Source organism: Nicotiana tabacum, chromosome 5 (genome assembly GCF_000715075.1).
Source record: "Nicotiana tabacum cultivar K326 chromosome 5, ASM71507v2, whole genome shotgun sequence".
Taxonomy (NCBI): Eukaryota; Viridiplantae; Streptophyta; class Magnoliopsida; order Solanales; family Solanaceae; genus Nicotiana; species Nicotiana tabacum.
Window position 1 is genome coordinate 149,527,774 of NC_134084.1, and position 72,089 is coordinate 149,599,862.

The 72,089-nt window shown below is 39.5% G+C and overlaps 1 pseudogene; it reads left to right on the forward strand.

Moving 5' to 3' along the window:
- Positions 1-11,970: 11,970 nt before the first annotated feature.
- LOC107830180 (uncharacterized) lies at positions 11,971-45,507 on the forward strand (annotated as a pseudogene).
- The last annotated feature ends 26,582 nt before the right edge of the window (positions 45,508-72,089 follow it).

The window sequence follows — 72,089 nt, forward strand, 5'->3', positions numbered from 1 at the left end:
CAGTATAATACCTATGATGACAGAATTGGAGGCAACAACCTCAGTACGGGCAGGAAGGGCATAGTACCGGGCCTGGCCTCCCCCTCCAGGGCGACCTCTACCTCCCCAACCTCCACTTCTAGCTGGCTGGGCAGGTGGGGTAGCAACTGGAGCTGTAACCGTAGCTTGAGAACTCTGCGGGGTACGCTGTGGCTGAGAAGTTTATGGAGGTGCACCTCTCCCAAGTCTAGAGCAATCCCTCACCACATGGCGTGTGTCACAACATTCAAAATAAACTCTGGGAGGACGTGGTTGCTGTGACTGGCTCGGGCGAAGTCTGCCGGACTGACCTCTGAAAGCAACCCGTGTAGGAGGCGCACTAGATACTAGAGGTGAATAATAAGGTTCCTGAGGCCTAGGAGGAGCTGGAATACCATTGGCTACTGAAAGAGCTGAATGAACGAGGCAACTTATATAACCCCTACTGTAACAACCTAATATTGGGGCACGGGCACCAGAGAAATGGCCCAACTCTCGAGACCTTTTGGCCTCCCTCTCCTCTCTCTCCCTAGCATGCATACCCTCAATCCTCCTAGCAATGCTCACCACCTACTGATAAGAAATATCCATCTCTAACTCACGATCCATGCTAGACCTGATGCTGGGAATAAGCCCCTCAATAAACCGGTGAACCCTATCGCGAATAGTAGAAACCAAGGTTGGGGCATGTCTAGCCAAGCTAGTGTAACAAACAACATACTCCGAGACTGTCATAGTACCTTGGCGCAAATGCTCAAACTCTATGCGCCATGCATCCCTGAGGCTTTGAGGAACAAACTCCCTCAGTAACATATCCTAAAATCGAGTCCAAGTCAGTGAAGCTGCCTCATCCGGATTGTCTAACTCATAGGTACGCCACCACTCATAGGCGGCTCCTCGAAGCTAGAAGGCAGTGAAAGAGACCCTACTCGATCCTGATATACCCATAGTGCGAAGGATACGGTGACACTCTTCTAGAAATACAAAGGCATCATCTGATGCTAACCCACTAAATATAAGAGGATCATACTTGTTGTACCCCTCATGTCTCCAATGCTTATCCTCTGAAGCCGCTGCCCTATCCTCGGGCTGACCTGAGACTATAAGCTGTACAGGAATAATCTCTGGGACCTGATCAACAAGCACTCACTGCTCAGGAGTGCTGGCGGCAGGAGTCTGTGTTACTCCCCTGGCCCGAGATGTGGATATAGAAATGGGAAGCAACCCTGCTTGAGCCAGAGTGTTGTACATGCTCATGAACTGCGCAAGAGTCTCCTAAAGAGCTGGAGTAGTAGTAGCAGTAGGCATATCAGGTGCCTGGACTCTGGCTGGAACTACTGGTGGCACCTCGGTGGTAGCTCGCGTGGGTGCTCTGGCTGCACCTTGTGCTCGTCCTACCCCGACCCCGCCCTCTTACGACTGCAGTAGGGGGTGCAGGTGCTTGATCATCTCTGGTAGCACGTGTCCTCACCATCTGTGAGAGAATAGAATACAGAAGTTTAGAATTGTGATATCAAAATCTCGCATGACAAGGAAATCAAATAAAGTGGAATTATCCTAACAATTACATAGCCTCTCGTAGATAAGTATAGATGTCTCTGTACCGATCAACAAGACTCTAATAAATCGGCTTGTGATTCGTGACTCTTATGAACCTAGAGCTCTGATACCAACTTGTCACGATCCCGGTTCGCCCTCCGTGAACCATCGTGACAAAACCTAGTCTCTATGACTAGGTAAGCCTAACAATGCAGAAAATAAATAATATTTGCGGAAGAAATAATTAAAAACCGAAATAGTGAAATAAAACACTGTTTAAAATGTTGCTTGGTATACACAATAACAACTCTCAAAACTAATATCTTTTCCCAAAACCCAGAATCTCATGATCACAAGCTTTTAAATGTCTACAAGCATCTAACTCCAGAATATCTAACAAAGAAATGAAAGTATAGAAGGGCTAATACAAAAAGGGAGAGTAGAAAGGGACTCTTCGGTCTGCGGACGAGGCAGATATACCTCGGAGTCTCTACAAGCGCCTCGTCTCAAGCGTGATAAGTTTGAGTGGAGGTACCTGGATCTTCACATGAAAAACATACATAGAAAGGGCATGAGTATACCACAACAGTACTCAGTAAGTGCCAAGCCTAATCACGGTCGGGTAGTGACGAGGAAGGTCAGGGCCCTACTGAGATTAAATGAATCATAAGATATAACAGAATAAGATAAAATAGTACAGTGGAAAACTAAGAGTAAGAATTAATACAGGGTAATAAGGATAACAACAATTGAAACAAAGACAAAAATAATCACAAGGAATACCACTCTTCACAAGATAATAATCAGGGATCTCTTAGTATCTCGAGAATCTCTGAGTATCCTCAATATATGCTAGGGATCTCTTGGTATCCCGAGGATCTCTTGGTATCCTCAATATATGCTAGGGATCTCTTGGTATCTTGAGGATCTTTTGGTATCCTCAATATACGTGTTGGGGATCTCTCGGTATCCCACACTTCCGTTCAAATCCAAAATACATACAGGGGATCTCCCGAGATGCCGTCCCATAGTCCCAGAGTAAAACACACAGAAATTACACAAGAATACTCAATTAAACTCAACTTCATAGCAAGGTAAAATAGGTAATTCTAACCTAGCATGCTTCACATAATACAGATAAGGCAGTTTATGTAAATAAAGCAATTAAGTCAATTAGACATACTTCTCTAAGCTAGCAGCAAGTTTAAATTCCATGTAGTATAAGCATGAAAGGAAAAATACAATTAAAGCTACTCTAGTGAAAACATGATTTTCAACAATTAGCACAAGTACGCACTTATCACCTCGCGTACAAGGCATTTCATTTATCACAATACCAATCCTAAAGGGAATGTCCCCCCCACAAGGTTAGGCAAGCCACTTACCTCGAACCGACTCAAAATTAACCTGAAACCATGTTCTTGCCACTAGTACTTGACTCCAAATGACCCAAATCTATTCAATTCAATTACATAATGTAAATAACACTTCAAGTAACTGATTCTACAAATAAATGCTAAGCTAATACGCAAAATTAGGTAAAATGACCAAAATGCCCCTCGAGTCCATATCTCGGAATCAGGTAAAATTTATATTTTTAGGATTCTCATACTCTCATGAGTCTATACACATCAAGAACACTCAAATCGGAGTTTAATTGGCCCCTCAAATACCCATTTTAAGGTCTCTTAATCTCAAGCCCTAATTACCCATTTTTCCCAAAACTTTCACCACTAATTAGACATTTAATCACATATAAACGAGTTATGAAGTCAAAAATGTTACATCCAAGTGATTTCCCTTTGGTTTCATCAAAAATCACTCTCAAAAGATTCAATCCCGTTCAAAAATGGTGGAAAAAATGAAGAAGGGTCGCAGATTAGCTATTTAAATACTGCCCAGTTATTCCTTCTTCGCGAACGCGGAAGGACCCTCGCGTTCGCGAAGTACAACTTTGCTTTGGTCCATCTTCCTTCATCACGAACGTGATCCCCATGTCGTGAACGCGATGCAACATCTCCTCCAACTTCGCGAACGCGAAGCATCAAAGTTACCCCAGCCCTAGCTCCTCTTCGCGAATGCGAGACCCTACTCGCGAACGCGAAGAAGGAAACCAGATTTGGGCTGCTGCAATTTTTCTGCAATTCCAACAAGTTCCAAAATGACTCGTTGAGCATCCGAAACACACTCGAGGCCCTCGAGACCTCAACTAAACATGCCAACCAATCCTAAATTGTCATTCAAACTTGTTCCAATCTTCGGAACGCTCAAAACAACATCAAAACACAAATTTAGCATCAGATTCAAGCCTAAGAACTTCAAAAACTCTAACATTACGCTTTCGATCAAAATGTCTATCAAACCTCGTCCGAAAGACCTGAAATTTTGCACACACGTCAGATTCAACACTACGGAGCTACTTCAACTTCCGGAATTCAATTCCGACCTTCGGATCAAAATCTCACTATCGAACCGAAAAGCTTCAAAAATTCTACTTTCGGCATTTCAAGCCTAAATTAGCTACGGGCCTCTAAAACACAATCTGAACACGCTCCTAAACCCAAAATCACCCAACGGTGCTAAAGAAAACATCGGAATTCCAAATAAACCCTCTCAGAAACTCACAATAGTAGAAACAAACACGGGGAAAGCAGTTAATAGGGGATCGGGGCATAAATTCTTAAAATTACCGATCGGGTCGTTACAGTTCTTCGCAAATAAGAACTCTCCCCAGCAGCCCAGACTTTGCAAATGCGATGACTGCTTTGCAATTACGGCTGTGGTATTTGCGACCAATACATCACAAATGCGATGACACCAGCACCAACACTCAAGAATTATTAAAAATTATTTCAAAACAAATCTGAAACTCACCCGAGCCCTTGAGCCTCTAAACCAAATATGCACACAAGTCTCAAAACACAATATGAACTCGCTCGCACGCTCAAATCATTAAAATAACTTCTAAACAACGAATTGGACGCCAAAATGCATGAAGATCAAACTAAACTTCAAGAATTTCTAGAATCACAACTTAGCGTCCGAACCATATCAAATCAACTACGAATGGAGCCAAATTTTGCAGACAAGTTCTATATGACAAAAACCTACTCAAAGCTTTAAATCACACATAATTACCTCGAAACGAGGAATCACACCTCAAGTCAAAATCAATGAACTTTGAAACTTCAACTTCTACAACCGATGCCGAAACTTATCAAATCACCTCCGATTGACCTCAAATTTTGCACACAAGTTATATTTGCCATTACGGACCTATTCCAACTTCCGGATCAGACTCCGACTCCAATATCAAAAAGTTTCACTCGCGGTAAAACTTCCCAAAAATCCAACTTTCGCCAATTCAAGACTAACTCGACTACAGACCAAATTACAATCCAGACGCACTCCTAAGTCCAAAATCATCCAATGGAGCTAACGGAGCTGATGAAACTCCATTCTGGGGTTAAATGCTAAAAAGTCAAACTTGGTAAATTCTTCTAATTTAGAACTTAAATTTTGAAGTTCATTCTTCCAAATCATTTCCAAATAACTTGAAAACCAACACCGATGATTTACGCAAGTCATAATACATCATGCGGAGATACTCGGGCCCTCAATCACGATCCATAGGAAAAATTGGGTCGTGACAATATATATATACACGACATCATTATCAAAATATTTATAGATAGCCCGCCTTTAAAGATGATACTCCTTTACTATAAGTTGTTCGTGTCCTTCAGAGAAAAGTTTAGTACGATTCTAATTTCATAACTATAGTCAAATAACAATATTTTAGCTGTATTCAAAGTGCTAGATATTAGATAAAAATTTAAATCGAAAATTAAACCAATGTATTTCTAGATCAACTGTATTATTAGAATCCATTAATTATACCGAAAATTTAGCTTAATGAATTTATGTGTTTCGTTTGTGCTTGATAGTGTTTAGTCGGGTTCTCATGTGATTTAAGTTTTCTCTTTCCTTTTATTTTTCTCTCAAATAATACGGTTTCAATTTTGTTCAATTGTCTATTCAAAATTTTTTATCTTTAATTAAGTTAGGAATTTTAGTTCATGAAATATATGGTCAAAATAGTATTTTTGGGACATCTCAAAAATATTAACTGGGAGCATTTTTCTTCTCATTGTACAAAATGTTCTTAAATTCTGATCTCTCCATCAATTTATATAAAACTTATGTGACTGGGCACGAAAATATAAGAAAGAAATCAAGACTTTTAGAGTTAGTAATCTTAAATTAACATGTCAAGAAAGTTGTGTGCTTATAAGAGTTTTGAAACTTGTAGTTTTATACATGACATAACATTTGTGTGATAGAAAAAGTTTATCATTAATGGTAAAAATAAAAAATTAGAATTATATTACTTCTAAATATAAAAAAGAATCATTTTCTTTGAAACAAATAGAGTATATTTGTCACGACCCAATTTTTCCTATAGATCGTGATGGCGCCCAACATTACTTCTAGGCAAGCCTATAGCGAACTAACTCTGTGATCCTATTTTTTAAAGATTTGAAATAGTTGAATTTTAGTTTGTGCAAAAATAAGCAGTATGCATTTAATAAAATGAGAAAATCAAGATTCCTAAGCAAGTGAGATAAGTAATATAACTCAAAAAATTATTAAGTGTCTACAAGCATTAATCACCAAGACCTGCCATCACAAGTATATGAGCAACTAGTAGAATATACAAAAGAATGCTAGTCTACTGTCTGAAGTAAAATAGATAGAAAGTACAAGCAAAAGAAAGACTTCGTGTGCTACAGGAGGGTCTCAGAAGGGCAGCTAACCGCGAAGTCTCGGGAATCAGGGATGCTCGCCGGACTAATATCCAGATGCATCTACCTCAGATGTCGCACATTTAGTGCAGAAGTGTAGCGTGAGTATATAAATAACATTTGTCCAGTAAGTATCCAGTCTAACCTCGAAGAAGTAGTGACGAGGGATCAACTTTGTACTTACTATGAGCTACAACAAAATGTCAAAAAGTTATAAGAAAGTATGGATTACATAAATATCGCTGAAAGCTCAATCACAGAAAATAATAGGCAATCCTCTCACTAATAATAAATCCCAAGTTTATTTTCATTATTTAACAATTTATATCTCAAGCCAATGAAACAATATCAATTTTAATTGATTCCGAAGATTTATTACGTGCAATTTATGTTGAGGTCGTACGGCCCGATCCAATATAAAATTTAAACGGTGCAATATCGAGGGTCGAACGACACGAACTATAGATGTATCTATTTTCTACCAGGGCGTTCATCCCGCTCCACAAAAGAGAAAAATACTTTATAACAGCCGATTTATGATTTATTAAGAGGCTAACATTTAAAGAAACACAAATTCTCAATAACAGTCAAGTGAACCGTCAAAGAATTCAAGTAAATGAAATTTAACCTTTTAAAATTTCTTTATCAAGTTCCAATATGATTTATGAAATTAAGTTAACAAGTAGGGTGCAAACATCATAAGTATAGCATGATATGGGTCCTAGACTACCCGTACAATAGCATAATTAGTAGCTACGTACGGACTCTCGTCACCTCTTGCGCACGCAGCCCCCACAAATAGGAGAACACATTAATCAACTTACCTATGAGGTTAATTTCCTCTTAAAAGGTTAAAAAAGAGACTTACCTCGTCTCAAAGCTTACTTTCTAGTCTCAAATTCGCTCTAAAGCCTCACTTGGTGCCGAACAATCCCCAAACTAGTCAAATGGTATATAAATTAATCAATACCCATTAAAAAGTTTATATTCCAACTATTAAAGTGATTACCCAACCCCAAATGTAGGATACCTAAAATTCACCCCCAGATCCATGTGGCCGGATTTCGAAAATTTTCAAAGAAAGTTGTTACCCATAATCTCATGAACTCAAATATATGATTTTCACTAAGTTCCATAATAAATTTCATGGTTAAATCCCCTTTTATCAAAAACCTAGGTTTTTCATCTAACCCATAAATTCTACAAATTTACATGTTAAAATCTACCCATAACCTATGTATTAAACTTATATTAGGTAAAAATTACTTACCCTAAATGGCTAGGTAAAAATCCTCCTTTTTGAAGCACCAAAATTGCTCAAGTGTGTGAAAAATAAGAGGAAAAAGGCCTAAGTCCCATTTTAAAACATTCTGCCTAGGCCTGACCCTTCATCGCGAACGCGATAAAGCCTACACTTTCACGAAGGCAAAACTAAAGGACCCATAAAACTCCTTCTTCGTTGTAACGACCCGACTGGTTATTTTGAGTATCTGCACTTCGCTCAGTGATTGGCACGGAATGTTACCACAAGGCAAATCGACAGTGAACTAACCACATGATTGTTCCTTTTGAACAATTTAGAAATAGTTAATTTTTAATTATTGAATAAACAAAAAGTAAAAATTTAATAAAATGAGAGAGAAATAATTTTAAGAGCAATTGAGATGAAGTAAAGAATCAAAAATCATCAAGTGTCTACTAGCATAATTTCCAAAATCTAGTGTCACAAGTGTAATGTAACAACCCGACTGGTCGTTTTGAGTATTTGCACTTCACTCAGTAGTTTAGGGGCGTGATTCGCTTTGTATGATGTATTTTCACTTATGTGAATCGTCGATTTTGATTTTCAGATTATTCGAGACTGATTTGGAAGAATGATTCTCAACTAGGGAGCTTTAAATTTGAAAGAGTTAATCGAGTTTGGGTTTTTAGTATTTGACCTCGGATTGGAATTTTGATAGTTCCGTTAGCTCCATTGGGTGATTTTGGACTTAGGAGTGCGTCCGGATTGTGATTTGGATGTCACGACCCTAAACCCAGATCTTATCGTGATGGCGCCGCTCGTGAAGACAAGGTCAGCCGACACAACACCCATTTCATTTTTAAGCAGTTAAAATAACAAAATTTAAGTGATTAACATGATTAAATCCCAAAGGAACAGTGAAACCGTACAATTTATGGAATAAATACGGCCCGACATTGGGGTGTCACCATTCATGAGCATCTATCATAAGTCTATAAGTCTGAAAGAGTTTATACAATCTATTACAGAACTAGGAACATAAAGTAAGATAGGAGGGAGAATCACTGGGATGCGAACGCCGAGAAGCTACCTAGTGGACTCCGAATGGCCTGCTGGGAGCAATCAACCCTCACTGGCGGGACCTGAAGCTCCTGAATCTGCACATAGGGTGCAGGGAGTAAAGTGAGTACTCCAACTCAGTGAGTAATAACAATAAATGAAGACTGAGCGATAAGAAATTACGTAAAAACACAACAACATATTGTAAAGAGGCAGTGTAAAACTAATAAAATGCAATAAAACAGTAAAATCTTATAAAACACCTTGGTCCAGAATAAACTTCTTTAAAACACTTTTTCAACAGTTAAGCAAGTAAATGAAAAGCAGCTAGAAAAGATAAACACATACAATTCGCCCCTAGGGCACAATATCAACAAAATCAGCCCCTCGAGCAATAACATAGAACAACACGATCCACTTGGGCTATATCGCATATCACAATGGGTACCTGCACTCACTGGGGGTGTACAGACTCCGGGAGGGGCCCTTTACGGCCCAAGCGCAATATCAAGCCATCTCGTGGCATAATCAAATAGGCTTTCGACCTCATATCAAGCCACCTTGTGGCGTACAATTCTGGCCCTCGGTCTCATAATCATAATCAGTACAACAATGCTGCGGCGTGCAGCCCAATTCCATAATATTCCTCACAATACAAGCCCTCGGCCCTACTCAGTCAGAATTCTTTAAAAGCCACTCGGCACAGTAAAACATAATGCTCAGCCCAAAATATCATTTAAGGTGTTAAAAGAGAGTACACATGATTGAGTTATGAAAACAGTAGAATATAACATGACTGAGTACAAATATAAAATCAAAACAGTAAGGAATAGTAGTAAAAATCCCCTAAGGGTTCAAAACAGTTGGCACGAGGCCCAAATATGGCATTCAGCCCAAAACATGATGATAGCAAACAGTTTTTCAATCAAATACGTGGTAAAATAGTCATTCGGGATGGACTAAGTCACAATCTCCGACGGTGCATGACCCCACACTCGTCATCTAGCGTGTGCGTCACCTCGATATAGAACACCGATATGAAATCCGGGGTTTCATACTCTCAGGACAACATTTACAATCATTACTCACCACTATCCGATCAAAACTCTAGCCCACGATACCTTTGCCTCTCGAATCGGCCTCAGGATGCTCCAAATCTCACCAAAATCAGTGCAAAATCATCGAAATATGCTAAAGGAACAAAGCCCACTCGAAAGAAATCAAATTACAACACAAATCCCGAAATTGGCCAAACCCGACCCCCGGGCCCACGTCTCGGATCCCGATGAAAATTACATCAATAGACTCCTTATCACTCCCCGAGTTCATTCATATCAAAATCACTAAAATCCAACCACAAATGATCCCTCAAATCCCTAATTTTAGGTCTCCAATTACAAGCCCTAGTTTTTCAATATTAGGCTTAAATTCCATGATTAATTAGGTAGAAATCACATTAGGATTGAGTATTAAGTCCATAAATCTTACTTCCAAGTGTTCCTCCTTGATTCCCTCTTCAATCCCATTCAAAAAGCTTCAAAATCACCCAAAAATGGAGGAACTTATGCTCAAAATCGCGGAAATGAGCTTTTAAAACATTCTGCCCAGGCATTCAAATCCTTCTTCGTGAACACGGTCAACCCCTCGCATTCGCGAAGCACAAACTTAGGTTGACCAGAATTTCCTCTTACACAAATGCGATCACCCCTCGCGAATGCGATGCTTCAGCACTCAACTCTTCGCGGATGCGGCATCAACCTCGCGAACGCGATGACCAACAAGCTCAACCCTTCGCGATCGCGGGACCTCTTTCGCGAACACGAAGGCCAACTTCAAAGACTCCCAGCCTATCCCTTCACGAATGCAAGGGCCCACTTGCGAACGCGAAGTCCAATTGTCTGCAACACCCAATAGCAGATTTCTACAATTTTCTACAACTTGAAATGGTCCGTTTAACCACCTGAAACTCACTCGAGGCCCTCGGGACCTCAACGAAACATGACAACATATCCCATAAAATCATTCAAACTTGTTCCAACCTTCGGAATGCTCGAAACAACATCAAAACACCAAATTGCATCAGATTCAAGCCTAAGAATTCCAAAATTTTCTAAATTTCGCTTTCGATAAAAAAGTCTGTCAAACCACGTTCGAATGACCTAAAATTTTGCACACATATCCCAAATGATACATCGGACCTACTGCAACTTTTGGAATTCTATTCTGACCCCTATATCAATATATCACCTATTAACCGGAAAATGCAAAAATTCCAATTTTGCCAATTTAAGCCTAAATCTATTTCGTACCTCCAAAACACATTTCGATCACGCTCCTAAGTCCCAAATCACCTCCCGAAGCTATACAAACCATTGGAAGTCATATCCGATCCTTTTAACACATAAGTCAACATCTGGTTGACTTTTTCAACTTAAGCTCACTCAAAAGAGACTAAGTGTCTCAAACCTTACCAGAACTTCTCCGAACCCGAGCCAACCAACCTGATAGAACATAATACAGCTGAATAAGGCAATAATAAGCAGAAATGGAGGAAAAGGAGTGGTAAGTCATAAGAAAACCGGTGGGGTCGTTACATTGGAGGTCCATAGTTGAATTTGGCTTGAAATGGCTAAAGTTGGATATTTTAAAAGTTTTACAGAGAGTGGAGTTTTTTATATCGGGGTCCTTTTACTGATAATACACTTCTATGTGATGCATATAGATTTCTAATGTTGAGCTGCTGTGATGTCGGGTGCTGATTCTGAAGATGTTCGCGCATTCCGGATATAGCTGCCTCTTGTCCTTGGCAACTTAGATTTTGTTATTCTGTTTATGTGTATTTATTCATACTAGTTTTGTAAATTCTAAGTCTTAGAAGCTCATGTATTGTACTACCAGGTCTTGAATAAATTTATAAATATATCAAATGATTGGTTTTTATCTGTTAGTTGGCTTACCTAGCAGGTTGAGTTAGGTGCCATCACGCTGGTGATTTTGGGTTGTGACAAGGTGGTATCAGAGCATTAGGTTTTTAGGTTCTACGAGTCATGATAAAGTGTCTAGTAGAGTCATGTGGATCGGTATGATGATGTCCATACCTATCTTCGGAAGGCTACATGACATTTAGGAAAAATTTCCCTTTCTTCTTTCCTTATCGTGCAACCTTGTTTCAGCTTGAAACCTATGACTTTGACTCTTCTCGATTGCTCATATGTGATATTGTACGCTCAGTATTGGCTATGTGCCGACGATCGGTGATGCTGCAGATAGATTACGACGGGCTATGAATGCTTGATTATCATTACGATGTGTTGTCTAGCCTCAAAAGTAGATGCAATGTTAAATCTTCTAGTCATTCATTTGGGTTATGAGGTGGGTTCATATGTCTGGTTGGTAAGTGCAAATTTGGGAATATTGGCTGGTGGCCTAGCTATTGTAATTAAGGTAAGTTCATGGCAAGGTGTTGATTTGAGTATAACCAGTGGGCTATCTCCTTCATGATGGGTTTGGATCATGTGTCTCGTATGAGGTTTCCATTCGATGGATTGCATATGTTATCATGTCAGAGCATTTGGGGAAGTTGTTTGTCTATTGCAATGATGTGTAAGCGCTTGTTAGAGTCTTCAGGGTGTTATATGATCAACATTGCATGAGTTTTGAAGTATTCAGCTAAATAGTCGTATAGTATCAGGGCATGCTGTGAAGATATGGTACTTTTGGGTTGCTGATGAGGTGTTCTATGGCTTCGAGCTAAGTGGTGGAGGTTTCTAATGACAATCGGATTGTATGATCATGGGCCGTATCAGTTTTCAAACCAAGAGATTGCTAGGTTATTTCTATGAATGGGCATATGCTGGTGAAGCATGGGTTGCACAACGGGTATAAGCTGTGTATTGAAGATCAGAATAAGATGAGTGGTTATCGAGAAGGTTTTGGCTAGTTCCAAGTCTTATGTAGCCTTTAAGAACTTTTGAATTTTTCTGCGGGTGAGCTTAAAAATGGTAGCAAATGGTAATTGGATCTGCGGTATTTTCTTGTCAAGAAAGGTCTACAAGTCAATGTTGGGGTGATGCAAGAAATGACTTCAGGTTCCCAAAATGTTCCCTCAGGGCAGTCATATCGGATTGAGTTACTTTCTAGTTGGCGGACTGCATAACTCGGTTGAGTTGGAGGCGATTGGTTCTGATTGCTCGATTATGTGTTACTGAGTTCCGAAGAATTTATAATGGTTATGACCACGATCGGTGTTGATTTTTTCTATTGGTATAGATTCTATATTGTGTGTGGTAGTGTTCTGCTAGATTGAGATAAATGTAAGATTCTCGGTTGATGAAGTGTTCAATTTGCGTAAGGTTCAGAGTTGACTATGAGATTTTTGTAGTGTTGCGAGTTAGCATGTTAGAGGCGATTTGCTATGTGGGGTTGAAAAGTTGCATGTGCAAGGTTGCAAATAGTTTTAGAGAGAATGATATGAGTTCTTGATGTCTCGGACAATTTCGGTTGTTTAAGGTCTTGATGGCACTATGTTTTCCCATCGAAGTAGAGTTTGCTATTGGTAGGTACATTGTGTTTCGACTTATGGGTGTTTCTCCGTGAGATGATGGAGTATGAATTGCGTGTCATCTATTTGAGTAGCGGTGTTTAGATTGGGTATGAAAATTCTGGTATTCGTGAGGCTCAAAGACTGAATGTTCTTATTGGCAGACTATTCCTTGATTGCGAGTTGAAAAGAAATGTAAAGGATTAGATGATTGATGGTAGGTGTTATGGAAAGGTTGTTATAGACTTTTGGAAGGTTTATTACATTTTTAGGAAGATTGGAATCTGGTTTGGGGATTATTTTGAGCCTAGTGAGAATGTGTATTCTGTATTGGATCGGACCTGTTTGTTCTTGCGTAGTTGTTACCATATGTATATCATCAGGTGGAATGGATGTCATTCACGCCTTGATTTATGTTATATGTTTCTCTCTTATACTATGGCGGCATGTGAGGGTTACATGATTCTTCGCACACATATTGTGATTCAGTTTAGGACACATGGCATTATGGGCGAGATGGTCTTTGTGATGTTGATTTGCTCATTGCACCATAGTTGTGCTTGTCTTTCTCAGTATTGTTTGTTCCTAATAATTTTTCCCACAGTTATATTTATGTGCACTCGATTGTGCTTGATGTTGATGCATATGTGATCAGTGAGCCTGAGTATTATGGATCGATGGGTACCCTATATGAATTGATATGATGGGATCGGGTTACACACTGCAACGATACATTGATGAAATGTGGCTCCTTATTTCTATTTCGTGTATTTCGCTTTCACCTTGTTGAGAATAGTTCATAGTAAAATGATAAAATTTCCCTTCCTACTTAACTTGCTTTGTAGTTTTCTTATTTAGTTTTCTTACTGTTATCTGTCATGTCTGAATTATTACTTGTTAGTGTACGAAACCGGGCTGTGTTTGGGTCCATATGATTATTATTGATGCTTGTCGGTATGGCTGCTCGTATTGTTCCTAGAACTGAGATTTGCGCTATTGTATTGGGATGAGGAAGGTTAAGAAGAATAACACTATATTTTATTGAGGATGTAGACAATGGCCCTTGTCGGTTGAATAAGTTTATTGGCCTATTGATCAGATGAGTGGTTACGCATGTTTCTTTCATCATCGGTAGGGTATAAAGGTTTTGAACGAGTTTCTAATCGAAATGAGGTTTGCTACCAGCACCGAATTTGTTTCGGGTCGTAATGGTGGTCAGCAGTTCCTACCATGAGTGTTGAAGTGATGGGGTATATCTTGTGATTACATCTTGTGTTATGGTTGTGAATTGATACAGCTTGTTCATACTTATATAGTGTGTGGCTGTGAGATTCGGGTCTTGTAATAAGTTGTGGATGAAAGAGATTAAGTTCTAAGGTTTAAGGACCAACGTTGAAATAAGAATCTCTAATTATGTTGGGTTGGCGGGCATATGTGGATTAGGGTGATGTGGGATCACCCCTGAGTTTATGCGTAGTAGGGTTACATCGTGATTTTATAGCTTTGGAATGACTCTTGGCACGTTCGAGGACAAACATGTGATTAAGTAGTGGAGGATGTAATGACCCGACTGGTTATTTTGAGTATTTGCACTTCGCTTGGTAGTTTAAGGGCGTGAGTAGCTCCATATGATTTATTTTGACTTTTGTGAATCATTGATTTTGGTTTCCAAGTTATTCGAGACTAATTTGGAAGAATGATTCTCAACTAGGGAGCTTTAAATTTGAAAGTGTTGACCGAGTCTGACTTTTTAGTATTTGACCTCAGATTGGAATTTTGATGGTTCCGTTAGCTCCATTGGGTGATTTTGGAGTTAGGAGCGCGTCCGGATTGTGATTTGGAGGTCCGTAGTTGAATTTGGCTTGAAATGGCTAAAGTTGGATTTTTTGAAACTTTGACCGAGAGTGGATTTTTTGATATTGGGGTCGGTTGTACTGATACTATACTTCTGTATGATGTATACAGATTTCTGAAGTTGAGCTGCTGGTGATGTCGCGTGCTGATTCTGAAGATGTTCGTGCATTCCGGATATAGCTGCCACTTGTCCTTGGCAACTTAGGTTTTGTTATTCTGTTTATGTATCTTTCAAATAGAACGTGTATTTATTCATTCTATCTTTGTAAATTTCATGTCTTAGAAGCTCATGAGTCGTACTACTAGGTCTTGGATAAATTTGTAAATATCTCAAATGAGTGGTTTTTATCTGTTAGTTGGCTTACCTAGCTGGTTGAGTTAGGTGCCATCGTGACTGGCGATTTTGGGTCGTGACGCTACATTGGGTGATTTTGGACTTAGGAGCTCGTCCAGATTCTGATTTGGAGGTCTGTTGTTGAATTTGGCTTGAAATGGCTAAAGTTGGATTTTTTGAAAGTTTGACCGAGAGAGGAGTTTTTGATATTGGGGTCAGTTGTACTGATACTACACATCTATACAATGTGTACAAATTTCTGAAGTTGAGCTGCTGGTGATGTCGAGCGCTGATTCTGAAGATGTTCGCGCATTCCAGATATAGCTGCCTCTTGTCCTTGGCAGCTTAGGTTTTGTTATTCTATTTATGTATCTTTCAAACAGAATGTGTATTTATTCATTCTAGCTTTGTAAATTCCAAATTTTAGAAGCTCATGAGTCGTACTATCAAGTCTTGGATAAATTTGTAAATATCTCAGATGAGTGATTTTTATCTGTTAGTTGTAGGGTTGTGCACGGATCGGATCGGATCGGATTTAGCACATTTCGAATTCGAATTTCGGATTTCGGATTCTAGAAAATGCAATCCGAATCCGATCTGAATTATATCGGATTGGATCGGATTTTAAAGTTTGGATCGGATCGGATTTCGGATCGTATTATGCCTCAAAGTTGCAAACTAATATGTGTATTTTCTTTGTAAAAGAGGCAATACATTAAGAAAAATTCATGTTTATGCAATTATGAGAGTACTATGATGCCAATATAACTAAATCTAGCAATTGTAAAGGTAATAACTTTGAGGAAGATGCAAAGGAAGTCTGGCTATCCGAAATAAAAGTGTAGTATTTATACATTACCTAATAATTTCGAATTATGGATCGGATCGGGTTAAAATATACCAGTCCGAATCCGATCCGAAATCCGAAATTTTAATAAAGACAATCCGAAATCCGATCCAATCCGAAATCTGAAATCCGAAATTGAATGGATCGGTTCAGATTTCGGATATCCGATCCGAATGAACAGCCCTAGTTAGTTGGCTTACCTAGCGGGTTGAGTTAGGTGCCATTGCGATTGGCGATTTTGGGTCGTGACATGTAAGTGCTACCAGTAGAATATACAAAAATACTAACTATTATCTGAAACGGAGTAGACAGAAAGTAAAAGCAAAAGAAAGACTTCGGGTGCTGCAGAACGGGCTCGAAAGGTAGTTGACCGTAAAATCTCGTAGTATCAGGAGTGCATGCCGGGATGATAACCAGATGCACCTGCCTTTTGTAATGTACGGGTAATGCAGAAGTAGCGTGAGTACATAAATAACATGTACCCAATAAATATTAGTCTAACCTCGAAGAAATAGTAAAGAGGGATCGACTTCGCACTTACTATAGGCTAACAATAAAATACTAGAATTCTAAATAAGCATGGCCTATATAAATGAAACTGAAAACTCAATAACAAGAAATAATTATTGTCACGAACCTAGTTCGCCCTCCGTGAACTACCGTGACGGGACCTAGTCTCTACAACTAGGTAAGCCTAACAAATGCAGAAAATAACAAAACTTGCGGAAGAAATAATTAAAAGCCAAAATAACCAAATGGAATAGTATTTAAAATGCAGCTCGACATATACAATACAACTTCTCGAAAACTAACAACAATTCCCAAAACCCAGAATTTCATGAAACCACAAGCCTTGGAATGTCTACCAGTGTCTAACTCTAGAATATCTAACAAGGAAAAGAAAATACAGAAGGGCTAATACAATAGGGAGAGTAGAAATGGACTCCTTGGTCTGCGGACACGGTAGATATACCTCGAAGTCTTTGGAACAGTCGCCTCGACTCAAGGGTGATAGAACTGAGTCAAAGTACCTGGATCTGCACATGAAAACATGCGTAGAAAGGCATGAATAGCCAACAGCGGTACTCAGTAAGTGCCAAGCCTAACCTTGGTCGGGTAGTGATGAGGAAGGTTAGGGCCCTACTGAGGTTAAATAAAATATAAAGTTCGACAGTGTAGAACAAATCAGTATAAATAAGTACAGTAGTAAAAGTAACACAAGATATAAAAGGGCAACAACAACTATTACAGAGGCAAGGTAAATACAAAAAGAAATATGGCTCAGCACAAAAATAACAATCCGGGATCTCCCAGGATACCGTCCTGTAGCCCAAAATAGACATATCCAATGGATCTCCTGGGATCCCGTCTCGTAGTCCAACTCATAATGCGCGGGGATCTACTGGTATTCCGTTCCATAGTCCCAAATGTAAATACCCAGTACTGGGGGAACCTACCAGGTGCAGTCACATAGTTCCATAAAACTGTGCAGGGGGATCTACCGGAATCCCACATCCGTAGTCCCAGATAAACAGACAAGGGGGAGCTACCGGAATCCCACATTCGTAGTCCCAAATAAACAGACAAGGGGGAAGCTACTGGAATCCCACATCCGTAGTCCCAAATTTAAATACACAACATCATCAGGATAATATTCAGAAATGTCAATTTCATATCAAGGCAAACAACAAATTCTAGCGTAGCATGCTGCATAGAATTCAGGTAAAGCAGTTTGAGCAAATAAGGAAATTAAAACACTTAGACATGCTTTCCTAAGCTAACAACAGGCTTTAAATGTATTTAATATAAACATGAAAAGAAACATACTAGTAATTACTTAATGAGAACCAGATTTTTAACAATTAACACAAGTATGTACTCGTCACCTCACGTACAAGGCATTTCAATTAACAGTAATACAAAATCCTAAGAAGAAGGTCCCCACACAAGGTTAAGCAAGCCATTTACCTCGAACCAGCTCAAATCAATCTGAAACCACGCTCTTGCCACGAGTACTCAACCCCAAATGGCCCAAATCTATTCAATTCAATTGCATAAGGTAAATAACACTTCAAGTAACTGATTCTACAAAGATATGCTAAGCTAATACATGAAATTAGGTAAAATAACCAAAATGCCCCTCGGGGCCCCCGTCTCGGAATCGGGTAAAATTTACATTTCCAGAATTCTCACACTCTCACGAGTTCAGTCATACCAAAAGTACCAAAATCAGACCTCAAATGGTCCCTCAAATCCTCACTCAAAGGTCTCTAATTAGTCAAGCCCTAACCCCCAATTTACCACTGATTTTTCTTAATTTTTCATGCTTAAATTGATAAAAATCATTCCAATAACGAGTTTAGGACCAAAGACCTTATCCCATTGAACTCCTCTAAAAATCCCTCTTGAAACGTGCTCCCCCAAGCTTCTTCCCGTTAGAAAAAAGGTGAAAAATGATTAAATTTTGCGAAGGCAACTATTTATATGTTTCTGCCCAACGAATTCCGCATCTGCAGCCCTGATGCGGTCCCACATTTGCAGACCAATGGTCGCATCTGCGACAATCACTAACTCATCCTGATTCCGCATCTGCGACTCCCCATTCGTAGATACGGTACCACTCCTGCGGAAATTCTACCGCTTCTGCGGCTCCTGCTGAACCTCCCCATTTCCGCTTCTACGATGCCAAACGCCGCTTCTGCGGCTCTGCACTTGCGGTCCCACACTCGCAGGTGCAATTATAATAGAAAACCTGCTAAAGCTGCAATCCCAAGCTCCAAAATCCTTCCGTCAACCATCCAAAATCATCCCGAGGCCTCTGGGACCTCAAGCAAAGGCACCAACAAGTCTAATACCACTGTCCAAACTTATACCAATCCTTAAAACACCTAAAACAACATCGAAACGACAAATCAACCACGGATTCAAGCCTAAAAATTCCAAAACTCTAAAAATACGCTTTTGATCAAAAAGTCTATCAAACCTCGTCCGAATGACCTGAAATTTTGCACACACGTCACATTCAACACTACAGAGCTACTCCAACTACCAAAATTATATTCCAACCCTCAGATCAAAATCTCACTATCGAACCGGAAACTTCAAAATTCGACCTTTCGGCATTTCAAGCCTAAATTAGCTACTGACCTCCACAACACAATCCAAACATGCTCCTAACCTTGAAATCAACCCACAGATGTAACGAAACCATCGGAATTCCATTCCGAGGTCATCTTCACACTATTCAGACTACGGGCAACTTTCCAACACTTAAGCTCTCATTTAGGGACTAAGTGTCCCAGAACTCTCCGAAACTCAAAACCGAACGTCCCGACAAATTATAAATAGAAAAAATAAACATGGGGAAAGTAGTTAATAGGGGATCGGGGCGTTAATTCTTAAGACGACCGGCCGGGTCATCATATCCTCCTACACTTAAACATTTATTTGTCCTCGAACGAGCATTGAGACATACCTGAAATAGTGAAAAGATGAGGGTAACGACTGCACATATCTTGCTCGGTCTCCCAAGTCGCCTCCTCGACCGACTGACCCCGCCGCTAAACCTTCACTGATGCAATGTTCTTTGACCTCAGCTTTCTAACCTGCCGGTCCAATATTGCCATTGGCTCCTCAACATAGGATATATCCTTGTCCAACTGGACTTAACTAAAATCTAACACGTGCGACAGATCACCGTGATACCTCCGAAGCATCGAAACATAAAATACCGGATGAACTCATGCCAAGCTGAGAGGTAAGGCGAGCTTATAAGCAACCTCCCCAACACGCCTTAATATCTCAAAAGGGACAATAAACCTCGGACTCAACTTTCCTTTCTTCCCAAATCTCATGACGCCATTCATAGGCGAAACACAAAGAAGAACCCGCTCCCCAACCATGTAGGAAACATCATGAACCTTCCGGTCCACGTAGCTCTTCTGTCTGGACTGGGCTGTATGGAGTCTATCCTGAATCATCTTGACCTTTTTCAAAGTATTCTAAACCAAGTCTGTGCCCAATAGTCTAGCTTCACTCGACTCAAACCAACCTACCGGTGATCTACACTACCTACCATATAAAGCCTAATATGGTGCGATCTAAATGCTGGACTGATAGCTATTGTTGTAAGCAAACTCCGCCAATGGAAAGAACTGATCCCAAGACCCTATAAACTCAATCACACATGCACGGAGCATATCCTCAAGAATCTGAATAGTGCGCTCGGATTGCCCGCCCGTTTGAGGGTGAAATGTTGTACTCAACTCCACCCGAGTACCCAACTCATGCTGAACGGCACTCCCGAATCAGGATGTGAACTGCGTACCTCTATCTAAAATGATGGAAACTAGAATACCATGCAGATGAACAATCTCCCGGATATAGATCTCTGCCAACCACTCTGAAGAATAAGTAGTACACACAGGAATAAGTGAGCGGACTTGGTCAGCCGATCCACAATCACCCAAATAGCATCAAACTTTCTCAAAGTTCGTGGGAGCCCAACTACAAAGTCCATGGTTATCCTCTACCACTTACACTCCATAATCTCTATTTGCTGAAGCAACCCACCCGGTCACTGGTGCTCATACTTCACCTACTGACAGTTGAGGCACCGAGCTACAAATCCAACTATATCTTTCTTCATCCACCTCTATTAATAGTGCAATCTCAAATCCTGATACATCTTCACGGCACCCAGATAAACAGAATACCGCGAACTATGGGCCTCCTCTAGAATCAACTCCCAAAGCCCATCAACATTGGGTACACAAATCCGTCCCTGCATCCTCAATACAACGTCCTCACCAATGATCACATCTCTAGCATTACCATGCTGAACCTTTTCCTTGAGGACAAACAAATAAGTGTCATCATACTGACGCTATCTGATATGATCAAATAAGGAAGACTAAGAAACCACACAAGCTAGAACCCGACTGGGCTTCAAAAGATCCAATCTCACAAACTGGCTGTCTAAGGCCTGAACATCCTTCGCCATAGGCCTCTCCAATACTGGTAAATAAGCCAATCTCCCCTAACTCTCTGCCCGACGACTCAAGGCATCAGCTACCACATTGGCCTTGCCCGAGTGATACAAAATAGTGATGTCATAGTACTTCAGCAACTCTAACCACCTCATTTGGCGCAAATTTAGATATTTTTGGTTGAACAGATATTGCAAGCTCCGATGATCAGTATAAATCTCACTGGGAACACTATACAAATAATGACGCCAAATCTTCAGGACGTGAACAATGGCAATTAACTTAAGGTCGTGGACCGGATAATTCTTCTCATGTACCTTCGATTGTATGGACACGTAGGCAATCACCCTAACGTCGTGCATCAACACCGCTCCAAGGCCAATCTTCGAAGCATTACAATGGACAGTGTAAGACCCCGAACCTGTAGGCAGTATCAAAATTAGGGTTGTAGTCAAATCTTTCTTTAGCTTCTGAAAGCTCGTATCACACTCTTCCGTCCACTAGAACGTAGCACCCTTCTAGGTCAGTCTGGTCATAGGGGCTGCAATCGATGAAAACCCCTCAACAAAACGACGGTAATAACTCATCAAGCCAAGAAAACTACAGATATCTGTAGCTGAGGATGGTCTGGGCCAACTTTGCACGACCTCTATTTTCTTCGGATCAACCTAAATACCCTCACTTGACACCACGTGGCCTACGAATGCCACAGAATCCAACCAAAACTCACATTTCGAGAACTTAGCATATAACTTCTTTTCTCTCAAGGTCTGGAGCACTATCCTCAAGTGCTGCTCATAATCTTCCCCACTTCGGGAATACACCAGAATATCATCAATAAAGACAATAACGAACGAGTCAAAATACGGCCGAACACACTGTGCATCAAATGCATAAAGGCTACTGGGACATTGGTCAGCCCAAATGACATAACAAGGAACTCGTAATGACCATACCGAGTCCTGAAAGTAGTCTTCGAGATATCTGGCTCTCGAATCTTCAACTGATGGTAACTTGAGTGCAAGTCAATCTTATAAAACACTCATGTGCCCTGAAGCTGGTCAAACAGATCATCAATGTGAGGCAAAGGATAACAGTTCTTCACTGTAACCTTGTTCAACTGGCGATAATCAATACACATACGCATAGAACCATCATTTTTCTTCACAAACAAGATAGGAGCACCCCAAGGTGATCCACTAGGCTGAATAAAACCCTTATCAATCAATTCCTGTAACTGATCCTTCAAATCCTTTAACTCCTTCAACTCGGGAGGATCCATACGATACAGAGGAATAGAAATGGGCTGAGTGCCCGACAACAGATCAATACCAAAATCAATATCTCTATCAGGCAGCATGCCCGAAAGATCAGCTGGAAACATATCGGGAAAATCCCGTACTACCGAGACTAAATCAATTGAAGGGTTATCAACACTGAAATCTCTCACATAAGCTAAATACGCGTCACATCCCTTCTCAATCATACACTAAGATTTAAGTAAAGAAATAACTCTACAGGGAGTGTGATCTAAAGTACCTCTCCACTCAACACGCTGTACACCTGACATAGCCAGCATCACGATTTTGGCGTGACAATCAAGAATAGCATAATGGGGCGACAACCACTCCATGCCCAAGATAATATCAAAATTACCATGTTGAGCAACAATAAATCGGCTCGGGTCTCAAAACCAGTAAGAGCAACCAAACACGACTGATAAATGCGGTCCACAACAAAAGAATCCCCCACAGGAGTAGAAACATAAACATGGGAACTCAAAGAATACCGAGGTACACCTAAATACGGAGCAAAATAAGAAGACACATAAGAGCAAGTTGCGCCTGGATCGAATAGAACCGATGCATCTCTGTGACAGACCAGTATAATACCTGTGATGACAGAATTGGAGGCAACAACCTTGGTACAAGCAGGAAAGGCATACTATTGAGCCTGGCCTCCCCCTCTAGGGTGACCTCTACCTCCCTGACCTCCACCTCTAGCTGGCTGAGCAGGTGGGGTAGTAACTGGAGCTATAACCATAGCCTGAGAACTATGCAAGGCACGTTGTGGCTGAGAAGTCTGCGGAGGTGCACCCCTCCCAAGTCTGGGGCAATCCCTTACCATATGGCATGTGTCACCACACTCAAACCAAGATCTGGGAGGACATGACGGCTGTGACTAGCTCGGGCCAGGTCTGCTGGACTAACCTCTAAAAGCACCCCGCGTTGGAGACACGCTAGAAACCGGAGGCACATTATAAGGCTCCTAAGGCCTAGGAGGAGCTGGAATACCACTGGCTACTAGAAGAGCTTAATGAACAGGGCGACTCATACAACCCCACCTATGATGACCTGCAACTGAGGCATAGGCACTAGAATAATGGCCCGACTCCCGAGACCTCGTGGCCTCCCTCTCCTCTCTCTTCCTAGCATGCATACCCTCAATCCTCTTAGCAATGCTCACCACCTACTGATAGGAAATATCTATCTCCAGCTCACGAGCCATGCTAGAATTGATGTTTGGAATAAGGCCCTCAATAAACCGATGAACCCTCTCGCGAAAAGTAGAAACCAAAGCTGGTGCATGTCTAGCCAAACTAGTGTAACAAACAACATACTCTGAGACAGTTATAGCACCCTGGTGCAAATACTTAAACTCTGCGCGCCATACATCCTTGAGGCTCTGAGGAACATACTCTCTTAGGAATAGATTTGAAAATTGAGTCCAAGTCAGTGACGCAGCCTTATCCGGACTATCTAACTCATAGGTGCGCCACCACTCATAGGCGGCTCCTCGAAGCTAGAAAGTAGTGAAGGAATGTTACAACTCATTTCTACATGTGTTAGTTTATGCCATATATTATTTAACATAAATCCAAGAAGGAATTATCTTTGAGATAATAATAAGTTAATCATATTGGTCTTAAGTGATACAAGAGTGTATAAGGGTGATTAACAAGTATTAGAAGTTAAACGAATCAAGGATGTTGTAACTCGTATTTTCTGGTAAAAATAGCGGTGCTTAATACACTCAAGAGGTAATGTATTAAGGTATTTTAATCATATAATATCTGTATCATAAGTCTTGAAGTCAAACTAGTTATGAAACAAAAGTCAACAAAAGTTGTCGCAACTTAGTTTCATAATTTTAGTTAAACATTAGGTCAAATGTTTCTAAGCTTTTCTCCTAATTTACAAGGAATGACGGGGTGAACTACCCACCAAATTAAAGACCAATGAGTATAGTTTCTAACTCATTAAACCGTTTATCGATACGATCTAGGAGTAGAGAGATATTTGCGTTTTCGCGAGACTGCGCCAAGCACCTCTCTATGGGGCCCACTAAGGCGGTTTAAGATATTTGGACCTATATAGGATGCCTCCAAACCATTTTAAGTCATTTATTTCACTATATTCAGACTTTAGAACCCTAAGAACATCCTCTCAAGGTTCTCTCAAGATTCAAGACCCAAAAAAAGGGCAAACAACACAAATCAAGTGTCGGGAATTCCGTGGCGCTAGTAAGTCTCTTGTTCTTCTTGTTGTTGGTCATTTTTGTGTTGTTCCAGCTCGTGTGGGAGGTTGTTTTAAAGGGTTTATGTTATTTAAACACTCCATCATGTTCTTAATATCAATCCTAGGTGATTTCAAGCCTTCTAAAGTGATTCTAGTGCCGAAAAATACTAATTGATCGCTAGTTTCGCTTTCTTGTTGTTGTTGCAGCATTGGAGGGATATTTCATGGAAATTTAAGGTCAAATTGGAGTTGTTATTTCTGTATAAAGGTAAGTAACCTCTTACTCTATATGTATTTAAGCTTATCCAAGTTGCGGCTAAGCCATTGAAGCTAGAACTTGTGAAATACATATCGAAAGGCTTGGTAGTAATGTTATTGTTTTGTGGACTATTTTGCGTTGCTGTTGGGCTGCATATTTTACTGCTGTTTTGTGGAGTTTTGGAGGAGGAAGGGTGTGTATAAACACCATATATATGTAGGGTTGTGGGATGATAGTTATTCGTAACATTTCCGGGTCGTTTGACACGACTACGGTGGTCGTCGTATGTATGAAGTGATTAGGCTGTGCGTGGACTATTTTGGGAGGCTCAATATGTTTATTATTGATGTTGTTTGGGCTATTTGGTGATTGTTTTGAATGGTGTGAAGTCATATATATAGGTGAGGGCTGTCCGTTTCATCGTAAAATAGGTTGGTCGATACATAATAGTTATGACGCTTAAATGATAACGATAGTATCGTTTCTCTTATTGTAGACTAAGGAGTTGTGACAATTGCATAGCTTGAGATTTGGGCAATATATACAAGGTATGTGAGGCTATACCTTTCCTTCTTTTGCACGACTCCGATTGTACATAATGCAATGAACGAGCTTCCAAAGATACTCTACTCTTAGAAGCTAGCAGTACTTACATTGTTTTCCCTCTTATGGAACGATTGATGTTAATGCTGCTTCTCTTATTCTTATGTTATCAATGTTGTTGGTACTTCCTGATTCTTATAAGGTTCATAGTGAAGAGTTAGTCCTAATAACGTGTACAGAGGATACCGACCTTACGTCACTCCGAAAGGTTTAGAATGTGATTCCATGAGTCGAGCATGCATTATATATATGTATCTATTTTACTCTAATGAGCCGCGCTATAGTCGGCTGGGTATGACAACTATTGTGCAACCACTAATCAGTCGGGTTTTACCGAGCTCCACGTGGCCGAGTACGATACTACCAAGCCTTATGATGGTCGGGTATGTTTTTTTTACCGAGACTATTACGGACAGGTACGATATGATGATAATGATGCCCACAGAGGCGTATGGTTTAAAAGTTTATGTATTTATGTATATGTATGATGAATTTCATGTCTGTAGCCCTCAGAGGTAATAAGATGTTACAGGTTGTATATTCTCTATCCCTGCTTACATTACTGTTCGTATTTATGGTTCCCTGTCTTACATACTCAGTACTTTATTCGTACTGATGTCCTTTTGTTTGTGGACGCTGCATGTCATGCTACAGGTCCTGATAGACAGGCAGGCGCAGCTCCCCCACCACAGTAGGCAGTCCAGTTCAGCGGTGATTGGCGTGATCCCTTCTTCGGACTTGCCGTGGTCTTGGTATGCATTTTTGTTATAGACGTTATGGGTATGTCGGGGCCCTGTTTCGGCTATGTTGCAGCACTTATGTTCCTTTAGAGGCTCATAGACAAGTGTCGACTCATGTATAGTTTGGTATGCCTTGTCGGCTGATTTTTTTTGTATAGTCTTTCATGGTAGCGTGGTAGATCGTACCATATATATATAGTTTCTTGATTGTCTGGTCATCCCATGTTATGTATGTTCATGCCATCATATTTTATGGTTGGTTGTCCATGATGCATGTCTACAATTTATATTGATCTCGTCAGCCGTAAAAGATAATAAAGAAGGTTAGATAAAATGTACGTTGGTGCTCGGCAAGTATGGTCGGGTGCTAGTCATGGCCCTCCAGTTTGGGTCGTGACAAACTTGGTATCAGAGCAAGTCTGTCCTAGGGATTGTCTATGAGCCATGTCTAGTAGAGTCTTGATTTTGGATGTGTAGCGCGCCACATTTATATTCAGGAGGCTACATGACATCTAGGGTTGTTACCTTCTTCATGAATCTGGATCGTGCGTAGAGTTGAGTCGTAAGTGTTCGTCTCTAATATTCACCTTGTTTTCTTTCAGTTATGCCTTCGACTAGGAAGCAAACAATTAGTAGATGGCTTGACACAGCTACGGAAGAGGTTACTAGTCAGGTGCCCCAAGCCAGAGCAGGCCAAACTGAGGCTCAGAGTGAGATGTCGTCTCATACCTCAGCTACCCCGTCTCCTCCAGAGGATATTAGGAGGCACCCAGCACCTACAGTTCCTCCGTCTGGCATACAGACCAGGATATGTGGAGTGCTTTGTAGTTATTGACTAGCTTGATAGCTGTTTAGGATCAGAGGCAGAATACAGGTGCTGCTGAGAAACCAGTTAGTACGAGAGTTCGTGATTTTATTAACTTAGACCCTCTAGTGTTTACCGGATCAGACCCCAAGGAGGACCTGCAGACTTTTATTGACCAGGTTCATCGTACACTTTGGGTTATGTATGTTAGTGATACAGAGGCAGTAGAGGTGGCTTCGTATCGTCTACGGGATTTAGAGGTTCTCTGGTATGATAGTTGGGAGAGATCCAGGGGTTTGGATGCTCTTCCAACTGTGTGGAAGGAATTTTCTGAGGCCTTTCTTCATCACTACTTGCCAGTTAAGATACGACGAGCTAGAGCTGATAAGTTCTTGAACCTTAGACAAGGTAATATGAGTGTGCGAGAGTACATTATGCAGTTCAATTCTTTAGCAAGGTATGCTCCCCATATGGTGGCCGAGGTGAGTGATAGGGTGCATTTGTTCGTGAACGGATTGGGACCACATCTGATAAATGAGTGCACGACAGCCTCCTTTGTGGAGGGCATGGATATTTCCCGTATTCAGGCATGCCCAAACCCTAGAGGATCGTAAGCGCCAGTAGAGGGAAGATAGGGAGCAGTATAGGGGCCAGCATAAGAGGGCGAGATTTGCAAGGTATTCTAATGACCTCAGAGGCAGCGTCAGGCCCCAGTCTTCGAGGAGTTCGGCGCCACCTGTAGCTAGTGCTCCTCCACAGTTTCAGAGGCCTCGATATGATCGATTTACCTATTCTGGTCCAGGTCAGAGTTTGCAGGCATCAGGCTCGCAACATCACAGGGATACTAGTCAGTCGAGACCCCCAATACCACGTTTTGATTAGTGCGGCAAGGCCCACTTTGGACTGTGTCGTCGAGGTTCTGATGCGTGTTATTCTTGCGGACAGCCTAGCCATATGATACGGCATTATCCTAATAGAGGAGGTGATGGTATGGCTCAGCTCACTGGATCTGTGTCAGGTTCTTCCTCATCAGTTCGACCTCTAGCACGAGGTTTTCAGCAGTCGACAGGTCATGGTAGAGGTAGAGGTGCAGTGCCGAGTTCGAGTGGTGGTTAAAATCGAACCTATACTCTAGTAGGTCGACAGGATCTCGAGTCATCTCCAGATGTTGTTACAGGTATATTGTCCGTGTTTTCTTATGATGTATATGCGTTGATCGATCCAGGATCTATATTATCATATGTTACACCCCTTGTGGCTAATAAGTTTGGCATTGAATCTGAATTGATAAGTAAACCCCTTATGGTATCTACTCCGATAGGAGATTCTGTGATTGCTAGAAGGGTATATAGAGGTTACACTGTGATGATTTATAGTCGTCAAACCTCGGCAAATTTATTTGAGTTAGAAATGGTTGATTTTGATGTGATAATAGGAATGGACTGGTTGGCCTCATGCTATGCAAATGTTGACTGTCATACGAAGATGGTTAGGTTTCAATTTCCTAGTGAACCCATCATTGAATGGAAAGGGAATATTGCTACACCAAAAGGTAGGTTTATTTCCTATTTAAGGCAAGGAAAATGATCTCAAAAGGTTACATTTATCATTTCGTTCGCATTAGGGATACGGAGGCGAAACCGCCTACTTTACAATCAATTCCCGTGGTCAACGAATTCCCAGATGTTTTCCCAGATGAACTCCTAGGCCTTCCTCCTGAAAGGGAGATTGAGTTTAGCATTGATGTGTTGCCTGACACTCAACCGATCTCTATCCCTCCATACAGAATGGCCCCGGCAGAGTTGTGAGAGTTGAAGGTGCAGTTAAAGGACTTGTTGGATAAGGGCTTCATTAGGCCTAGCACTTCACCTTGGGGTGTGCCAGTCCTATTCATGCGGAAGAAAGATGGGTCGTTACGGATGTGTATCGACTATCGGCAGTTGAATAAGTTTACTATAAAGAACAAGTATCCACTTCCAAGAATTGATGACCTGTTTGACCAACTCCAGGGTGCCAAGTATTTCTCCAAGATTGATTTACGTTCAGGGTATCATCAGGTGAGGGTTAAGGAGAAGGATATTCCAATGATGGCCTTCCGGACAAGATACGGGCACTTTGAGTTCTTGGTGATGTCGTTCAGGCTAACAAATGCTCCAGCAGCTTTTATGGATCTCATGAATACTGTATTTAGGCCCTATCTTGATGTGTTTGTGATTGTATTCTTTGATGACATTCTAGTGTATTCTCGTTCAGAGGCGGAACATGTGGGCCACTTGCGGATAGTACTACAGACGCTTCAGGATCGTAAGTTATATGCTAAGCTCTCCAAATGTGCCCATTTTCTGCCAGTTATGACAACTTACACAACTGAAGATTATGCGAAGTTGTATATCAAGGAGATTGTTAGGCTTCATGGTGTGCCGGTATCTATTATATCAGACCGAGGAGCTCAATTTACAGCTAAAATTTGGAGGTCTTTTCAGAAGGGTTTAGGCACACAAGTGAATCTCAGCACTGCATTTCATCCGTAGACTGACGAACAGGCTGAACGTACCATTCAAATATTGAAAGATATGCTACGAGCATGTGTTCTAGATTTTAAGGGGAATTGGGATGACCATCTTCCACTCATAAAATTCGCCTACAATAATAGCTACCATTCCAGTATTAAAATGGCCCCATACGAGGCAATATACGGGAGGAAATGTAGATCACCAGTTGGATGGTTCAAAGTTGGTGAAACAGAATTGTATGGGCCAGATTTGATTCACCAAGCCATTGAGAAGGTGAAAGTGATACAGGAGCGATTGAGGACAGCACAAAGCAGGCAAAAATCTTATTCCGATGTCCGGCGTCGTGATCTAGAGTTTGAGGTTGGTGATTGGGTTTTCCTGAGGATCTCACCAATTAAGGGTGTTATGCGTTTTGGGAAGAATGGTAAGCTAAGTCCAAGGTATATCGGTCTGTATAAAATTCTTCGACGAATCGGACAGGTTGCTTATGAGTTAGAATAGCCATCCGAATTGGAATTTGTCCATCCGGTATTTCATGTATCTATGTTAAGGAAATGTATTGGAGACCCTTCTCGGGTCGTCCCTATCAAAGATGTACAAGTTACAGAGGACCTATCATATAAAGAAGTGCTAGGGGCTATATTAGATCGACAAGTCCGCAAGCTGAGAACAAAAGATGTAGCTTCCATCAAAGTATTGTGGAGGAACAAAAATATGGAAGAAATGACATGGGAAGTAGAAGAGGAGATGAAGTCTAAATACCCTTACCTATTCCAGAATAAAGATAACAAGGATGCTGGTGGAACACATGATACATTGGAAGGTGAAACGGCTCTGTGAGGTAAGCAATAATTTGAGAATACTCCTCCTTAATACAAAATGGTGACATGTAGATAATGTAAATATCCATAATGCTTTGTGTAGCCTTGTGAGGCCATATGTTGGGCTTAATTGATTGCAAGTTTTGCTAGTGACCATTTTATTGGGGAAAATTGATCGGAAATTTCCATTGGAATCCACGATGATTTAAACTCCCTATGAACCCTTACATTCGAGGACGAATGTTCCTAAGGAGGGGAGGGTGTTACAACCCATATCTACATGTGTTAGTTCATACCATATATTATTTAACATAAATCCAAGAAGGAATTATCTTTGAGATGATAATAAGTTAATCATATTGGTCTTAAGTGATACAAGAGTGTATAAGGGTGATTAACAAGTATTAGAAGTTAAACGAATCAAGGATGTTGTAACTCGTATTTTCAGGTAAATCTAGCGGTGCTTAATACACTCAAGAGGTCATGTATTAAGGTATTTTACTCATATAATATCCGTATCATAAGTCTTGAAGTCAAACGAGTTATGAAACAAAAGTTGACAAAAGTTGTCGCAACTTAGGTTCATAATTTTACTTAAACAATAGGTAAAATGTTTCTAAGCTTTTCCCCTAATTTACAAGGAATTACGGTGTGATCTACCCACCAAACTAAATATCAATGAGTCTAGTTTCTAACGCATTAAACCGTTCATAGATACGATCTCGTAGTAGAGAGATATTCGCATTTTCGCAAGACTGCGCCAAGCACCTCTCTATGGGGCCCACTTAGGCGGTTTAAGATATTTGGACCTATATAGGATGCCTCCAAACCATTTTAAGTCATTTATTTCACTATATTCAGACTTTAGAACCCTAAGAACATCCTCTCAAGGTTCTCTCAAGATTCAAGACCCAAAAAAGGGCAAACAACACAAATCAAGTGTCGGGAATTCCGTGGCGCTAGTAAGTCTCTTGTTCTTCTTGTTGTTGGTCATTTTTGTGTTGTTCCAGCTCGTGTGGGAGGTTGTTTTAAAGGGTTTATGTTATTTAAATACTCCCTCATGTTCTTAATATCAATCCTAGGTGATTTCAAGCCTTCTAAAGTGATTCTAGTGCCGAAAAATACTAATTGATCGCTAGTTTCGCTTTCTTGTTGTTGTGGCAGCATTGGAGGGATATTTCATGGAAATTTAAGGTCAAATTGGAGTTTTTATTTCTGTATAAAGGTAAGTAACCTCTTACTCTATATGTATTTAAGATTATCCAAGTTGCGGCTAAGCCATTGAAGCTAGAACTTGTGAAATACATATCGAAAGGCTTGGTAGTAATGTTATTGTTTTGTGGACTATTTTGCGTTGCTGTTGGGCTGCGTATTTTACTGCTGTTTTGTGGAGTTTTGGAGGAGGAAGGGTGTGGATAAACACCATATATATGTAGGGTTGTGGGCTGATAGTTATTCGTAACATTTCCGGGTCGTTTGACACGACTACGGTGGTCGTCGTATGTATGAAGTGATTAGGCTGTGCGTGGACTATTTTGGGAGGCTCAATATGTTTATTATTGATGTTGTTTGGGCTGTTTGGTGATTGTTTTGAATGGTGTGAAGTCATATATATAGGGGAGGTCTTGTCCGTTTCATCGTAAAATAGGTTGTGGTCGATACATAATAGTTATGACGCTTAAATGATAACGATAGTATCGTTTCTCTTATTGTAGACTAAGGAGTTGTGATAATTGCATAGCTTGAGATTTGGGCAATATATACAAGGTATGTGAGGCTATACCTTTCCTTCTTTTGCACGACTCCGATTGTACATAATGCAATGAACGAGCTTCCAAAGATACTCTACTCTTAGAAGCTAGCAGTACTTACATTGTTTTCCCTCTTATGGAACGATTGATGTTAATGCTACTTCTCTTATTCTTATGTTATCAATATTTTTGGTACTTCCTGATTCTTATAAGGTTCATAGTGAAGAGTTAGTCCTAATAACGTGTACAGAGGATACTGACCTTACGTCACTCCGAAAGGTTTAGAATGTGATTCCATGAGTCGAGCATGCATTATATATATGTATCTATTTTACTCTACTGAGTTGCGCTATAGTCGGCCGGGTACGACACCTATTGTGCAACCACTGATTAGTCGGGTTTTACCGAGCTCCACGTGGCCGGGTACGATACTACCGAGCCTTATGATAGCCGGGTATGTTTTTTTTACCGAGCCTATTACGGTCGGTACGATATGATGATAATGATGCCCACAGAGGCGTATGGTTTAAAAGTTTATGTATTTATGTATATGTATGATGAATTTCATGTCTGTAGCCCTCAGAGGTAATAAGATGTTACAGGTTGTATATTCTCTATCCCTGCTTACATTACTGTTCGTATTTATGGTTCCCTGCCTTACATACTCAGTACTTTATTCGTACTGACGTCCTTTTGTTTGTGGATGCTGCATGTTGTGCTACAGGTCCTGATAGACAGGCAGGCGCAGCTCCCCCACCACAGTAGGCAGTCCAGTTCAGCGGTGATTGGCGAGATCCCTTCTTCGGACTTGTCGTGGTCTTGGTATGCATTTTTGTTATAGGCGTTATGGGTATGTTGGGGCCCTGTTCCGGCTATGTTGCAACACTTATGTTCCTTTAGAGGCTCATAGATAGGTGTCGACTCATGTATAGTTTGGTATGCCTTGTCGGCTGGTTTTTGTTGTATAGTCTTTCATGGTAGTGTGGTAGCTCGTACCATATATATATATATATATATATATATATATATATATATATATATATATATATATATATATATATATATATAGTTTCTTGATTGTCTGGTCATCCCATGTTATGTATGTTTATGCCATCATATTTTATGGTTGGTTGTCCATGATCAATGTCTACCATTTATATTGATCTCATCAGCCCTAAAAGATAATAAAAAAGGTTAGATAAAATGTACGTTGGTGCTCGGCAAGTATGGTCGGGTGCTAGTCATGGCCCTCCAGTTTGGGTCGTGACAAGGAAACCCCGTTCGATCCTGATATACCTATGGTACAGAGAATACGGTAACACTCATCTAGAAATCCCAGAGCATCATACGATGCTAGACCACTGAATACAGGAGGCTTGTACTTCTTGAACCTCTCAAGCCACAACTGCTCATCCTCGGAAACTGTTGCCCTGTCCTCGGGCTGATCTTGGACTACAGGCTATACAAGAATAATCTTAGGGATCTGCTCACCATGAACTCACTACTTAGGGTATGGGCAGTGGGGGTCTGTGCTCCTCCCCTGGCCTGAGATGTAGCTACAACAAGGGGGAGCAACCCTACCTGAACCAAAGTGGTGTACATGCTCATAAACTGTGCCAGAGTTTCCTGAAGTGCTAGAGTTGTAGTAGCAGTAGGCATATAAGGTGCCTCGGCTCCGGTTGGATCTGCTGGTGGTACCTCGGTGGCAGCTCACACAGGTGCTCTGGCTGCACCACATGCACGTCCTCGACCTCTACCCCGACCCAGGCCTCTGATAGTTGTAGTAGGGGTGCGAGTGCTTGATCATCTCGGGTAGCACGTGTACTCACCATCTGTGAGAAAATAGAAGACAGAAGTTTAAAATTGTGACATCAAATCTCGCACGATAAGGAAATCAAATGAAGTGGCATTTTCCTAACAGTTACATAGCCTATCGTAGATAAGTATAGACGTCTCCGTACCGATCAGCGAGACTCTAATAAACCGACTTATGATTCATGACTCCTATGAACCTAGAGCTCTGATACCAACTTTTCATGACCCCAGTTCGCCTTCCGTGAACTGCCATGACGGCACCTAGTCTCTACGATTAGGTAAGCCTAACAAATGCGAAAAATAACAAAACTTGCGGAAGAAATATTTAAAAGCCAAAATAACCAAATGAAATAGTATTTAATATGCCGCTTAACATATACAATACAACTTCTCGAAAACTAAGAACATTTCCCAAAACCCGGAATCTCATGAAACCACAAGCCTTGGAATGTCTACTAGTGTCTAACTCCAGAATATCTAACAAGGAAAATAAAATACAGAAAGGCTAATACAATAGGGAGAGTAGAAAGGGACTCATCGGTCTGTGGACGCGACAGATATACCTCGAAGTCTTTGGAACAGTCACCTCGCCTCAAGGGTGATAAGACTGAGTTAAAGTACATGGATCTGCATATGAAAAACATGCACAGAAAGGGCATGAGTACACCACAGTGGTAATCAGTAAGTGCCAAGCGTAACCTCGGTCTGGTAGTGACAAGAAACGTCAGGTCCCTACTGAGGTTAAATAAAATATATAGTTCGACAGTGTAGAACATATCAGTATAAATAACTACAGTAGTAAAAGTAACACTAGATATAAAAGGGCAACAAAAACTATTATAGAGGCAAGGTAAACAAAGAAAGAAATACGGCTCAGCACCAAAATAACAATCGGGGATCTCCCAGGATACGGTCCTATAGCCCCAAATATACATATCCAATGGATCTCCCGAGATCCCGCCCCATAGTCCAACTCATAGTGCGTGGGGATCTACCGGAATCCCATTCCGTAGTCCCAAATGTGAATACCCAGTACTGGAGGAATCTACCGGGTGCAGTCCCGTAGTTCCATATAACTATGCAGGGGGTCTACCGGAATCCCACATCCGTAGTCCCAAATAAACAAACAAGAGGGGAGCTACCGAAATCCCACATCCGTAGTCCCAAATAAATAGACAAGAGGGAGCTACCGGAATCCCACATTCGTAGTCCCCAATGTAATTACATAGCAACATCAGGAAAATATTCAGAAATGTCAATTTCATATCAAGGAAAATAAATAATTCTAACCTAGCATGCTGCACAGAATTCAGGTAAAGCAGTTTGAGCAAATAAAACAATTAAAAAACTTAGACATGCTTTCCTAAACTAACAACATGCTTTAAATGAAGGTAATATAAACAGGAAAAGAAACATATTAGTAATTACTTAATGAAAACCGTATTTTCAATAATTAGCACAAGTACGCACTCGTCACCTGACGTACAAGGCATTTCAATTAACAGTAATACCAAATCCTAAGGGGAAGGTCCCCCACACAAGGTTAGGCAAGCCACTTACCTCGAACCAGCTCAAATCAATCTGAAACCACGCTCTTGCCACAAGTACTCGACTCCAAATGGCCCACATCTATTCAATTCAATTACATAATGTAAATAACACTTCAAGAAACTGCTTATACAAAGAATATCAAAGCTAATATGCGAAATTAGGTAAAATGACCAAAACGTCCCTCGGGCCCACGTCTCGGAATCGAGTAAAATTGACATTTCTAAAATCTTCACACTCTCACGAGTTTAGTCATACCAAAAGTACTAAAATCAGACCTCAAATGGTCCCTCAAATCCTCACTCAAAGGTCTCTAATTAGTCAAGCTCTAACCCCCAATTTACCACTGAATTTCCTTAATTGTTCATGCTTAAATTAATAAAAATCATTCCAATAACGGGTTTAGGGACCAAAGACCTTACCCCAATGAACTCTTCTGAAAATCCCTCTTGAAAAGTGCTCCCCCAAGCTTCTTCCCATTTGAAAAGAGGTGAAAAATGGCTAAATTTCACGAAGGCAAGTATTTATATGTTTCTGCCCAGTGATTTCCACATCTGCGGCATGCGGTCCCGCTTTTGCGAACTAATGGTCGCATCTACGATAATCACTAACTCCGCCTAATTCTGCATCTACGACTCCCCATCCGCAGATGCAGTATCGCTCCTGCGAAAATTCTACCGCTTTTGCGGCTCCTGCAGAACCTCCCCATTTCCGCTTCTGTGATGCCAAATGCTGCTTTTGCGGAACCACACCTGCGGTCCCACACTCGCAGGTGTAGTTATGACAAAAAACTAGCTGAAGCTGTAACTCCAAACTCCAAAATTCTTCCGTCAACCATCTGAAATCATCCCGAGGCCCCCGAGACCTCAACCAAAGGCACCAAAAAGTCTAATACCACTATCCAAACTTATACCAATTCTTAAAATACCTAAAACAACATCGAAATGGCGAATCAACCACGGATTCAAGCCTAAAAACTTCAAAACTCTAAAAATACATTTTCGATCAAAAAGTCTATCAAACCTCGTCCGAATGACTTGAAACTTTGTACACACGTCATATTCAACACTACGGAGCTACTCCAACTTCTTGAATTCCATTCCGACCCTCGGATCAAAATCTCACTATCGAACCGTAAACTTCAAAATTTAACTTTTCGGCATTTCAAGCCTAAATTAACTACAGACCTCCAAAACATAAAATCGAACATGCTCCTAACCCAAAAATCACCCCACAGAGCTAACGGAACCATCGGAATTCCATTCCGTGTCCTTCTTCACACTGTTCCGACTACGATCAAATTTTCAACACTTAAGCTCTCATTTAGGGACTAAGTGTCCTGGAACTCTCCAAAACTCAAAACCGAACGTCCTGGCAAATCAAAAATAGCAGAAATAAACACGGGGAAAGCAGTTAATAGGGGATCGGGGCATTAATTCTTAAGACGATCGGTCGGGTCGTCACAATTAAACAATTCATTTACTTATAGTAAATCCCAAATAGATTTCCATCAGTTAATGATTTTAACCTCTCGAGCCAATAAAATGATATCAAGTATAATTAGGTTGCAAGTATTATTATGCACGATTTATGCCAAGGTCGTACGGCCTGATCCAAAATACAAATATATAAAATGTGCACTGCCGAGGGTCGAATGGCATGAACCATAGATGCATCTATTCTACTGCTGAGGAGCTCGGCCTACTCCACAAGAAGAGAAGATACTTTATAACATCCGATTTAAGGATTATTAAGAGGCTAATATACAAAGAAACACAAATTCTCATCAACGGTCAAGTAACCTGCCAAACTCAAGTAAATGAAATTCGATCTTTTACAAATCCTTTATCAAGTCCCATCATAATTTAAGCACTTTAATTAACAAGTAGGGTACAAACATTATAAGTATTTCATGATTTGGGTCCTAAACTAGCTGGACATAAGCATAATTAGTTGCTACGCACGGACTTTCGTTACCTCGTGCATACGTAGGCCCCCATATTTAGAAGCATATATTAATTTAAATTACCTATGGGATAGATTACCTCTTAAAGGTTAGAAAAGAGACTTACCTCATCTCGAAGCTTACTTTCCGATCATAATTTCGTCCTAAAGCCTCAACTTGGTGATGAACAATTTAAAACTAGTCAAATGTTATATAAATAAATCAATACATGTTCAAAAGTTCATATTCTAACTATTAGAGCGATTACCCAACCCCAATTGAAGAATTCCTAATTCACCTTGTTAGACCTCCTTTTTCAACCCCGAAAGGGGGTATAGGGGAATTTTTCAATTAAAGTGGCAATAATCGAAACAGGATTATTTATTCAAGTACAGAGTTGCCACTTGGGACAAGTTATGGTGTCCTAAATCACCGGTTTAAAATCCCGAATCGAGGAAGTTTGACTCTTATTTATGGCCTGCAAAACATAGAAATCCGGGTAAAGAATTCTGTTAACCTGGGAGAAGGTGTTAGACATTCCCGGGTTTCGTAGTTTTAGAACGGTTGCTCAACTATTATTATTGGCCTAATTATCTGATTAATTACATATTTAATACCTATTGCACTTTTAACTTCTAGCGCTTTTAATTATTTAAGAAAATATTTTCTGGAACAAGGCACGATTGTCGTACACTTTTTGTTTTGGTGCACATTGCAAACCGCATCACGGGAACCATACCCGCGATCTACAACATGTTTATTTTATAAATAGTTCGAAGTTGTGGTCGGGTCACATGAAATGTGCACCCGAATTTGAAAATTACGTATCGTAACCATGTCACGAGAACCATACCCATAGTCACGATGATTCATTATAAAGCGCCTAAAGAAACTAGCACATTTAATTATTTTTCTAATCTTTAAGATTGTTGTGATGCCAAATTTACGATCAAGATATTATTGGGGCAAATAGGCTAGCTAACATGATCTATTACTTGGCCCAGATTCCTTATGGTTCAAGACCTACCTTATGGTCCATTTTTATTCCTTGACAAGAAAGAAACAACTTCAATTTTTTCATCTACCCAATTAAAAGAATTTATTCAAAGAACCAACACCACATACATCACAATCGAAATAAAAACTAATTAAAACAATTTAAATAAAAACTAAGACATGCTACTCAAACAATGTAGAATCCTAATCAACCAACACGCGCACCAAACTATCATAACACAATGAAATGAGAATGAAAATTGAGAAATGGTCCTTTTATTGATGAAGAAAGCTGAAAATTACAAATCAATCGGGCTAAACAAAGCAACAATCCTTGGACTGAAACACCAAAATTGCGAACCAGAACCTCGACTTCGAAGCTTGCCAAAACTTGACGAACCTCGGACAGCACCTCAAAATTCAATCTCCAGAAGTTGTTGTACAAAACTAAACTTGCGGAGCTCTTGTATCTTGTTCAATAGGTGAATACAGTAAAAGAAAGTCATGTGTCTTCTTCCTCCCTTCTACTCCAAAAGTTCTGGATTGAGGCAGCTCCATTTAAGCCAGAATTCTGTGTTTCGAAGAAACAAAAAAGGGACCAAATTGCCACTCTGTACACCAGAATTCAACTGAATTTCCAAAATTCGCTGCCTAATTCAACAATTTCAAACCCAACTGTTCAAGTTCCAAGCAGATCCGCCACCCCGAGGGATCGAAGGCACATTAAATAGAAGCCGTCCCTTTTTCAACAAAACTTAACACTTGGGTATTGTTTGCCGATAATAATCACCGTACAACAATAACTATGTCTCAACTGTGAACTAGTAAGGTTGATAATAAGAATCCTCGATATATTTTCTGTGTTTTTTCCAAAAACTTCAGCTGCAAGCAATTCAGCTCCGTGAGAAACAGGATGATGTAGGTTTATTCAACAAAATATTTGATGTGAATTAGTGATGGATAATGCATAATTCTGCTGGTATTCCTCGTAAAATGATAAAAACAGAATTTCTCAATTCCCTAAGCGTAATGATGAGTTAATCTAAATAATAAATTATTAGGATTAATGGTAGGCCCTCGTCTTGATTAACACAGCAAACGATGAACAACACACGCTCTGATTGCTTGCTTTCTTAAATATATGAGAAAAATTAAAAGAAAATGGGTCTCAGAGATCAGAGGAGTTTGTCTCTTAATCTCTGTGTGTGTTCAAGATCAGAAATGGCTGCTATGATTTTAGGTCTAGGTCTAAGATGTAGAAGAAGGGCTTTTTTAAAGTGTTAGGGTTTTATTGGTATTGGGCTTGAAACTATGGGCTAAGGGTAATTGGGTTTGGATTTAGGGAATTGGGTTGGACCATGCCTTTTGGGTTTGAATCTAGGCTAAAAAGACCAAATAGTACAATGTATCTATAAAATGTAAAAATCACTCTAAATTAAAATAAACTAATATAAAACTAAATATTAAAAGTGAAACTAATTTTTGTATTTTCAAATGTTGTAATACGATAAATATAAATATACTAATTAACTTTAACCTAAAGATGAATATATATATATATATATATATATATATATATATATATATATATATATATATATATATATTTTTATATTTTGTGATAAAAATAAAGTAAAGAGTCAAAACTATTTAGAATAGCGATACTACACCTAAAATAAATATTTTACGCTAAAATGTGTAAAATCTTGGGGAGGGTCAAAAATAACATGTCTACAGCTTCCCCTCTTTGACATGAAACACGAAGAGTTTTCAGACAAAGAATGACGAGATAGGTTTTTTGACCCGAACCTTATTTAGAGAGATCAAACACTTAAAAGAAAAGAGGATGTGACCTAGCCTTGGTATCTGAACTGCCTACATATCCTTGGTTATAAAGGAATCAGGCCATGTGTAGTTCAGAAGTGAATGAAGTGATGGAGTATACCGAGGTGGAGAGCCGATTGAGGTGCCGTCGAGGTTCCGGTTTGCGATCCCGTTATTACATCAAAATCAAAATTAAAAATACTAACTAAGCCTATCAGCTATGAGTTACAAGATTCCTATCTATGAGTCTTCTGAAGCTTGATCTTGAGTCTTGGTTGGTTCTTCATGCGGACTCTGATCTGAATCTTGATGCTTGTTAGCTCCAGGTGTTGGTTCAATCTTCTTCAGCTTTTTCAGATCAAGACGGGACATGCAGAGCTTGTGACTTCAATTATGTCTTGAGTAGTCCACATCTCTTCTCCGCTTCTGCACTTTGGATTAACTTTTTTTATCTTTTATTCTTGATTGAGACTTATTTTTTGTTATCTCGGACCCCTGTCGACCCGCATTCTTGAGGCGAGCTTCTGCTACTTCTATCTTGAATTGACAACAAGACTGGAGGTTGCCCCTATTCTTCAGGAGGGATCCTGCTGTCTTTGACTGGAACTTGAAATTAATTCCCTCATTCTCTAGGTGGGCGTCTGCTAATGACTTAAAACTAGAAATGAATTCCCTTGTTTTCCAGGTGGGCGCCTGCTATTGACTTGAAATTTGAAGTAACTCTGAAATGAATTCCCTCGTTCTCCAGGTGTGCGCCTGCTACTACAGCAAAACAGACAAAACAAAAGAAACTTTTCTGCCCTAGTTTGGTACCGAGAACATCAATGAGTGTTAATCGAATCATGTTATCCAAAAAAGTTCTATAAATTTAAAAGCTAAATCCTATTATCCAGGAGGGTCCTGAAAACTAAAATTAAATCTCATCTTAAGAGTGAAAATTTGAAAGCTAAATTTTATTTCCTAAAGTAAAAGTTATGCAAAATCTCACTATCTATGAGAGTCTTGAAAACTTAAAACTATATCTCATTATCCAGGAGGGTTCTAAAAAACTTTAAAATTAAATTCCATTATCAAGGAGGGTCCAAAAAACTTGAAATTAAATCTCATTATCCATGTGGGTCCTGATTTTAAGACAACTAAAGATTGATAACTTAAGAAAACTACATTCTTCTTTCTTTTTTTTTCAAATCCAGACTTCCTTTTTTTTTCAAATTATCCTAGGAGAAAATTCGTCAAACTAGATTTTCTATCTTAGGATAAAGATTGATCAGACTAAGATTTTGATCCTAGGAGAACGTTCATCAGACTATGTCCTTTTTTCTCTACTATTTTTGGTATCTCGGGAGAAAGATTCATCCGACTAAGATTTTTATCCTAGGAGAAAGATTTATCAGACTATGTTTTCTTATCTTAGGAGAAAATTCATCAAACATAGACTTCGATACTAGGAGAAAAATTCATCTGACTAGGTTACTTTATTTTGGTATCTTAGGAGAAAGATTCATCAGAATAAGATTTCTATCCTAGGAGAAAATTCATCAGACTAGGTTTCCTATCTTAGGAGAAAAATTTACCAGACTAAGATTATTATCCTAGGAGAAAATTCATTAGACTAGGTCTTCTATCTTAGGAGAAAGATTAATCGGACTAAGATTTCGATCCTCGGAGAAAATTCATCAGACTAGGTCCCTTTTTTTGTTATCTTAGGAGAATGGTTCATCAGACTAAGAATTCTCGAACCTCCGACAGACAGAATCTCCATGCATGCGTGCCCGAAGGGCAGCGGCAGCAGTGTGGTTCCAGATGCCGTCGCTAGATTGAGATCTGCAGGGTGGCGGGTACTTCGACTGCCTTGTATCAGGTGAAGAGAAGGGGGTGGGGAAACTCCGAATACAGGCCTAGATCGTTTGTACAGACAGACTTTTTGGGTGCTAAGATCCAAAGTCGAGAGGGAAACAGCCCAGATCGTACGCTAAGGTCCCTAAGCAAGATTTCGATCCTAGGAGAAAGATTCATCAGACTAAGATTTCTAGTATCCTAGGAGAAAATTCATCAGACTAGGTTTTTATATCTTAGGAGAAAGATTCATCGGAGTAAGATTTCTATCCTCGGAGAAAATTCATTAGACTAGGTTTCATATCTTAGGAGAAAAATTCATCAAACTAAGATTTTATTGGGAGAAAGTCCATCAAACTAGGGTTTTTATCCTAGGAGGAAAAATGTGAGTGCAATGGAAATATTTTATGCACATTAGCAAGACAAATAAAGACAAAGATTTGAAAAACTTCCCTTTGTCAGCTCTTCTCTTCTCTTCTTTTTGTCTTATTTTTTTGTGAAACCACTTTCCTTGCACTGCTTTTTTCTTGTTCAAATAAATAAAATTTTGTCAGTTTTTAAAAGGTGGTGGTCGGTTTGTAGTCTTGAGTATCTGGCAGCTTGGCTTTGTGCTCAATCAGCTTGAGTCAGTCTCAAGAGACTTTTGCTCTGCATCAACCCTGATTGTTTCACACCCATTACCATTTGTATTTATGGCTCAATCAGCCTTATCCCAACTGGAGATCTTTGCCTAGGTGACCCTTTCTGATATCTTCAATGACTTCCTGTTTTTTGAGCAATTTGTCTGTCAGAGAGAATCACAAGTTATCTTTGCTTGCGCCAAGTAGGCTAACAAGAGTCTTTTAGGGAGAGCCTTTGCATGAATCCTCAAGGCATGTTGAAAGTAACAACTGAGTGTGCTGGCCAAATTTACTTTGTGCAACTGAAAAGCTAGTAGCTGATTTTGAAATCTTTTCTTGCTTGTTTTGACAAGGACTGACTCAGAGTGAATGACACAATGATGCAAATAAACAAGTATTAACAAGAAATGCCCCTGTCAGAAGTACAAAAAGAAGAGTTTTTTTAATAAGTAGCCTTAATCATCATGACATGCATTTTTGACTCAACGGCCTAATCTATCAAACTAATCTAATCTTCCCTTTTACCATTCTTATGACCTCTGAAGTCGGGCTTGTTCGTGACAATTCTTTGCATCAGCTTCGCGACTCACATTCGACTAGTGGTTCCCCGAGGGATTTTCACCTACAAGTCTCTCTCATTAATTTATCTCTACTTACCGTCTCCTTACAGTGCCTGTGAAGGTTTTCACTAGTAAGACTCTCTTATTTTTTCTTTTTTCTTTTCTTTCCCCTTTTTTTGTGAGCAACTTGACAATGTTCTATGTCACGTGACAACCGTTGCTCATTGTGTGCTTCTCTTGGCATTCTTGAAGGCATAACGGAAGGTCTTTATTTGGAAGGTTTTGGATAGGGTTGGACAGAAGGGCCGACATGAAGGCTCAATGTAGACTCAAAATGAAATGTTGTAGACCTACAACTCTTGGAATCGACTCTTTCAAAAGTGAAATAAAATCTTTTCCCTAGTTTCAGATACTAGGGATTTGTTTTTTAATTTTTTTTTGAATTCTTATTTGGTTGGACCGAACCGTGAGGCTGCCTACGTATCCCTTTTTTTAAGGAATCAGGTCGAACGTAGTTCAAACTTCTGACCTAACTATTTTTTTTCATCTTTCTTTCTTTTTCTTTGTCTTTTTTTTTTGTTATTTTCAAAACAAGTTGCCCCAACTTCTATTTTCTAAGGGCATGAACTTTTCACTATTCTTTTCTTTCTTTTTTTCATTTGAACTTTCTAAAAGTTTCCCCAGTTTTTACTCTTGGGACATGTACTTTTTTTCATTTCTATTTTTTTTTCTATATTTCATTTTTTTTTTGATTTTTGTCTAAACTTGATTCCAAAAGAGGGTGGTTAAAGAAAATAACACAAGCTCAAAAGGCGTAACAACATGTATAAAGTTTTTGGGTAGCAGAAAAAGGGCCTCCCAGCCTATAGAACGCCAAATATAGTATCCTTTTGTGATCACAACATTGATGAGCATATCAGTCTTCTTGGCGTGTCGTGGTCGAAAGACACTTTCCATCTATTAATGTCAAACTTTCGACCAAGCTTCAATTGATTAAACATCCTCAAACTCGATCCTCACAATGATTTGAAGGTGAATTTTACTCGACCTTAATTCCCAAGTATTTCAACTCTTTATTCATCCTAAAAAATCTTGTTCTCAATTATCCAATTCAAGCTTAAACCCTGAATATGGCTATCCTTCAAGCTCCACTTTTTTTGCTCTGATGAGTGTCATTTTCAGAAAAGGTAGAAACTAGGTATTGAAGCATTCCTAGTTTTGCCTTGAACATGAAATCAAAATTAAAAATGACTTATGTTCTGTGGTGCCTCTTCATTTACAAGGTGAATCTGCAACATGTTTTTGCATGTTCCCCAAAGTGAAGTCAGCTTGCTGTAGTCCAGGCAACACAGCTGTTTACCTTAATGTATACGACTTGACACCCGTTAATGGCTATTTCTACTGGACAGGTAATGTGTCTTCCATACAGGGGTGGAAGTTCATGGTGTTGAATATGCTTTCGGAGAACATGACTATCCAACAAGTGGTGTCTTTGAGCTTGAACCTCGTCAGTGCCCTGGCTTTAAATTCAGAAAGTCGGTGTTCATGGGAACATCATATTTGGATCCTATCTAGCTTAGAGAATTCATTGAGCGCCAATCAATAAACTACAATGGTGACTCATATCATTTAATTGCCAAGAACTGTAATCATTTCTCTGATGATATCTGTTACAGGTTGACTGGGAAGCGGATACCTAAATGGGTGAACCGGCTAGCAAGAGTAGGTTCGTTGTGCAATTGCATTCTTCTGGAAGACCTCAAAACTTCCACGGTACAACATGGCACAAATGTGCAAAACTATGACAGTGAGAAGAGGAAACTAAGAAGCTCTTTCAATTGTTTGTCTTCAATCTCAATGCGTCAAGGTGAGAGAGAAGTATCAATGTCATCGCTGTTCTTGCACTCTCACTATAAAGGCTGCCTTCCACCTTGGGAATCCAAAAAATCTAGAAGCAGGTCTTTGAAGGAAGGATAAGGTCTTTGTTATTCTCTATATGCACATCCATTGTGAATACTAACATAATATTACTACGTATTGCCATCTGTGAGTGTGTTGAATGGCAAAGTCGCACATAGTGCTTGTTGGCTGAGATTTCATTTGGCTTGCCAGTGTTGATTTTTGCCATTCTCTGAGTTCAAATTCTGGTGTTACAAGTTCTGCTATCCAGTTCACATTTTCATCCTGCTGGAAGATCACATCGCTAAGTCAGCATCTTGAGTCACAGAAATGTATTTGTTTGTTAGTTCTCAGCCACTTTCTTATTTGATACTGAAAACAGAGAGGTTCTTGTGTTTTTTGGTGTAGAAATGTAGGAGCAATTTGCAAAACTTTTTGAAGCTTATTATCACTGCAGAAAATAAATAAATTCAAGCTTAAATCAATTTCTAAGATCTGGCCAAAAATTTCGTATGCATGTCATTAGAATTAGCGAGAAAGAACTAAGAACAGAATGACACAAAAGGACAAATTGTATTTCATTGAGTAAAGGATGAAAGGGTTTGACAAGAAGACAAATACCCTAAAATCCGAGTTACAAACCTAAAATAACCCGAATAATGAAAATAGCAATAAAACAAATAGACGAGACTCACACAAACAGAATGGAGGGATAGAAGTGTTTGACTCAATAAAACAAATAAGATCTGGATGACAACCCTGACATAACCCAGATAGTAGAAAAACATCAAAACAAGATACTAAGATTCCTTCCTAGTAAGGAGAGAATGACTTTTCAATTTCTAAGCTTGACATTTTAACAATAAATTTGCTCATCAGAATCACCATGGCCTTCTCCAATTTCAGTCGGCAAGCTCCCGAGAGGATTCTCATACTCTATGTGACCAGACATCATCCCCACAAAGTGTGCATCATCATGTGCAGGCAAAGGATTCTACGTGATATTCTAGGTGTCACTGTCTTGGATCTCAATCAATTTTTCCTGGATCATCCTTTCTATTTCTCTTTTCAAATTCCGACAACTTTTAACATTGTGCTCCTAGGCATTGAAATGGTATTCACACCTTTTAGAAGGGTCAAAGCTTCTTGCACGTGGGTCCACATGATTTGGAGGAATGGGTGCAATCATATCATAATGCTTTAAATTCTCAAATAAGCTTGCATAGGACTCTCCTATTAGTATAAAATTATCTTTCAACCTTGTTCTCCTCTATACCCCTCGCTTGGATGTAGGTTATAGGGAACTTGAAAATTTTGTGAAGGCTGGTGGATATTTTGCGGTGTTGGTGCTCACCTTCTGGGGTATTTTGGTGTCTAGACAACATACTGAGGTAGAGCAACATCGTATTGTGGTTTTGAGGTGGATAGTAATGCTCAGGGGAGTTATCGGAAAATAGACGAGGCTGGTCATACCTTCGAGACGTTCTCCTAGGACCTCTTCTCGACCCTGATGACACCATGATTTCTTCATCCATCTCATTCGTGTCACCGGATTCAATTTGGACAGCCTAAGTTGCAGCTTTGAGAGCTGCTTGACTTATAATTCTTCTTGTCTAAAAGCCATTCTCTACCATTTCTCCCATTTTGATTGCTTCCGAGAAGGATTTGCCAACTGCGGACGTCATGTTTTGAAAGTAATCTGGCTCTTGCGCCTGAAGGAAGACAGTGATTAGCTCGTGGTCATCCATGGGTGGCTTAACTCTAGCTGCTTGCTCTCTCCATTTAATGGCATATTCCCTGAAACTTTCAATTGGTTTCTTCTTCAGGTTTGAAAGGGAATTGCAGTCTAGGGCGATGTCGATATTGTATTGGAACTATTTGACAAAGGCCTATGTCATGTCATCCCAAACATACCAGCGAGATGTGTCTTGATCCATAAACCATTAGGAGGCTACTCCCGTAAGACTTTCCCCAAAATAAGCCATCAGTAATTCTTCCTTTCCTCCCGCACCTCTTAGTTGATTGCAATACCTTTTCAGGTAGGATATGAGGTCTCCATGTCCATCATACTTTTCAAATTTGGGGATCTTAAAACCAAGTGGCAAACGAACATCAGGGAACATACATAGATCCTTGAAGGCAATACTCTTCTGACCTGTCAACCCCTGCATGTTTTTCAACTTTTGTTTTAAGCTTTTCAGTCTTTGGGTCATTTCTTATTGTTCCATCTTTCGGGCAGGCTTATCAATGATTGCATCAAACAAGTACGAGTGGTACTCCGGAGAGTGGTATTGCTCTTGCTGGGTAGCATTTTGTGACTCGTGAGTTTTCCTCTGCACCACCATCGACTGTGGGATGGTGAAGACAGGCATAACAGTAGTGGTTATCTAATTGGTTGTCAATGGCAAATTTGAGAGCATGCAACATAATTCCCAGCTGTGGTCATACAATTGGGATAAGGATTGAACCCAGGTGGATATGATTGATCAGACAATGAGACCAGAATGGTAGTAGTCGGGATGGACGTGAACTTTGGGAAAGCATGAGAAGAAAAAGGCGGTCCTTGGCCATTGGCTCATGCTTGACACAATTTAGTCGTTTTCTGTTTCAGTATTCTATCTTCCCCAACCACAGTAGAATCTTTTTGAACCCACTGACCCCGAGTCACTTGAGCACATGTAAAAATTTCGATGTCAGTTTTCAATGGAATTTTTCCCTTGAATCTTGTGTTGCCAGCTTACCATAAATTGACCACCTCAACTTTCTTCACAATTCAAAACAAAAATATGTTAGAATCGACTCAGTTGGTCCTTATTATTATCATTCTTCCTCTCTTTTTTCACCTTCTTTTATTCTTTTTTTTTTCAAAATCATTTTATCGAACCTGATGTGAGGTGCTTACGTATCATGTGGGAACATGAATCAGATCTTACGTAATTCGGGAAGATTAGAAATAAAGGAAATAAACTAAATCCTTTTTTTATTTTGATTTTTTTCTTTTTTTTTAATTTTCGAAAAAAAAGACTTATAAAGAAGAAAGAACATATTTTTTTATTTCAAAAGAAAAACTTCTAAAGAAGAAAGAAAATATCTTTGGATTTTGGAATTTTGTTTTGAATTTATGAAAGAAATGCCTATAAAGAAAAAAAAATATTTTTGAATCTTGAATTTTCTTTTCGTCTTTTGAAAGAATAATGAAAATATTTTTGGATTTTGAGAAGAAATTAAAAGAAAGTATTTTTGGTTTTTTTTTTTAAAAAAAAATTGGGGTCTCAAAGAAAGACTTTTCTAAAAAGTAAGTAAATGATAATATTGTTTGGATTTTTGAAAATTTGGGACCGGAACCGATGAGGTTTGCCTATGTATCTCACATTCGGTGAGAATTAGACTCGTGTAGTTTAGCCAGTTTTGATGCAACCGGAAAATATGACTTATTTTGAAATGACTTTTTCCTCTTTTTTGTTTTTCAAAATTTCGGCAGAGTTTCAGGATAATTCAAATACCTACCTCTCACTCTCTTTTCTTTTTCTTCTTTCTTTTATTTTTCATTTTCTTTCCCTATTCTAGAAGCTAGTCAACACGCATGCCAAAACAGCCAAATACGCAAGTAGCACATAAGATGCATCAGGATGGTCTTTTAATTTGGGTACACCTGTCCTAGACGGACCCAACCCCTGTGTTGAGTCCCCAAAGTCAAATGCACGTGATGCAAACAAGAGTTCCTACTAGGGATCCAACATGAGGCTATATTATTCTAGGTTTAAAACTTGGGTGTATTGTTCTAGACCTGGCTTACCCGAGCGGACAACTCGAGCCGAGGGGGGTAACATACTGGTAACCAAAAGGACATCCGGCTTTGTAATTGATATGATCCTCAATCTAAATTAGGGTATGACACTAATAGAAAAGCAGTCACACCAGCGTGCACTTCCCCGGAGATTAGAAAAGAAGGGTTTCACAGTAATTTATATACAGTTCAAATAATATCAAAGCAGTAAAAAGTGGCATTTAGCACATTAGGCCCAAACACGTAGAAAATCAGATAATGAACAAAATCCAACTATAACAGTTATTCTATGCTCGAATTCTGAACCTGTACCAGAAGTTCTGGGTTCTTTTCCCAAGCAGAGCCAATAGAGCTGTCACACCTCCTTTTTCTACCCCGGAAGGGGATATAGGGGAGTTTTTCTAATTAAAGTGAGAATAACCGAAACAGATTATTTATTCAAGTATAGAGTCACCACTTAGGATAATTTATGTTTTCCCAAGTCACCGGTTTAAAATCCTGAATCGAGGAAGTTTAACTCTTATTTATGGTCCGCGAAACAAGGAAATCATGGTAAGGAATTCTGTTAACCCGGGAGAAGGTGTTAGGCATTCCCAGGTTCCGTGGTTTTAGCACGGTCGCTCAACTATTATTATTGGACTAATTATCTGATCAATTATACATTTTATACCTATTGCATTTTTAACTTCTACCGCTTTTAATTATTTAATAAAATATTTTCTAGAACAAGGTACGATTATCGTACTATAACGAACCGACTGGTCGTTTTGAGCTTTTACTTTTTGCTCGCCAGTTCTTAGGCACAACTAGAACCGTGTGATATATTATGACTTATGTAAATCATCGCTTTTGGTTTTCAGGGTAATCGAAATGAATTTGGAAGAACAGTTCTTAGTTTGAAGCTTAAAATTTGAAAAGTTTGACCAAGTTTTGACTTGTTAGTTTATGATCTCAGATTGGAATTTTTATGATTTTTATAGCTCCGTTAGATGATTTGGGACTTAGAAGCATGATCAGAATGTATTTTGGAGGTCCGTGGAAGGTTTAGGCCTGAATTGGAGAAATTGGAATTTTGGCATTTTCCGGTTGATAGGTGAGATTTTTATATAGGGGTCGGAATGGAATTTCGAAAGTTTGAGTAGGTTCATTGTGTCATTTGTGATGTGTCTGCAAAATTTCAAATTATTCAGACGAGGTTTGATAGACTTTCTGATCGAAAGCGAAATTTGGAAGTTTTTGGAATTCTTAGGCTTGAATTAGATGGTGATTTGGTATTTTGATGTGGTTTTGAGCTTTTCAAAGGTTGGAACAAGTTTTAAAGATGATATGGGATATGTTGGCATGTTTGATTGAGGTCCTGAGGGCCTCGGGTTAATTTCGGGTGGTAAATAGATCAATTTTGGACTTTGGACTTGGTAGCTTTTGCTAGTTTTTGTTGTAGACGATTTGGTCTTCGCGTTCACGGTCAGAGACTTGTGTTCATGAAGTATGTTCTCTTAGGCGGTGAATTTTGTTCTTCGCGTTCGTGCTTTGGGTGTCACATTTGCGATGTTGTGATGATGTGTTCTTCGCTTTCGCGCTTTCGATGTCGCGTTCGCATAGTTATGTCCCTTGTAGGTATCACGTTTGCGTGGCTTGTGTCGTGAATGCATAGAGCATTTTGGAAGCTGATATTTTTCTTCATCGTGGACCCGATGGTCATCCCGCATTCGCGAAAGAGGAAGCCTGGGCAGCTTTATAAAGTACTATATTTCGAGGATTTCGACCATTTTTACATTTCTAGAGATATGGAGTTCGGGAGAAGACGATTTTGGAGAGGATTTTCAGAGAATTGATTTGGGCAAGTATACTTTACTCAAATTTGGCTAAATACAATGATTTTGTCTTAATTGTTATCATTTAAATTGGGAATTTGGAATGAAAATTGGATGAAAAATTGGAGAGATGAATTGCGGATTTGAGGGGCCATTTGAGGTCCGATTTTGATGTTCTTGGTATGTATACACTCGTGGGAGGATGAGGATTCTATTGATGTGATTTTTATCGAATTCTGAGACGTGGTCCCGAGGCCGGGTTTGGCCAATTTCAGGATTGGTGTTGTAAATTGATTTCTTTCTAGTGGGCTTTGTTCCCTTAGCATATTTTGATGGTTATGTACTGCTTTTGGTTAGATTTGGAGCATCTGGAGGCTGATTCGAGAGATAAAGGCATCGCGGGCTAGAGTTTGGACCTGATAGAGGTAAGTAATGATTGTAAATGCTGTCCTGATGGTTTGAAACCCCAGATTTCACATCGTTGTGCTATTTTGAGGTGGCGCACACGCTAGATGACGAGCGTGGGGTCATGCACCATTGGGGATTGTGACTTAGTCCGTCCCGTATGACTGTTTAACTGTGTATTTGATTGAAAAATATTTGTTATTATCATGTTTTGGGCTAAATGCTATGTTTGGGCCTCGTGCCAACTGTTTTGGACCCTTGTGGGACTTTTACTACTTTTCCTCACTATATTGACTTAATAATTGTACACAGTCATGCTGTATTTTTGTAATTTCCTAACTCATCCTTATTTAGCAAATTTTGGCACTATAAACAATATTTGAGCTGAACGCCCTGTTTTACTGATTGTCCGAGTGACTTGTGAGGTTGATGGTTGAGAGAGGCCGAAGTCCTGATAGTGAGATTGATGACTGAGATAGACCGAGGGTCTGATTGTGAGGTTAATGACTGAGAGATGACCAGGGCCTGGTTGTGAGGATTATATATTTATGGATCGGACTGAATGTCACAGTAATATCGCTGTGGCGTGCAGCCCGATCTTTATACATATATATATATATATATATATATACATACATATATATGTTGGATCGGGCTTATGACTACCCGGCCAGTCGTCATAAGAATTAACACCTCGATCCCCTATAAACGGCTTTCCCCGAGTTTATTTCTGCTATTTTGATTTGCCAAAACATTCGGTTTTAAGTTTCGGGAAGTTTTGGGACACTTAGTACCTAAATGAGAGCTTAAGTGTTGGAAAGTTGACCGTAGTCGGAATAGTGTGAAGACGGTCTCAGAATGGAAATCCGATGGTTCGGTTAGCTCCGTTAGGTTATTTTGGGCTTAAGGGCGTGTTCAAATTGTGTTTTGGAGGTTCATAGCTAATTTAGGTTTGAAATGCCGAAAGTTGAATTTTTGAAGTTTGCGGTCTGATAGTGAGATTTTGATTCGAAGGTTTGAATGGAATTCCGGAAGTTGGAGTAGCTCTGTAGTGTTGAATGTGACGTGTGTGCAAAATTTCAGGTCATTTGGACGAGGTTTGATAGACTTTCTGATCGAAAGCGTATTTTTAGAGTTTTTGGAATTCTTAGGCTTGAATCCGATGACAAATTGGTGTTTGATGTTGTTTTGAGCGTTCCAAAGGTTGGAACAAGTTTGAATGATGTTTTAGGATTGGTTGGCAGGTTTGGTCGAGGTCCTAGGGGCCTCGGTTATGTTCCGGATGCTCAACGGACCATTTTTGGACTTGGAAAGATTGCGGATTTTCTACTGTTGTGTTACAGAGAAAACCTTCATTGAGTTCGCGAGGGGGTCTCGCGTTCGCGTAGAGCATCTGGGTGAGGCAGTTGAAATGTGCTTCGCGTTCGCGATGATGTCCTACATTCGCGACGGTAAGGACCCGTTGGTCTTCGCGTTCGCGACATGGTCCTCGCTTTCGCGTAGGGTCTGCCCGTGTAAGCTACACGTTCACAAGTGGACCTCGCATTCGCGAAAGACGAATTTGGCCAGCAGGACTTTTGTGCATCGCGATCGCAATAGTAGCCTCGCGTTCGCGAAGAAGCAATTACCTGGGTAGATATAAGATTTCAAAATCGAGGGTTTAGCCATTTTTATCTAAACTTAAGCTTGGGAGCTCAGATTTGAGTGAGATTTTGAGGGATTTTCAGAGATATTGATTGGGTAACGATTCTAGACTCCTTTTGCTTGTAACCCATTAATCTAAACATGAATTTATCATCGTTTTTTGCTTGTAACTCCTTTCAAAATTTGTATGAAAATTGGGGAAAAGTTCTTAGACCAAGAAATTGAGTTTTGATTGGGGATTTGACATCGGATTTGAATAATTTTGGTATGGTTAGACTCGTGAGAGCTTGAGAATTCTGAAACTATAAATTTTACCTGATTCCGATATGTGGGCTCGAGGGGCATTTTGGTCATTTTACATAATTTCACGTATTAGCTTAGACTTTAATTGTAGAATTAGTTACTTGAAGTGTTATTTACATTATGAAATTGAAATGAATAGATTTGGGCCATTTGGAGTCGAGTACTCGTGGCTAGAGCATGGTATCAGATTGATTTTTGAGCTGGTTCAAGGTAAGTGTCTTGTCTAACCTTGTGTGGGGGACCTTCCCCTTAGGATTGGTATATTTTGTAATTGAAATGCCTTGTACATGAGGTGACGAGTGCGTACTTGTGCTAATTATTGAAAATCCGGTTTCTTTAAGTAATTACTAGCATGTTTCATTTCCCGTTTCTATTACTTGCACTATTAAGCCTGTTGTTAGCTTATGAAAGCATGTCTAAGTGACTTAATTACTTTATTTGTTCAACCTGCCTTATTTGAATTATATGCAACATGCTAGGCTAGAATCACTTGTTGCCTTACTATGAAATATTGCCATTTATGTATATTTTCCTGTTGTTGCTGTGTATTTATTTTGGGACTACGTATGTGGGATTTCGTTAGCTCCCCTTGTATTTGTATTTTGGGACTATGGATGTGGGATTCCGGTAGCTCCCCCTTGCCTGTTTATTTTGGGACTACGGATGTGGGATTCCGGTCGATCCCTCTGCACAGTTATATGGAACTACGGGAATGCACCCACTAGATTCCCCCAGTACTAGGTATTTATATTTGGGACTAAGGAACGGGATATCAGTAGATCCCCGCGCACTATGAGTTGGACTATGGGATGGGATCCCAGGAGATCCATTGGATATATATATATATATATGGGACTATAGGACGGTATCTTGGGAGGTCCCCGATCGTTATCATTGGTGCTGAGCTGTATTTCCTTTTTGTGTTTACCTTGTTTCTGTATGGTCGTTGTTGTCCTGTACATCCTGTGTTATTTCACTACTGTACTTATGTATATTGTTCTATTCTATACTGTTGACCTTATTATTTTATTTAACTTCAGTAGGGCCCTGACCTTCCTCATCACTACCCAACCTAGGTTAGGCTTGTCACTTACTGAGTACCACTGTGGTGTACTCATGCCTCTCCTGTGCATGTTTTTCATATGCAGATCCAGGTTCCGCAACTCAGGCCTACCATCCTTGAGGGAGGCGGCTGCTTTTGAGATTTCGAGGTACATCTGCCACGTCCGCAGACAGAGAAGTTTCTTTCTATTCCAACTATTAAACATTGCCCTTCTGTATTTTTTTTCTTGTTAGATATTCTCGAGTTAGACTATTAGATATTCTAAAGGCTTGTGTTTCCGTGAGTTTCCGGGTTTTGGGATAATGTACTTGGTTTTGAGAATGTTGTGTTGTATATGCCGAGTGGCATTATAACTATTGTTTCCATTCAGTTATTTTGGTTTTGATTATTTCTTCCGCAAGTTTCATTTATGTTCCGCGTTTGTTTGGCTTACCTAGTTGTAGAGACTAGGTGCCATCACGACAGTTCACGGAGGGTGAACTGGGGTCGTGATAGGGCTGCACGCCGCAACGATATAGCGCTTGGTCTGTAGGAGCCCCTTCAGAATTCGCACACCCCTAGTGAGCGCAGTCGACTATATATGGGGATCGGGCTGCATGCCGCAGCAATGTATGGTTCGGGCTGGAGGCTGCAGCGGTTATTACATGGTACCTATTGAGCGTGAGTGCTGAGTATGAGTGCCGATTGATATGAATTGAGTCATGAATGACTGAGAGGTTTGCCCGAGGGGCTATACATACATGTATACGAGTGATGCTTTGCCTGAGGGGCCTGTTTATGAACTTACTGGTTTCACTCCTCCTTAAAGTGAGTTTCTATTGAATATGTTGATTTAATTACTGCTTTCATCGAGCCTCTATTGAAAATGTTAAACAAATGTTTTAAACAACCTTCCTTTAAACTGACATTTTTACAAGGTATACGGAATTTAGTCACTGATTTGGCTTTGTTACTTCCACTGAGATCTTTAAGTTACGAAATGGTTATGAATTTCTGTTTGCCTGAGGGGCTGTATACGAATTATGTTTTTGGCCGAGGGGCCAATTATGATTTTCATCACCTTCACTATAAATTTCACTGAACTTCTACTGAAAACTGTTAGAAAGGCATTTTCAAAGGATTTTTCCCGAAATGGGAGTTGAACGAGATGATTTGATTTGTATCATGTTTTTTTAAAACTTGCGGTATTCTCTGTGGTTCCATGATGTGGTTTACATGATTTCTTACTGCTCAGACCTTATTTACTTTTATTACTTACTGAGTTGGAGTACTCACATTACTCCCTACACTTTGTGTGCAGAATTAGGTATTTCTTAATCTGGTAGCGGGTGTTGATCGCTCAGAGGCAGAGTTATTGGAGTTTAGCAAGGTAGCTGCCTGGAGTTCGCATTGTAGCTTTTCTCCTTCTTATTTTCATTAGACTGTATTTAGTACATTTTCAAACTTTTTGTTTTATTCAGATTTTAGTAGATGCTCATGACTAGTGACACCCCGATGTGGGGCTTGTGTATATATTCCACACTATTCTTTTAAATTTACATCATGAGGTTATCGATTAATAAATGGTATAAAAATAACTTTTATTGAATAATAGTTGATTCTAGAGTTGTGTCGGCTGGCCTAGTTTCACGGTTAGTGCCATCACGACCGGGTTGGTTTATGGGTCATGACAAGTTGGTATTAGAGCTTAGGTTACATAGGTCTGACGAGTCATGAGTAGGTTTAGTAGAGTCTCATGGATCGGTACGGAAACATCTGTACTTATCCTCGGGAGGCTGCAGAACCTTTAGGAAAAACTTCACATTCTTGAATTCTTGTCGTACGTCCTTGATTCAGCTTGAAATGTAACTCTTGAATTCCTTCCACACGTTCATATGCACGCATGATCACTCAGTATTAGATATGCATCAATGGCTTGTGATTCCCTAATCGAGGAGTGAGATGTGATCTCTATGTGTTGATGTTGGGCCAGTCTGGAGGACTTGAGGCCGCGTTTTGCCTATGGCTTGGGCACTAAGGCGTTGATTGTGTGAGCATGTGCTTTTGGATTTGTATGTTTGATAGTGTCCTTATTAGTGGGAGTGATGATTGGATATCTATGTGATCAGAACGATGTGACTATGAGATGTGTACATATTATTTGAACGAGACAAGAAGGGTCTGCTTGGGGGTAGTAAGAACTATCCGGTGCTTGATTTTTCATCGTGAGTTGATGTATAGCCCGAGTTGTGGGCATGATGAAGGACCTTTCCATGTTTCCTAGTTGGGAAGTGAGGTAAATTTCATGTTGTGATACGAGTTCAGACTCAGGAAAATTAAGTGACTACCTAATGTTTATGCCGATGGAAGGGTATAAAGAGATGGCAGTTTGAGGCGAAGCAGGTGGGTTATCTCCTGCAGGTTGTTCTGAAGTTTGCTTGATTCTTATGTCATTTATTGGAAGATCTTTGTTACAAGTGAAAGATATGTGTTACAATTTAAATTTAGGTTGCTTAAGAGAGTGGGTTTGACTGTTATGAGGGCGAACATGAGATTTGTAGAAGATTTGAAGTACTAGATGTTTTGTGTTGCATGAGCTTATGAAAGATTGAGTTTAATTTCACTATGGTATTATGCAGTAATAGAGTGTGTGCATTATGGGTTATTGTGTGTTTTGATCTATGACTTTTGAGCCAAGTGGGGGAGTCTGCTACTAATCAGTTGATTGCATGGTTATGTGCTGTTATGGCACACTGGTGAAATCAGTTATGGCTTATAGAGGTTGAGGTCGAGGATGACCCGAATAAAGGAAATTTTGGATCGGGGTCATGTTGTGCTTTATGGCTGTATAAGAATCTATGGAATGATGTAAGTTGTTATTGGTGTTGGATGTACAGAGCATGGGTCAGGAAGTTGCTTGGTTGCATTAAGGTGAGGTTACATTCTAAGGTGTTGGAGTTCTATTGGAGCATAGGTCGTCCGGTCCGTTTGATCGGTCTAATGGCGGTTTGAGTACATGACTCTCGAGAATGGTTCTGATGGGTTCAAGATGTTACATGTTATAATTGAAGATTTGCAAGTTGTATATTTAGCTAGATCGGAGGTTTGCATTGGAGGGTGTCAAGACTTGTGGTATTTCTATATTATTATGGATTCTACACATCAGTATCAAGAAGGTGAAGGAAATGACTTTGATTTGCAGAAGGCCTTCTCAGAGTAGGTATCTCGGTTGTGGTACTTTTGGGGGGTGCTTTAGAGGAATGCGAGGGTTTATAAGCCTTAGGGCGATGTGATGATTAAGCTAAAGTTCATGGGGCAAGTTTTAGTTAAGGATATTGGTGTACTAGCAAGGAAACGTATCAAATTGAAGGTAATTCGGAAGGAACTCGGAGAATTTGGATAGCTTGGTAGTAGGTTGGATCAGCACGGTAACAGATACGATCAGTTCTTGGGTGCTTATGATGCACTGGGTTTCTACAGGTGTTTCGTGGAATTGCTCTTAGGTTTTGATGGCCTGCGTAGCTGGGTTAAGTTAGAGGGAGTTAGTTCTGACAGTTTGATATTGTGCAACTAGACTTCGGAGAGTTCTTGATGGTTTCTACCATGGTTAGAGATGTATATTTTCTAACTGGCATGAGGAGCATGGGATGTATAATGATTTTTTTCTAGATAAGATCAAATATAAAAAGTTCTTGGCTGGTTGAGTACGTAGTTGCTTGTAGCTCGGAGTGGATTGCGAAGTTCTCATATTTATCATTGGATGGTATGGTATATGCGGTATGTTGTGTGGGGTTGAGATTTGCATGTGTAACGTCACGGTTCAGTCTTGAAAGGAAGTTCATAAATTCTTAGGTAGCATGGATAAAATCAGATGACTAGATAAACGAGATCCCTGATTGGTGTGGCATGATGAGGGTATACATTTCAGAAAGGGCGATGTGTTTGAGTTATGGATACTTTATTGGTACTGCGACACTATCTGGTCTGATTGACTGCTGATATTCAAGGGTTGCTTGGTGGCATAGAAGAATTTTAGAAGTACCTCTCGTGGGTTGATCGAGTAGTAGGGATATGTTAGATATTTGGGTGGTAGAGTTGGGATCAGATATGGTGATTTGTGTGCTTTACGGATTTAGAGACTAGGAGTTCTCAAAAACAGGATATTTCGTGGTTGTGGACTGTAAAGATGTGGGTAAGCTAGTCAGATGATAGTATTTGCTATGATTCAGTCATTGTGAACCTTTAAAGGGTTATTTATCTGTTGTGCGTGACCAGAGTTGATGTGTGGATCATTGGTATACCTAACATGGATGTGTGTTCTGCACCGTGTCGAGATTGTTGACTCCAAGTTGTCATTGTTGAGAGATGTGCCATTCGACTTTTGTTGAGCTTATTTGTATTCTGGGGTGAACTATGAGTTACTCTTCTGTGTTACGAGGAGTCGTGATTTGTTGGTTTTATGCGCATATGGTGCGATTCCATTTGAGCTTTATAGTAGAATTTGTGCGAGACGGGTACTTGTGTGTTGCATGATTTGTTGCGCATTGGGCATGTTCTTTCGGACTGATATGGCATTGCATCATTTGCTCCTCCATGGTTATGATAATTCACTTTTGGGTGCTAGGTATTAAAGTGTGCTTGGTTGATGATTTTGAGCATGGTGATTTGAGGCATCTCATGGGAACCAGTGTTTGGATGGGGTCACGCATTGCGACGAAGTTATATCGAGCTATGATCTGTGGGGTTGGATTCCTATGTTATGTTTCTACAATGTGTGATGGGTTCTCAACATTGTGTTGTGGTGGTACTGTCGAGTTTACAGTACAACTCTCTCATTTGAGTCATTCTCATGATTTGAGTATGTTCGGGTTATGGCTTATTGGTGCGTGGATTACACGAGTTATGGTTTTAGATGGTATTGATGTGTCATGTCACTAGTTTAGTTGTGTTGTATTAGATGAGATCGTTGGGATCTATAATGAATACTAACGAATTCGGTTTCAGCGTGTTGGAAGGATACTATCGATGTTCGGCTCAGAAATTTGCTATGGTCCTTGCAAAAGGAGAAGGGCTTCACAGATGGTTGATCTGAGGAATGGTTATGACATTTTACATGTTTTATTTATCATTTACAGTATACAGAAGTGTTGGAATGAGGTTTTATTTGATAAAAGGGTTATTATCAAAATTTGGATGTATTGAGCAGCTGCTGTGATTAGAAGTTATCGCTACAAGTGGTTGAGTTATGTGGTATGTCATGTAACTGCACCTGAGGTTACAGGAATGGGTTATTACAACTGGTTAGGGCTTATTCAGACTATAGATGTGAGATTCTGATCTTTTAGATGGGTTCAGAAATGCAAATGTGGTTCTAAGGTTTATGTGCTAGGTTGGGTTGTGAGATTTCAGTTACATTGTGTTATCGGACCTATATGAGATAGGGTGACATATAATCATCCCCGGTATGGGCATGTAAGGTTACACCGCGATTTGTTGGTTTTCGGAAAAACTCTGGGCATGTTCGAGGGTGAACGTATGTTTAAGTGGGGGAGGATGTTATGACCCGATCGGTCATTTTGAGCTTTTGTTTTTTGCTCGCTAGTTCTCGGGAACGACTAGCCCCGTGCGATGTATTATGACTTATCTAAATCATCGGTTTTGGTTTTCAGGGTAATCAGAATGCATTTGGAAGAATAGTTCTCAGTTTTGAAGCTTAAAATTTTAAAGGTTTGACCAAGTTTTGACTTGTTAGTATATGATCTCGAATTAGAATTTTTATGATTTGGATAGCTCCATTAGGTGATTTGGGACTTAAGAGCATGATAGGAATGTATTTTGGAGGTCCGTGGAAGGTTTAGGCCTGAATTGGCGAAATTGGAATTTTGGCGTTTTCCGGTTGATAGGTGAGATTTTGATATAGGGGTCAGAATGGAATTCCGGAAGTTTGAGTAGGTCCGTTGTGTCATTTGTGACGTGTGTGCAAAATTTCATATCATTCGGAAGAGGTTTGATAGACTTTTTGATCGAAAGCGAAATTTTGAAGTTTTTGGAATTCTTAGGCTTGAATTAGATGATGATTTGGTATTTTGATGTTGTATTGAGCATTCCGAAGGTTGGAACAAGTTTGAATAATGATATGGGATATGTTGGTATGTTTGGTTGAGGTGTCGAGGGCCTCAGGTGAGTTTCGTGTGGTAAACAGATCAATTTTGGACTTTGGACTTGGTAGTTTTTGCTAGTTTTTGTTGCAGACAATTTGTTCTTCGCGTTTGCGGTCAGAGACATGCGATTACGAAGGGTGTTCTCTGAGGCGGTGAATTCTGTTCTTCGCATTCGAGCTTTGGGTGTCGCGTTCGTGATGTTGTGATGTTGTGCTCTTTGCGTTCACGCTTTGGATGTCGCGTTCGCATAGTTATGTCCCCTATAGGTATCGCGTTCGCGTGGCTTGTGTCGTGAACGCGTAGTGTATTTTGGGAGCCGATATTTTTCTTCATTGCGGATGCGATGGTCGTTCTGCGTTCGCAAAAAAGGAAGCCTGGGCAGCTTTATAAAGTACTCTATTTCGAGGATTTCGGCCAATTTTGTATTTTTGGAGCTGTGGAGCTCAGGAGAAGACGATTTTGGAGGAGATTTTCAGAGAATTGATTGAGGTAAGTGTTCTTCACCCAAATTTGGTCAAATACCATGATTTTGTCTTAATTGTTATAATTTAATTTGGGAATTTGGAATGAAAATTGGAAGAAATATTGGAGTGTTGAATTGGGGATTTGAGGGGCCATTTGAGGTCCGATTTTGATGTTCTTGGTATGTATAGACTCGTGGGAGGATGAGGATTCTATTGATGTCATTATTATCATATTTCGAGACGTGGGCGAGGGTGCCAGGTTTGGCCAATTTTGGGACTGCTGTTGTAAATTGATTTCTTTCGAGTGAGCTTTATTCCCTTAGCATATTTTGATGGTTATGTACTGCTTTTGGTTAGATTTGGAGTATCTGGAGGCTGATTTGAGAGGTAAAGGCATCGCGGGCTAGAGTTTGGACCGGATAGAGGTAAGTAATGATTGTAAATGATGTCCTGATGGTTTGAAACCCCAGATTTCACATCGTTGTGTTATTTTGAGGTGACGCACATGCTAGATGACGAGCGTGGGGTCATGCACCATTGGGGATTGTGACTTAGTCCGTCCCGTATGACTGTTTAACTGTGTATTTGATTGAAAAATATTTGTTATTATCATGTTTTGGGCTAAATGCTATGTTTGGGTCTCGTGCCAACTGTTTTGGACCCTTGTGGGACTTTTACTACTTTTCCTCACTATATTGACTTAATAATTGTACACAGTCATGCTGTATTTTTGTAATTTCCTATCTCAGCCTTATTTACCAAATTTTGGCATTATAAACGATATTTGTGCTAAACTCCCTATTTTACTGATAGTCCGAGTGACTTGTGAGGTTGATGGCTGAGAGAGGCCGAAGGCCTGATTGTGAGATTGATGACCGAGATAGACCGAGGGTCTGATCTTGAGGTTAATGACTGAGAGAGGCCTATGGCTTGGTTGTGAGGATTATATATTTATGGATCGGACTGAACGTTGCCGTAATATATATATACACACATATATATACATATATACATATATATACATATGTATATATATGTATATATATGTATGTATATATATGTATGTATAAGGATCGGGCTGCACGCCGCAGCGATATAGCGCTTGGGCTGTAGGAGCCCCTCCAGAGTCTGCATACCCCCTAGTGAGTGCAGTTGACTATATATATGGATCGGGCTGCACGCCGCAACGATATATGGATCGGGCTGCACGCCGTAACGATATATGGATCGGGCTGCATGCCGTAGCAATTATTATATGATACCTCTTGAGTATGAGTGCTGAGTGTGAGCACCGATTGATAAGAGTTGAGTCATGAGTGACTGAGAGACTTTCCCGAAGGGCTATATATACATGTATACGAGTGATGCTTTGCCTAAGGGGCCTGTTTATGAACTTACTGGTTTCACCCCTCCTTAAAGTGAGTTTCTATTGAATATATTGATTTAATTACTGCATTCACTCATCTTTAGACCCAGCCTCTATTGTAAATGTTAAACACATGTTTTTAAACAACCTTTCTTTAAACTGAAGTTTTTACAAGGTATTCGGAATTTAGTTACTGATTTGGCTCTGTTACTTCCACTGAGATCTTTAAGTTACCAAATGGTTATGAATTTTTGTTTTACTCGAGGGGTTGTATACGAATTATGTTTTTGGCTGAGGGGCCGATTATGATTTTCATCACTTTCACTATAAATTTCACTGAACTTCTACTAAAAACTATTAGAAATGCATTTTCAAAGGATTTTCCCGAAATGGGAGTTGAACGAGATAAATTGATTTGTATCCTATTTTTTTTTGGAAACTTGCGGTATCCTCGGTGGTGCCATGATGTGGTTTACGTAATTTATTACTGCTCAGACCTTATTTACTTTTATTACTTACTGAGTTGGAGTACTCACATTACTCCCCGCACCTTATGTGCAGATTTAGGTATTTTTGAACCCGGTAGCGGGTGTTGATCGTTCAGAGGCAGAGTCATCAGAGTTAGCAAGGTAGCTGCCCGACGTTCACAGTACAACTTTTCTCCTTCTTATTTTCATTAGACTGTATTTAGTATATTTTTAGACTTTTTGTTGTATTCGAATTTTAGAAGATGCTCATGACTAGTGACACCCCAATGTCGGGCATGTGTATATATTTTGCACTATTCTTTTAAATTTACATCATGAGATTATTGATTAATAAATGGTATAAAAATAACTTTTATTGAATAATGGTTGATTCGGGAGTTGTGTTGGCTGGCCTAGTTTCACGATATGTGCTATCACAACCGGGTCGATTTTTGGGTCGTGCCACATACACTTGTCGTTTTGGTGCACATTGCAAACCACATCACGAGAACTGTACCCGCGATCTACAACATATTTATTTTATAAATGGTTCGAAGTTGTGGGAGGGTCACATGAAATGTGCACCCGAATTTGGGAATTACGTATCGTAACCATGTCACGGGAACCGTACCCATAGTCACGATGATTTATTATAACGCGCCTACAACAACTAGCGCATTTAATTATTTTCCTAATATTTAAGATTGTTGTGATGCCAAATTTATGAACAAGATATTATTGGGGCAAATAGGCTAGCTAACATGATCTATTACTTGGCCCAGATTCCTTATGGTCCATTCTTATTCCTTTCCAAAAAAGAAACAACTCCAATTTTTCCATCCACCCAATTAAAAGCATTTATTCAAGAACCAAGACTGTATACATCATAATCAAAATAAAAACTAATTAAAACAATTTAAATGAAAACTATGAAATACTACTCAAACAACTTAGAATCCAAATCAACCAACGCGCGCACCAAGCTATCATAACACAAGGAAATGAGAATGAAAATTGATAAATGGACCTTTTATTGATGAATGAAGATGAAAATTGCAAATCAATCGGGCTAAACGAAGAAACAATCCTTGGACTGAAACACCAAAATTACGAACCGGAACCTCGACTTCGAAGCTTGCCGGAACTCGACGAACCTCGGACTGCACCTCAAAATTCGATCTCCAAAAGTTATTGTACAAAACTAAATTTGCGGAGGTCTTGGATCTTGTTCAATATAGTGAAAGAAAGTCATGCGTCTTCTTCCTCCCTTCTGCTCAAAAAGTTCTGGATTGAGGCAGCTCCATTTAAGCCAGAATTCTGTGTTTCGAAGAAACAAAAGGGACCAAATTGCCACTCTTTACAGCAGAATTCAACTGAATTTCCAAAAGCCGCTGCATAATTCAACAATTTCAAACCCAACTGTACAAGTTCCAAGCAGATCCGCCTCCCCCAGGGGTCGAAGGCGCATTAATTAGAAGCTGTCCATTTTTCAACAAAACATAACACTTGGCTATTGTTTGCCGATAATAATCACCGTACAACAATAACTACGTCTCAAGTGCGAACTAGTAAGGTTGATAATAAGAATCCTCGATATATTTTCCGTGTTTTTCCAAAAACTTCAGCTGCAAGCAATTCAGCTCCGTGAGAAATAGGATGTTGCAGGTTTATTCAACCAAATATTTGATGTGAATTAGTGATGGATAATGCATAATTCTGCTGGTATTCCTCGTAAAATGATAAAAACAGAATTTCTCAATTCCCTAAGCGTAATGATGAGTTAATCTAAATAATAAATTATTAGGATTAATGGTAGGACCTCGTCTTGATTAACGCAGCAAACGATGAACAACACACGCCTCAATTACTTGCTTTCTTAAATATATGAGAAAAAATTAAAAGAAAATGGGTCTCAGAGATCAGAGGAGTTTCTCTCTTAATCTTTGTATGTGTTCAAGATTAGAAACGACTGTTGTGATTTTAGGTCTAGGTCTAAGATGTAGAAGAAGGGCCCTTTTAAAGTGTTAGGGTTTTATGGGTATTAAGCTTGAATCTATGGGCTAAGGGTAATTGGGCTTGGATTTAGGGAATTGGGTTGGACCATGTCTTTTGGGTTTAAATCTAGGCTAAGAAGACCAAATAGTACAATATATCTATAAAATGTAAAAATTACTCTATATTAAAATAAATTAATATAAAACTAAATACTAAAAGTGAAACTAATTTTTGTATTTTCAAATGTTATAATATGATAAATATAAATATACTAATTGACTTTAACCTAAAGATGAAAATATATATATTTTTTGTAATTTTTATTTTTTGTGATAAAAATAAAGTAAAAGAGCCTAACTATTTAGAATAGCGATACTAAACCTAAACTAAATATTTTACGCTAAAATGTGTAAAATTTTGGGGAGGGTAAAAAATTACATGTCTACACACCCTCGGGCCTACTGTTGCGACCAAAACACTCACGCAAGTGTACGCGATCGACAAGTAATATAGTAGTAAGTAAAGTATCGTTCCCACGAGGAATTGTGATCAACGTATCGACTGATGTAGACTCAAACAATTATCAATTTATGCTATATTATTACAAAATATTTAAAGAACCAATTTACAACTCACTTAATAACTGCAAAATAATTCAACACAAAATTACTATACCAATTACACAATATGTTTATAACAATTTGGATAAATATATTCCCGGATCATGGACTTGCTAGAAATTATGCTACTATTTTAGCTTAAGATTGATTTATTGAATTATCCGGGTTATTGATTATAGTGTTAATAATATTCATAAGAATCTTTCGAGTTCTTATGCATCTATTCAAGTTAAACTAATACCTATATGTCTATGGTATTAATATTAGCAAGAATGCATTTACAACTCCTATTTTTCAACCAAACAAGGCAATTAAGTATATGTCTATCTTAATTGCGAATTCTTCACCCGATGTCCGAGATTCAAAACTTGTTCTATTTGATTCTATATGCAACCAAGAATTTCCTTTTTCAAGTTTAACTCAAGATTCGTAAATAATATTTCACTATTAGCTACGCAGTAAAATAATTAGAAGCAGAATCAAATAAACAACCCATAACGATAGATTCAAGATTTTCAATCTAAGCTTCAAACAACAAGATCATCTAACACCCATGACCCAAGAATACTAGAGTTTTTAGGTACTCATAATCATACAAAAATCAACAATAAAAGTTTTAAACATAATATTAACAAGCAAATAGAAGAAGTTTAGAAGAACTCTTTGAATCCTTGCTCCAAGATGTTGTTGTTCTTCTCCTTTCTTAGCTCCAAGATGAAACTCCCCCTTCTTCTATGGCTTTTTCCCCCTCAAAATCTGATCTCCCTCAATAATGGAGCTTTACTTTATGTAAGTTGAGTGAGATTAAGAAGAAATTCCAATTTTACCCCCAAATAATTGATTTCCCGAACAGGACTAGTGCGGGAGCGCATGACTAGCGCATGACTAGCGCATGACCCGCGCTACTGGGGTTTCTTTCTGTCCAAAACAATTGAACTAGCGCGGGAGCGCATGACCCGCGCTAGTGGGGTTTTCTCTTGTTAAGATGTTGCTGCTCAACTTTTCGTCATTTGACTCCATTTTTTACTTGATTACCATCATAAATCCTCATTTGTTTATTGAACTCCTGTGAGACATTAAAGTCATGATTAGAGCCAATTTTTGCATTATTTGAATATTTACAATAGTAAACCATCCTTAAGTTGAGCTAAAACATAGGCTTATTAAACAATTTAGCCTATTATCTCCTACGTGCCTGGATTTCAGAAATTTTCAACGATAAATGTTATCCATAACCTCACGAAATCAAATATATAATTTTCACCTCATTCCACAATCATTTTCGTGGTGAAATCACAATTTTATCAAAACCTAGGTTTTTAAACTAAACCCATAATTTTCATAATTTTTCATGTTAAAATCTACCTATAATAGATGTATTAAACTTACATTGGGTAGGAATTACTTACCTTCAATACTAGGTTGAAATCCCCTTCTTCGAAGCTCCAAAATCTCCCAAGAGTGCAATAAATGAACTCAAAAATGGCCTAAGTCCCGATCTAAAACAACACTGCCCAGCTGCCCCTTCTTCTCGAACGCGGAAAAGACCTCGCGTTCGCGAAGGCAAAGCTCTTAGGCCCAGAAAAATTCCCATCGCGAATGCGACAGGGACCTTGAAATGCGGAGGCCTGCTTGGCCTACCCCATGCGAACGCGAGTGCTCCTTCGAGAGCGCGAAGCGTAATGGGTTTTGCCTCGCCCAAGCCCCTTCCTTCTACGCGAACCCGAGAGGGACTTCGAGACCGCGTAGACCGGGGATCTCAAAGCTCCACAGACATGACATCCTAATCGTGAACATGAAGAACAACTTTCCCCACTACCCAAATCCTTCACCGCGAACGCGTGGGTCCTTCCGCGTTCGTGATGAAGGAAACCAGAATTTCTGGTTTTTCTAACTTAGCTCCGGGCAATCTGAAGCACACCCGAGCCACTTGGGACCCCGTCTAAATGCATCAAAAATTTCCATAAACATAATACGGAGCTGCTTGAACTCTCAAAATGTATAAAACAACAATAAGACCAAGAATCACACCCCAAAACCAAATTGAATCAAGTTATGAACTTCAAGTTTCCAAATCGCTCCGAACCCGATGAATCATACTTAGATTACTAGGAATGACACCAAATTTTGCTTGCAAGTATAAAATAACCATACAGAACTATTTATTTTCTTGGAATCCCAATTGGACCTCGATAACACTAAAACCTACTCCAAACCAACTTTAAAGAACTTAAAACCCGTTAATGAGCCAACTTTCACAATTAAGCGACGAAACGCTCCCGGGTCATCCAAAACTCGATCCTAACATACGCCTAAGTCCAAAATCATCGTACGAACCTATTGGAACAATCAAATCCTGGTTCCAAGGTCGTTTTCTCAAAACATTGACCAAAGTTAAACTTAGCCCTTTTTACAACCTTAAGGAATCAAGTATTCCGATTTTAACCCGAACCCTTCTAAATCCCAAACTAAACATCCCCACAAGTCATAAAAAAGTAAAAGCACATACGAAGAGTCTTATTTAGGGGAAAGGGGTTCTAGAAAGTAAAATGACCGGTCAGGTCGTTACATTCTCCACCTCTTAAACAAACGTTCATCCTCGAACGGGTATAGAACCATACCTGGCGTGCTGAATACGTGTGGATATCTGATCTGCATGCCCTCATTGGTATCTTAAGTCGCCTCCTCAACCGGTTACCCCTATACTAAAATTTTACCGCAGAAATCTTCTTGGAACTAAACTGGCAAACCTGCCTATCAACAATGGCAATTGGATCCTCCTCATAACCCAAGCTCTTATCTAGCTAAACCGTGCTGAAGTTTAACACATGCGGCGTGTCGACATGATACCTCCGGAGCATAGATAGGTGGAAAATAGGATGAAATCCCGATAGACTAGGAGGCAAAGCAAGCTCATAAGCAACCTCTCCAACTCATATCAATAACTCAAATGGATCTAAAAATCTTGGGCTCAGCTTTCCCTTTGTCACGAACCTCATGATTCCCTTCATCGGCGAGACCTTCAATTGAGGTTTCTCGCCCACCATAAATGATAAATCACGCGCCTTCTGATCCGTGTAAATCTTTTGTCCGGACAGTGCTGTGCAGAGCCACTCCTGAATCAACTTTACCTTTTCCAAGGCATCCTTCAACAAATCAGTACCATATAACTTAGCCTCGCTGGGCTCAAACCTTCCGATGGGTGAACGACATTGCCGACCATATAAAGCCTCAAATGGAGTCATCTCAATGCTGGACTGATAATTGATATTGTAAGCAAACTCAACCAAAGTCAAGAACCGATCCCATTTCCCTCAAAGTCAATCACACATGCTCTGAGCATATCCTCCAAGATCTGAAATGTCTACTCCGACTGCCCGTTGGTCTGCGGATGAAAATTTGTGCTGAGCTCTACCCGGGTCCCTAACTCACTCTGTACTGCTCTTTCTAGAAGTACTAAGTAAACTGAGGGCCTCTATCTGATCTGATGGAAATAGGCACACCACGCAACCGAACTATCTCATGAATATAAATCTGGGCCAACCTCTCTGAACTATACGTGGTCACAATCGGAATGAAGTGTGCTGACTTGGTCAACCTGTCGACAATGACCCAAAAGGCATCAAACTTCTGGAAGGTCAACGACAACCCAACTTCAAAGTCCATAGAAATGCGCTCTCATCCAACTCAGGTATAGTCATCTGTTGGAGTAGGCCACTGACCTCTGATGTTTATAATTAACCTGCTTGCAATTTAGACACCTCGCAACATACTCAATTATGCCCTTCTTTATTAGCCGCCACCAAAAATGCTACCTCAAGTCGCGATATATTTTCGTAGCATCTGGATGAATAGAATACCGTAAACTATGTGCCTTCTCTAGAATCCTTTCCCTCTGCCCATCAATATTAGGAACACATAGAAGAACTTGGAGTTGCAGAACTTCATCCTTGCCGATAGTAACCTCCTCGGAACCACCCTGTAGTACCGTCTCTCGGAGAATCAACAAGGGTGGATCTTTAAACTAACAAGCCTTGATCTGCTCCAAGCTCACTTTCCGGTCACAATTTCGTCCTAAAGCCTTAAATTGGTGCGGAACAATTCGAAACATGTCAATTGTTATATAAATTATAAATATGCATTAAAAAGTTCATATGCTAACTATTAGAGTGATTACCCAACTACAATTGAAGAATTCCTAAAATTCACCCCCCGACCCACGTGCCCGGATTTCGAAAATCACCCTAGCCACTTGGGATCCCGTCCAAATGCACCTACAAGTCCATAAATATAGTACGGACCTGCTCAAACGCTCAAAACGCATAAAACAACAACAAAACCAAGAATCATACCCCAAAAATCAAATTGAATCAAGTTATGAACTTCAAGTTTCCAAATCGCTCCGAACGCGTCGAATCATACTTAGACTACTCGGAATGACACCAAATTTTATGTGCAAGTCTTAAATAGCCATATGGAACTATTCCCGATTTCAAAAGCCCAATTGGACCTCGTTAATACCAAAACCTACGCTAAACCAAATTTAAAAGATTTTAAAACCTTTAATAAGCCAACTTTCACTATTAAACGCAAAAACACTCCTGAGTTATTCAAAATCCGATCCGAACATACGCCCAAGTCGGAATCATCATACAAACCTACTGGATTCGTCAAATCCCGATTCCGGGGTTGTTTACTAAAAATATTGACCAAAGTCAAACTTAGCCCTTTTTACCAACCTTAAGGAATTAAGTGTTTCGATTTCAACCTGAACCCTTCCAAATCTCGAACTAACCATCCCCCCAAGTCATAAAATAGTAAAAGCACATATGAGGAGTTTTATTTAGGGGAACGAAGTTCTAAGCAAAATAACTGGTCGGGTCGTTACAAATATCCTTTTAAATACATCCAAAAATATTATTGATTTTCTTATGTTTTGCATGACATTAAAATACATGGCTAGACAATCTTAAATGTAGGACTATATTTTTTGACAGGAAATAATATGTTGCAAATATCAATATCGACAACATACGTTTTAGTTATGACAGAGCAGCCGAAGAAACATCGGAATATACACAAAATATAAATTCAATAATGACCACATTACATATTTATCAACATACTACTAATTTTTTTAGTAGAAGTACTAATACTACCGATATCAAATTTAACTAAACAAGTTCTCTTGGTAGGTTGAGACGATTTTTTATCCTTTTGAAATCAAGTATTATATTAATGTAATAGTATTGATTTTTAGCAATCAAAATATTGTTGTATTTTATCCACGTCAACTGCTTTACATAAATTCTTTTTTCTTGTATATTTTAATTAATTTTATCCGTGTTCTTTTCCATTATAATTGGTTGAATACCTACGTGCAACACACGCACGTAAAATTAGTTATATTAAAAGTGAGAAGCCCTTAAAATAAAAGTTAAATTACTAAGATATCCTTCTAATTATCTTAAATACCCTATTAATAAAAATTTAAAAACAACTAAAGGCAAATAACCTACTTACCAGGGGTGTTCAAAACTGATCCGAAACAGAAAGCCGAACCGCAAAAGTGGTTTAATGGCTTATTGGTGTTGGGTTTAATGGTTTAACGGATGGGGAACAAATTGATTTTTTTTTTATTAATGGCTTATCAGTTTGGGGCAGATTATTCAATTTTCTTAATAGATAATCCGTTAACCCGATATATATATATATATTCATTTGCTGAATATGTCTTCTTATAATGGTTTTGATAAGGCAACGACACTGTTAAGTGTCTTACATAATTGTCTTTTTCTTAAGTTTTTTTCATTTGGTTTCTGTAAATTTGATTTAGTAATAATGAAAGATACTCTGCTGGTCATAACATATTATTGACATAAGGCAAAATACCAATAGCCTCAAAGGGTTTCTTCTTTATTATTTTCTCCACTAGTTGCATAGTTATAATGAGGAATTCCATCCTGCACAGTAATTATTAGTCTTTCTAGCATAATAAAATAGTCCTCAGTAATACAGATTGAACTAGTCCAATAAACCGCCCGATAACCGTCCGATAATAGCTACTGATACCAATCTGCCCGATATCTTATTGGATGGCTAGCGGATTAATGCATTTAAAGTCGATAACCGATAAGCCGAATCGTTAAGAGTAAATGACTGCCCGATCTGCCTGATAAGCAGGCCTACTACTTACCCCTTCATGAAGGGTCACAAGCCATAACTATTAGATGCATAACCCTTTTAAATTCAATGTTAATGTGATGACCCGATAGGTCATCTAGAGTTTTAAACCTTAATCCTGTATTTCAAAACCTAATTTAGCCTTTCTCGATTTATGTTCGCAATCCGTGCCTTTTTTCGGAAGGCTTTTATGTTAAAAAAATTGATAAAATGTGAAAATTTACGTTAAAATCTAATTGAGTAAACTTTGGCCAACGTTTTGAGTAAATGGACTTGGATCCATATTTTGATGGTCCCGGTAGGTCCGTATAGTAATTTATAGACTCGGATCCATATTTTGATGGTCCCGGTAGGTCTGTATAGTAATTTGGGACTTGGACGCATGCACGAAATCGAATTCGGAAGTCCTTAGCTCGAGTTATTGCATTTTGTCAAAAATTTAAAGTTTAGAGGTTTAACGAATTCAAAGATTTGACCAAGTTTTGGCTTTATTGCTAATGGGTCTGGATATTTGCTCCGGAGCTTGGTATATGTTCATTACTATATTTATGACTTGTC